General features: G+C 36.0%; 1 protein-coding gene and 2 pseudogenes across 2 annotated transcripts; 2 read left to right on the plus strand and 1 right to left on the minus strand.

Annotated features, from left to right (window-relative positions):
* The first annotated feature begins 21,475 nt into the window (after positions 1–21,475).
* On the plus strand, positions 21,476–23,635 carry LOC143574433 (protein KINESIN LIGHT CHAIN-RELATED 2-like; annotated as a pseudogene).
* Positions 23,636–27,549: 3,914 nt separating this feature from the next.
* LOC143574434 (uncharacterized) lies at positions 27,550–30,567 on the plus strand. The gene is made up of 14 exons (XM_077059053.1): positions 27,550–27,718; positions 27,825–27,969; positions 28,637–28,704; positions 28,793–28,846; positions 28,921–29,004; positions 29,080–29,165; positions 29,242–29,322; positions 29,420–29,550; positions 29,631–29,672; positions 29,747–29,823; positions 29,913–30,000; positions 30,076–30,157; positions 30,239–30,311; positions 30,399–30,567. The coding sequence occupies exons 1-14, from the start codon at positions 27,618–27,620 to the stop codon at positions 30,565–30,567; spliced, it is 1,281 nt and encodes a 426-aa protein (XP_076915168.1). The 5' UTR covers positions 27,550–27,617.
* A 590-nt stretch (positions 30,568–31,157) lies between these two features.
* On the minus strand, positions 31,158–34,823 carry LOC143574417 (phosphoglucan phosphatase LSF1, chloroplastic-like; annotated as a pseudogene). Its single transcript, XR_013142586.1, has 10 exons — positions 34,471–34,823; positions 33,711–33,817; positions 33,113–33,569; positions 32,946–33,017; positions 32,744–32,865; positions 32,443–32,658; positions 32,245–32,350; positions 32,041–32,150; positions 31,802–31,946; positions 31,158–31,722 (listed from the first exon to the last, which is right to left on the minus strand). The product of XR_013142586.1 is annotated as a phosphoglucan phosphatase LSF1, chloroplastic-like (transcript).
* Between the last annotated feature and the right edge of the window lie 21,457 nt (positions 34,824–56,280).

Here is a 56,280-nt window from a genome sequence, read left to right on the forward strand (position 1 = left end):
CAATTAAAAAAAAAGAGAACGTAAGAAACAATACTAACTACAATAGCAATCTATATAAACAATGATTTATAATAAAAAAACCCAAAACATTACAACAAAAGAATCAAAATCAAGAACAAAATAATACTTATAACAACAAAAGAAAAAAATCTAATAATAACAACAAAATATAAATCAGCAAATACTTTTAACGTCTCATAATCGAAAGTTAGCAAATACGAACAAAAAAATAACAGCAAACACCTATAAGAATAAACCTAATAATAACAACAAATTGGTTCTTACTGTTTTCATGTTAAGAATAAAATGTATTTGATCCGGTTTCTAATCTTATAAGTAAAAGAAATGAAACAAATTATTAAAAATGATTTGTCGATTGCGGTTTTTGGGGTTTTAAATTAGATGTGGTTTTCAATGAAATTCTCCCTTATATGTGCGCAAAATTAGCAGTATTACAACCTTAACAACATAGTTGGTAGGTGATGCTCCTATTTTAATTTTCTTAATTTGACAAATGAACACAAACATTTACATGAAACCGATTAACAGTTTTAGAAGGACAAATGAAGCTAGTTGGTTTCAACAAACGAGACTATGTTTGACGCTATAGAACCCGATTTTCTACTACAATGAATTCTATAAGAGAAACAAATAGAACACGGTTTTATGTAGAAAACAAATTATATTTAACAATGTAGAACCCTTATTAATCTTGGTCATGCGAAGATGTATTTGCGTTTTACAATAGTGCTACTATATGTTGGTGATATTAGTGTTATTAATATCACTTAGTATAACTGGATTACAGAGTCCAAGAAATTGAAATTAACATTGATTTGAGTTAAGAAGTTAGTTTTACACATTGTGTCAAAACTATTGTAATTTCTTGCACTCTGGAACCTCAATGATTGTTAAAGGCAAAGCCCTAGCCAACGAAGGAGTTCCAAGGGGCACCACCCCCTTGGCGATGTTTGGGGCGGTGCCTGTATAGAAACTTCATTTGAACTGCTTTGGAATTCATGTCATTTTGTTGATGCACATATTGTTCATGTCTTATTTAACTCCTCACTTTTTGAATTCTTGTCATTTAATTTGTTGATGCACGTATTGGTTATACTTCGTGTTTGATTGGATAAACTAAGTAGTTATGTTATAACCCTAATATAAATCATGTAGTTTATATAAGACTTGGTTTTGCAATTCAAAAGAGCCTAGCGTCGCAACTTGTTTTCCGATTTCCATTTATTTCGATGTAAAAAAGGTTATATCAATTAAAACCATTTATAAAATGAAAAGGAAAAACCTAAGCAGCTTTTTATGTGAGATAAAAACCGGATTTGATAAGATGTTTTTCAAGTCACTCATGTAGTCAAAGATTGCGATGGTTTGACCAGAATGCTTTTCTGATATTAATCGTACATTCTAAACACCAGTAACGTGTCATCCACCTTGTGCACAAATGTATAGATTGATATGTTTTGGCCAAACTTGATATCGGGTACGTTTAATTCGAGTTTAAAACTCGATAAACGATTGAATTCGGATTTGTTCGATTTGAATTGATAAAAATCAAATTAAAAGCGTATTTTATAAAATTATTTATATAAAATAAAAATTGAAACTACATATATAATTCAAAGTCAAATAGAAAATCACAAATTCAGACTCAAATCATAATATGAAATATAAGTTCTAATCGATTGTTGATTCGACTTGAAATTTTGAAAATCGAATTTCAAGTTTTCGATTACATTTTGAATACTTAACACCTCAAGACCGTTTCTATATACGAAAAATAGCTTTCACAAAATTAGTATGCATCAAATGAAAATTTAATTCTAGCCTGTTGGGTTTTTGTATTCTTTCTTTTTTTCTTTCTTTAAGCGGCGGAAATTTTTAAAGCACCGACTAGCAAGTCGCTAGACATGCGAGAACAAAAAAATTACATGAAGAAAAGAGAGATTTGCAACCACTCTCTCCAAGTTACTTTACACTTATTATTTCTACTCAAAAACAATAAATAAGAGAAATACATAACGTCATCAAACAACCATGAATTTTTTGCTCTTCAAAATAACTTTGCCATTATGAAGTTTCCATATAGCTAGCCCACCAAACAACCTCTTGCTTAGCCGAATTTAACAAAGAATTATCAAGCTTGTCAATTAAAAATAAATGAAAAAGGTATAAATGTAATATTAAATATATTTTCCCCCTTCAATTAACATAATTAATCAAACCATAATTAATAACAGTTCTCTTGTCAATTAACATAATTAATCAAACCATAATAAATAAAAAATTTATTAAAAATGTAGTATCTCTCATAATTTCATCCTACACGGCTATTATATCTTTACACATTACACCCGTGTTATTGAATAACCCACATTTGTAATTTATATAATCTATCAATAAATTAGTTTTTTTTTCTTTTGCATATAAAAAACATTTTCCCACGCATATAAATATAACATGAAAAAAACAAATAGCCTACACGTGTGTTTTTGGAATTTCAATACTACCTTAGAGAGATTGCACTTGCAGATACCTTACTCCAAAAACTTTCTTTTTTGCATAATATAGTAATCTACTAATCTGTATTTCATAAAAGTGACAAAGGAATAAGTACTATTAATAATGATAAACACTAGTATAAAATGGTGAATAAGCTACAACGACACAAAAAAAAAATGTGAAGAGGCATGAATAAAATGACACTAATCCTTTTTAAAGAAGCTATACCCTCATGTAAAAAAAAAAGTATTATCACAAAAATAGCTAGCTCTAAGCCAAACATAAATGTAAGAATAACTAAAGTCTTAGAGCAATCTAAAAACATATTCCTACATCCCTAAAGCCATAACTTTAATTCAGTGCCTTCAAAAGGTCATATCCCAAATCATATCACTCGGAGGTATAACGTATAAGTATAATAAATTTCGTCTAATCCGCTTTCCATAGTTCTTACTCGAGTCGTCCTCAAATTAATGAGCTTTCTTAGGTGAACCTAAGAAAAAAACGGTGGTTGCGATGATATATCGGCATCCTTGAAAAAACGTTCAAAGTATGCATGTTGTTTAACTATGTTACTTATTCTCTTTTCTTTGGTATTCAAGTATGACAAATCAGTGTAAAGTTAATTGGTTAGAGTGGTTAATGAACCCTTTTTTATTTATGTATTTTTCATGTTTTTTCCTTATATAACGTCTTAGTAGTGGGTGCCTTATAAAAATCTTTGTTGTTCAACAAATTAATAATAATTTAATGAGCTTTCTTAATATACTATAAGGCGGCCAAATACCTGACTACCGATTGAAAAAAAAAAACCAAAAATGGGTTTTAAAATTATAATATAATTATGTTAATACACTAAAAATGTGGTCGTTATACAAAAACCAATGACGTGCTATACAAATACCACTTACAAGAATGCAACTCATACATTCTGTATGTTTTTATATGGTTCATATAGCCTACCGTTGGTGTTAGTCAACGTATGGTGACACAGTCATACAAGCCGTATAAAACCATGCTACATGTATGACTTTTTCTTTAAATTACAAATATTATACTAAGAGTAAATTATGATTTATGCTCCTATGCAATATGAGCATAATTTCTAATAGTGAAATGTGTCATTATACTTTTCTGGTGTTTTTTTTTTGTGTCTGGTGGTTTTTTCGGTGTCATTTCGTCAATTGACTGTGTGTTGACTTGTCGTGGGAAAGATAAAGTGATGAAGATGGTAATATATATTTTATATTTAGTCAGGTAACCAAAGAGTAGGCTTTGTGATTGAAGAACGTGAGGTAAGGGGTTTGGATCTCAGCCTCCATTATTTCAGAAGATTATTTTTATACAAAATTATGACGTATGCCCCTGTATTATATTTTTGAAGGTCAACATAAGGCTTGGGGTAAAAGTGTAATTTCACCACAATATTAATGGGTCAAGCAACGGTCAACTGACGGAATGACACAATAAAACCCGTCAGAAAAGTATCACTCAAATTAAGAATCAGACCTATATAGTGCCCCCAACCATATAGCACGCCGACACACAAATCATAATTTTCTCTTGTACTAATTTTCAGTCAAAATAAACTTTTTTTATTAATGTTAAAATAAATATATACACAGGTTATTTCTTATACAACAAATCATATAATGTCGTCTTGAACACTTAAATCATATGATACTATGATACGCCATCATGTATATAGCCCAACACATCCTAGATAAATAGTCTATACAACTTTCCCAGAATGCTTATGACAACTAGAGACGAGAAAGAAAATATATACCATTCATATGCAAGTGAGATTATGTATTCTACATATTGAAATTGAACTTGCTAGTAGGAATAATGTCATCTTTAATGTTAGAGACACAGATACATATGGACAGTTTTCGTTCGGTAGTTTAAAATGATATCTACAATCATAATTCATTTCAAAGCGTCTCTCAATATCTCAACAAATAAGTTTTACCAATGAGAACACGCACGAACAATGGCTTATGTCTCTTTGAATCATCGACAAGTAGCAACTACTTGATCATAGAACCCCAAAATTATCCCAACGATTATCTTCTAGTACCATGTCTTGAAATGCTGAGATGTTGAAAAAAATAACTAAAACCATAAGAAATGTATAGTTTATATATTTTGGTAGAATATTGTATCGTATCAAATAATTAACAGGAATTCTTGTGGTATTAAATAATTGGCGCACATTGTAAGAAAAACCGTATATGTGGCAAAGGCGATGAAATGTTTGTTTGATTAGATATTATCATATTATACGACCAATTAATATGTCCCATGCGATGTACAAGGTGAGTAGTTAACAAATGTAAGGGTGGCATAACATTAACAATAGCCAACAGCCCAACACATTAAGAATATATATAATTTTGACATGAGGAAAGAGTTTAGAAAAGATGACGTTGATTGTTCCTAACCTTAAATGACTAAAAATGGGTGTAGCAAGGCGCCCTTGGAACTATTCGGTCTCTCATAAGTCAACGTCCTTAAACAAGTTGCTCCATATTGTTAAATCCTGGTCCAATAAGGATAGATTCCAATACATGTCGTCTTGTAGCCCTCACGAATTATTATTATTTTATTTCACACCACCCTCATTTCTAAGTTTTTTTATACAAGTTATGATGAAAATTGTAAATACATGTAAACAATTTACTAGTATATGTATAAAAGAGTGATCATTCATTGAAAAACATGAGACGTGTGTTAAAGAATTTACTAATCAGTTACAGTTGCAAATGCCAAGTATCATTGACAAATGTTAACACTAACAAACCAACGATGGAACTTAATTAATTACCACCAGTTTACAAGTCAATATCACCGCTGATGAGCGATTACCAAAAGGCATCGATATATCTTATGGGCAGATTACGTACACCGACAATTTTTAGTAGCAATTCGCATGTTCAATATCATCAACGGATGTATGTTTTACCAAGGAATTATCGACGAGGACCGTTCGATAGCTCGTCGAAGTTAATTTCAGTTGATGACATTTCTTTTAACTAAATTTAATGATTAGGTATGTGTTTTGTAAATGAAAAATTCCCAAAATGACCTAATATGAAAAGAGATTATATTTTTGTCCCTCAATTTTAGAATTCCAAAAATGACCCCATCTAACGCATTTTTTACGGTGTGTTAGGAAATCTAACGCATCTTTGACGACGTGTTTGTAAAACACTTCGTCATATATGCGTTAGACCATCTAACACATCGTCAAAGATGCGTTAGACTTCCTAACACTTCGTCAACGACGTGTTAACCTCTTGTTTGTTTTTTTTAATATTATATTAATATAACTAACTCTACTTATATTTTTTTTTTTATAACTTTTACTATATAAGGTTTTTATATTAGTTCGAATATACCAATAAAACATCTTTATTTTAATCTATGAACTGACATAAAGTTACTTAAACCCGAGCTGTGTCAAATTAATATCGAAATGTTCATAAAATTTGACCCCACGCGGTTTTAAATAAAATTTATGCCAACATATAAATACAAATAAACATGTTTTATCGGTATATTCGAAATAATATAAAACTTTATATATTAAAAGCTATAAAAAAACAAATATAAGTAGAATTAGTTATATTAATGTAATATTGAAAAAACAAACAAGAGGCTAACACGTCGTTGACGATATGTTAGAAGTCTAAGCGTCTTTGACGATGTGTTAGGAAGTCTAAATCATTGTTGACGATGTGTTAGAAAGTGTAACGCACGTGTTTTACAAACCATGTTGTGGAGGTGGTAGATGAGGAGGCATGACTGTCAACAAAGTTAGTTGTATGTCTGCCATTGATGGTAGAAAAGTCACGATCAGGTGTCCAATACAAGTTTTTAGTGACCTATTTAGTTTATTAGTTTATAATGAAAAGAAAATATATATTAAATGCAAATAACAATTCAACGGTCGTTTCTGTAGGAGGATTTGTATTTAAAACTTAAGAAAGAAACAGAGAGTGGTTGCTTACGGTTGCGGAGGGTCGTAGATCAGTCATCACATTCAAAATCCATTCTTTATTATTATTATTATTGTCTGTATTTCACCTTCATTTCATTCCTTAAAAAAATTAATAAAAAGTTAAAGACACAGAAGTCCCAATAAACCAATATATATATATATATATATAAGTTTGCTTGCGGAATTACGGGCGAAGGAGGATCGGATGGTTATCCGGTGATATATATATCAGGTTGAAAAAAAAGAAGATTTCTTAGAGATATTTACAGGATCAGCTCAACATCATTTCCCGTTTTAGTTTCCTGAAATTACGATACAGCTCACAAATCAGTGGTCATTACTGTATTGCCATTCATAATGTATTTCCTTCTTTGATAATCTATTATAAATAGATTAGTCATGTATTGTAAAGAAGCATAAAAAAATAAAAGGAAAACCTTTTTCATAATTCTGCCCTCTGTTAGAACCTTCTGTTTTCTAACATGGTATCAGAACAGTGTGATCGATTCTAGGATCACAGGCTCATCATCTACAAGTATCCGAGCTGCCATGTCTGAACCAGACGGTAACTCGGCTATGACCACCAACGATCTGGCCACCCAACTCGCAAATATTCTCCAAAATATGTCGTCCATCCAAACCCGAAACCCAAAACAATCCGACAGTCTCTCCATCAATCTTAAACTCAATAGCCAAAACTACGCCCTATGGGCTCGAATGATTCGAGTCGCCATAGGGGGAAAATCGAAAGATCTGTTGGGTCATTTGACCACAGATCCCCCAATGAAAACCGATGATAAATATGAGCAGTGGGAACAAAACGATTTAATCGTCTTTTCATGGCTCATCCAGAATATCGAACCAGCACTTGCAAGTAATCTTACCGAGTTCCCCACAACAAAGTCATTATGGGATGCGCTCGTAGTAACTTACAGCAGTGGAAAGGACAAGTTACAAACCTTCGATCTTCATGTCAAGGCTAATGAGTTCAAGCAGAATGGAACATCACTGGAAGATTTTTGGATTGTGATGCAGGGGATTTGGGGAGAAATTGATCGGAGGGATCCAAATCCCATGACCTGTGCTAATGATATCACCACTTACAACAAGATTAGGGCTGAACAGAAATTGTTCCAGTTCCTAAACGCACTGGATCGGAAATATGACCACATAAAGAGAGAAATCCTCCGGTGGGATCCTCTTCCGACCGCCGAAGCCGCTTATGCCGCTGTTAGAAAAGAGACTGCTCACCAAAATATCCTTGGGGGAATTCCAGAAGAAACATCAACCCAGCAAGGGGTAGCAGTCGGACTAGCGGCTACAGAATCAAAAGAGGCGGAAGGATTAGGGTTTCTCTCAAAGGGGCATCGCCGGCCAGAATCAGGGAAGAAGACAGGACCTCCAACCCGACAAGACAGATCTCATCTAAAATGCAGCCATTGTGGGATGATGAAGCACACAAAGGAGGAATGCTTTAAAATAGTCGGGTTTCCGGAGTGGTGGAACGAGGGCCGTAACAAAACCAGCAAACAAAGCAGTCTCGAGAGTAAAGCGGCAGCCGTTATCGGCGGCAACCCGTCCGATAACACCCAGGAGGCGGCCACCACCAAAGGATTAGGGTTTGGAGGTATTGCAACAGGGGGAGATGGGCGAGCAGGTAATGGGGGTGAAACGTGTCACTCAACCCCCTTTATTTGTAATTCTAATTCTTCATGTCCACAAGTTTACAAATTGTTAAAAAAGGGCCCCCATACTTTCGAAAAGGGGTATTTGGCAACACAAAAACATTTACAACAAAAGAGCCCTTGGATTTTTGATAGTGGGGCGACAGACACTATGACATGTGAACTGTCTGATTTTACTAGCAAGAAACAACCTCACAGATCCCACAAACAAACTGCTAATGGTGATGTGGTTCATGTGAGAGGAGGAGGAACAGTAGAAATATCTCACACTCTTAAATTGTCTAATTGCTTATTTGTTCCATCATTATCACATAAACTCTTGTCTATCAGTCATGTGACAAAAGAACTCAATTGCACTGTGCTTATGTATCCCACGTTTTGTATCTTACAGGACATCAGGACGAGGACGATAATTGGGCGTGGCACTGAACGACAAGGCTTATACTATGTGGATGAGGTGACTCGATCAAGTAACGCAATGCTTGCTCATGGAACTAAAGACAGAGAAGCATGGTTGTGGCATAGAAGACTCGGGCATCCTTCTGCGGGTTATTTACATCTCCTCTTTCCTGAATTTTTTCCCCCTAATACCGTTTTGAATTGTGGAACTTGTATCTTGGCAAAAAGCCATAGACAATCATTTAAACCCAGTAACACAAAAGTTAGTGAACCTTTTTCATTAGTTCATTCTGATGTTTGGGGTCCTGCCGAAGTCAACGGTGGGCAGTTTTTCCGTTTTTTCTTACTATTTGTGGACGATTGTACTCGTATGACATGGGTGTATTTTCTAAAACACAAATCTGAAGTTCTTGAAAAATTCACCAAATTTTATGCCATGGTCCAAACTCAATTTAAAACCAACATACAGATTCTACGATCTGATAATGGAGGAGAATTTGTCAATAACTCCATGAAACAGTTCATAGAATCCAAAGGAATGATACACCAAACCACATGCCCAAAACATTCAGAACAAAATGGTGTAGTGGAACGGAAAAATCGCATCCTATTAGAAATGACTCGGGCCATTATGCTTGAATCCAAAGTTCCAAAATCTTATTGGCCTGAAGCTCTTGCCACATCTGTTTACCTGCTTAATCGATTACCAACAAAAGCCCTTGACTTGAAAACCCTTTTAGATACCTTATCCACCTTTACAAAGATACCTCCACCTCTCACTCTACAACCTCGGGTATTTGGTTGTTCTGTTTTTCCCTACATTCCCAAATCTGACCGATCCAAATTAGACCCATGTGCTGAGAAATGTGTATTCCTTGGCTACAGGGTTAACCAAAAAGGCTACCGGTGCTACAGTCCTCAAAGGAAACATATGATCACCACGATGAACTGTGATTTTTTAGAAACAGAATTCTTTTATGAATCCCAACACAGTGGTCAGGGGGAGAAGGAACATGACCATGTGGACTCACTGAGTTGGTTGAGATGGGTCCCGCTCACCGAGTCACCTCATACATCTACCACTGAAGAATCACCAATGTGACATCTGCCCGATCCGACCCGACCCAGGTACCCGTTTCTCTTATCCGATCTCTTTCTGTTATGATTTAATATTTATTTATACTTATATTTTACTTTTAATAATAATAATATATTTTCCTTCCCGCCTCTTTCTCTCTCTTTCTTTCCGCCGTCCCGTCCCTCTTCTTCTCTCTTTCCGCCTTCTTTTCCCTCTTGTCGCCGTCCCGCCCTTAAGCCTTGAACCCCTGTCCTTTGTTCCTTCCCGCCTAAGGTTGTCTGCGCGGCTCCACGCGCCAGACTCCTTACAAGGAAGCCTGCGTGAAGACCACCTGTTACTGCGATACGCGAGACGAACTGTCCCCGCAGCGCGCTAAGGATTTTAGTTCTTCCCGCGGCGCGCTATGGATACCGTTCTTCCCGCGACGCGCTAAGGAATATAGTTCTTCTCGCGACGCGCGTAGAATTGAAGTTCTTCCCGCGGCGCGCTTAGAAATGTAGTTCTTCCCGCGACGCGTTAAGGTTGGTTCTGTCTGCCTTCGCGCTCGCGCACTCTTGACCTTCTGTGTCTGCCTTCGCGCTCAAGCTTTCTCGCGCTATGTCTTGAGTCTTTTCTTCTGTTTAATCCAGCCGTTTACTTTTGTGATGTCTTATCTTCTGTGCTGTTGACCTGACCTATCTTATGTCTGAAAAGCCACTTTTGGCGCAGCATGCGCACCAACCCCATTGGTTGACAGAAAAAGTGACTGACATTATCTTTTGAGATCTGCTTTTCCATGTTTGACCAGTACCTTTATCTGACCCGCCCATGCCTGTTTACTGTTACCTGTCAGCTTTTCCTTTGCCCCCTGCAGCTGCCATATCTTTTGATATCTTTTGCTTTTGGAATCTTTTACTTTTTGGAGATCTCTTCCCCTTTTCTAGGGATTGTGTTCCCTAGGGTTTCCCTATAAATAATAATGTTAATTTCCTAACACTACACACACAAAGCACTTAAACTCTCCTGTTCTCTCTTGCTCCTTGCCGTTGTTCTTCCTCTGCCGTCTCCTCTCTCCTTGCCTTCGTCTTCTATCCTGTTCTGCCCTGCTTTTCCGGTAATATATATTATATATAATAATTTACTTATTAATTATGCTAACTTATAATCAAGACTTAAAACAAATCATTAAAACAATAATCTTATTTATAGGTTAACTTGTGCTTGTTTAAAGTTGGTTCTTGCTTTATCTTACACCGCATCGTTTATCGAGTGAGTAATCTCGTACCTAATCCCTTTTTATTTTAATTTTTGGGATGTTCATGTGTTCGTACAAACTTAGAGTCTTAATCTGTTTATGAACTTTAGTCGCGCAGTATCCCATGTGTTGAGGACGTAGACTTGGCTGTTTATTTGTATGTGTGGATCATTAACCGTCTTGTCGGTCTATTCCGCAGTTCTCATGGTACCATTAGATGAACACGGGAGAACTATCGTTTATGATTTTCTCTTTTGTTTACACTTGCACAGTCTTTCTTGTTTGTGAGCTCAATCGTGAGCACTGGCAGTCTATGAGTATGAATCTTAGAGTTGGTCCCGATCGGATTACACCCTTGTTGAAAACCAGACATACACATGTTGCGCGCAGATTTATTGTTATCTATGTATTGTATTAAACTTGATTTCTCACCAACACGCAAGTGTTTGACGTTTATTTTAACACATGTTCAGGTTTGCAGTAGCTGTTTTGGAGTTCGAGGACACGTAGGAAGTTTTCTTTATTTTGGACCTAGACTAAAATGTATCAAGACAAGTTATTGCTGTTCGAATATTATGATTTATAATATATTGATTTATGATGATTTATGTTATCTTATGTCTACTTTGCGCGTGCGCGAATGAATGTATTTATTAAATATTGACACCCAATAGTGTCACGAGTAATGAAACAATATGTGGCGCCCCGATGTATAATCCGCCTTTGGTCGGGGTGTTACAGATTGGTATCAGAGCTCGTTGACTTTAGGATAGGTGGTTAGACGTAACGGCCTAGAATACCTAAGAGTCCCTTCTCGCGCATGAGAGAAATCTCATGTTTGCGCTCTTATTGTTAATTACTCGTTATTTATGAATATGCTCGCGCCTGCGCAGTATATGATTTTATGTTTTATTCCGCGATATTTCGATTTTTGTTGAATTTCGATTTTTATTGATTTTACTTACATATTCGTTTGTTGGATTTGAAAATCCGAAAAGTCATGGTGATACATGAATAGTTGATTTTCAATTTCCATTTACGATTATGTTCTGAGGTTGGAGACTTGAAAAGTCATGGTGATACATGAATTGTCAACCTCCAATACTCATTTTCTTGTATATTTTATATTGAAGATTGAAAAGTCATGGTGATACATGAATCGTCAATCTCCAATACTCGTTTGCTCGTATATTTTAAATTGGGAATTCGGAAAGTCATGGTGATACATGAATTGTCGATTCTTGATTCGAATTTGTTACCTTTATTAAGTCTGTATTTAGGGTCATTTATTTTACTTTAACTTTTGACAGTAACTGACTCCGCGAAACCAAGCTTTTCGAGGTTATACTTTGCGCTAAAACCAAGATATTAACTAAAAATTAAAACTTTTATAGAATGCCTCCGCTATCAGCTCGCCATCTCAAGAAGAAAGAAGCCGCGCGCAGACGTTCGCTGCAACGTTCCCAGGAAATGGCCGCCGCAATAGCCCAAGCCTTAAACCAAAACAATGCTAACACCCCTGGTTACAACATTAAGTCCTTTAACGCGGGTAACCCTCCAAAGTTCACAGGTCTTGAAGGAGTCACCGTGATGCTCCAGTGGCTCGAGAAGATTGAAAACACTTTCCTCCATACCCAATGCCCTCCTGATAGACGAACCCTATATGCTTCCAGAGTCCTGGAATCTAGAGCGCTTACATGGTGGAATGGAGTAGCTCATGCGCGTGGCGCAGAAGCTGCTTCTAGCATGCTCTGGGAGGAATTTAAGGAACTTTTGACGCGAGAGTTCTGCCCTCCCAACGAGGTTAAGCGCCTGGAGGAAGAATTTTGGAACTTGAAGCAATACAGTGGCGAAGCGCGCGAGTACGCGACGCGCTTCCATGAACTAAGTTTGCTTGTCCCTCACCTAGTTACCCCTTCCCGCCGAGCCATCGAGAAATTCCTTGGGGGTCTCCCCATGGAAATTCAAGATTCTGTATGGGCCAGGAACCCGCTAACCCTCTCTGACGCCATCGAATTGGCCGCTGTGCTCAGCGACAACCATGTCAGAGCAGGAACCCTGTTCCTGCGGGGAACTGAGAAGACCAAACTCACCAAAACTGTCCCTGAACCCGCAGAAACCAAACCAGAACCCTCAAACCATAACCAGAAACGTAGGCGCAGACAAGTCTACGCGCTTACCAGCCCGCCCATAGTCCAGCAACCCGCCTACCAACCTCTAGTATACGCCCCTCAACCCCTGTCAGCCTACCCAACTCCCCCTGTAGTCCACAACTATGCCCTAACCAATCCCGCACTCCTTGCCCCGCCAACTAAGAAACCCTACACAGGAAGCCACCCCTTTTGCCCAACCTGTAGACTCCACCACCCACCTCAAGTCCCATGTCGACTTTGTAACCGATGTGGCCGCGCTGGTCACCTTGCAGAAAACTGTAGAGTCCTTCCCGCCAATCCAATTGCGCCAACACCACCAGTCTACCTGCAGAACCCACAACCAACCTACCAAAACCCACGACCCAGATCGTGCTTCAACTGCGGTGATCCCAGTCATTTCCGGAACGCATGCCCGAGGCTACAAGTTCAGATTACGCAAGCGAATCCGGTGAACCAGATTTCGAACCAAGTGACACGCGGACGAGCTTTTAACATAACCGCGCACCAAGCGCAAGCGAATAATGACGTAGTTAATGGTACATTTTTGCTTAACGGATTTTATGCTTATGTACTTTTTGATACTGGCGCCGATCGAAGTTTTATTTCTCCCGCGTTTGAGCAGAAGCTTGCGCGACCGCGCAACGATTTAAAAGAAAATTTTTCAGTTGAATTGGCTAATGGCGAAACTGTTTTAATTAACTCAGTGATTAAAGATTGCACGCTTAACCTTAACGAAAACGATTTTCTGATCGACCTCACCCCCATGCCTCTTGGAAGCTTTGATGTTATCATTGGTATGGACTGGCTTACGCATAATCGCGCCGAAGTTAATTGCGCCAAGAAGATGATTCGCATACCTCGAGAAAATGGTGATCTTCATATCTTCGGCGAGAAACCCTCCCGCGGTCTTAAACTTATGTCTTGCGCCGAAGCCCGAAGGCTCATGCGGAAAAGGTGTATTGCATTCTTAGCCCATGTGGTTAAACCTGCTGAAGAAAAAAAGAAGCTTCGCGATATCCCTGTTGTGCGTGATTTCCCTGAAGTTTTTCCTGATGATCTTCCTGGTATCCCTCCCGCTCGTGAAGTCGAGTTTCGTGTTGATCTTGTCCCTGGTGCTTCCCCCGTAGCTAAATCTCCTTACCGTCTTGCGCCCGCTGAGATGCAAGAATTGGCAGGCCAACTTCAAGAGTTGACTGCTAAAGGATTCATTCGCCCTAGCTCTTCGCCTTGGGGTGCTCCGGTGTTGTTCGTTAAAAAGAAAGATGGATCGTTTCGCATGTGTGTTGATTACCGCGAGTTGAACAAACTCACCATTAAGAACCGGTATCCCTTACCGCGCATTGACGACCTCTTTGATCAACTCCAAGGTGCCTCTTGTTTTTCCAAGATTGATCTCCGCTCTGGCTATCACCAGTTGCGCATCCGCGATAAAGATGTTCCGAAGACTGCTTTTCGAACTCGTTATGGCCATTTTGAATTCTTGGTCATGTCCTTCGGTTTAACCAACGCACCCGCCGTTTTCATGGATCTAATGAATCGGGTGTGTAGGCCTTTCTTGGATAAATTCGTGATTGTGTTTATCGATGACGTTCTGATTTATTCTAAGACCAAGGCCGAGCATGAGCAACCTCTTCGATTGGTATTGCAAAAGCTTCGAACCGAGCAGCTCTTTGCCAAGCTCTCCAAGTGTGAATTCTGGTCTGATGAAGTACAGTTTCTTGGCCATGTTGTGAACAAGATGGGTATTCATGTCGACCCATCCAAAATTGAAGCAATCAAGAACTGGATTACGCCGACCACTCCTACCGAAATCCGTTCCTTTTTGGGCTTAGCTGGTTACTACCGGCGATTTATTTCGAACTTCTCAAAGATCGCATTGCCTTTAACAGCTTTAACGCACAAAGGCAAACCGTATATTTGGGGCTCGAAGCAAGAAGAAGCCTTTCTAACGCTCAAGCGTTTGTTGTGTGAAGCTCCTGTCCTTGCGCTACCTGAGGGTAATGATGATTTTGTCGTGTACTGTGATGCCTCCAACCAAGGTCTCGGTTGTGTTCTTATGCAACGAGGCAAGGTTATCGCTTACGCATCGAGGCAACTCAAGGTTCACGAGAAGAATTATACAACTCACGACCTCGAACTAGGCGCAGTTGTTTTTGCCTTGAAGATCTGGAGACACTACCTTTATGGTACTAAGTGTATCATCTACACTGACCATAAAAGCCTTCAGCATATCTTTGATCAGAAGGAACTTAACATGAGGCAACGCCGATGGAACGAACTCATCAGCGATTACGATTGTGAGATCCGGTATCATCCTGGTAAGGCTAATGTGGTAGCCGATGCGCTCAGCCGAAAACCCTGCCAGCTTAACTGTATCTTGCCGCGCACGCAGCTTCACTTTGCGCCGATTCAGAGCAGTCTGGAATCACGCATTCATGACGCGCAGCGCACATCCATCAGTAATGGTAACCTTCGCGCCGAGTTAGCATGTGGCGCGGAAGCGCATTTTGTCCCTAATCTGAGTGGAATTCTCTGCTATCTTAATCGCATCTGGATTCCCTTTGATGAGAATCTTCGCGCTGATATCCTGAGTGAAGCGCATAAATCTCGGTATTCTATTCATCCTGGCGCTGAAAAGATGTACAAGGATTTGCGCATTACTTATTGGTGACCCGGTATGAAAAAGGATATTGCTGTGTTCGTAGCTAAATGCCTGACTTGTTCTAAGGTAAAAGCTGAACACCAACGCCCATCTGGTTTGCTCGAACAACCAGAAATTCCTACATGGAAATGGGAATGTGTAGCGATGGACTTTATTACCAAGTTACCTTTGACAGCAAGCAAACATGATAGCATTTGGGTAATAGTGGATCGATTGACTAAGTCTGCTCACTTCCTGCCCATTCGTGAAAACTACCGTGTTGAGCAACTCGCGCAGCTTTATGTCAAGGAAATTGTCTGCCGCCATGGTACTCCTTTGAGCATCATATCCGATCGCGATGGCCGTTTTATATCTCGCTTTTGGAAATCTCTCCAATCTGCGCTAGGAACTCGCTTGGACATGAGTACGGCATATCATCCTCAGACTGACGGTCAGTCTGAGCGAACTATTCAAACTCTTGAGGATATGCTCCGGTCTTGTGTTCTTGATTTTGGAGGTAATTGGGATTCACACCTGCCTTTGATTGAGTTCTCTTATAATAACAGCTATCATTCCAGTATCGGTATGGCCCCATTTGAAGCACTTTACGGTCGTAAGTGCCGCTCCCCGATTTGTTGGAGCGAAGTGGGAGAAGCTCAAATCACAGGACCCGAACTAGTTCAAGAGACAACCGATAAAATCGCCAAGATCCGTGATCATCTGCTGACTGCCAGAAGCCGACAGAAGAGTTACGCAGATCGCAGGCGAAAGCCTCTCGAATTTCAAGTTGGTGATCTTGTTCTCCTCAAAGTGTCGCCCTGGAAGGGTGTTGTCCGCTTTGGGAAGAAAGGTAAGCTTGCTCCTCGATATGTTGGACCATTTAAGATTCTCGCGCGTGTAGGAAAAGTTGCCTACAGACTTGACCTGCCGCCCGCGCTCAGTAATGTGCATCCAACGTTCCATGTATCCAATCTCAAGAAGTGTTTAGCCGACGAGAACCTTCACATTCCACTTGATGAAGTTCAAGTTGATGAATCCATGCATTTCGTTGAGAAGCCTGTTGAGATTATAGATCGCGAGGTTAAGCAAACCAAGCGCAGTCGCATCCCTATCGTGAAGGTTCGCTGGGAGTCCAAGCGCGGAGCCGAGTTTACATGGGAAAGGGAAGATCAAATGAAGATCAAGTACCCGCACCTGTTCTCTGCGCAACCTACTTCGAGATAAATTTCGGGACGAAATTTCTTAAAGTAGGGGAGACTGTGACATCTGCCCGATCCGACCCGACCCAGGTACCCGTTTCTCTTATCCGATCTCTTTCTGTTATGATTTAATATTTATTTATACTTATATTTTACTTTTAATAATAATAATATATTTTCCTTCCCGCCTCTTTCTCTCTCTTTCTTTCCGCCGTCCCGTCCCTCTTCTTCTCTCTTTCCGCCTTCTTTTCCCTCTTGTCGCCGTCCCGCCCTTAAGCCTTGAATCCCTGTCCTTTGTTCCTTCCCGCCTAAGGTTGTCTGCGCGGCTCCACGCGCCAGACTCCTTACAAGGAAGCCTGCGTGAAGACCACCTGTTACTGCGATACGCGAGACGAACTGTCCCCGCAGCGCGCTAAGGATTTTAGTTCTTCCCGCGGCGCGCTATGGATACCGTTCTTCCCGCGACGCGCTAAGGAATATAGTTCTTCTCGCGACGCGCTTAGAATTGAAGTTCTTCCCGAGGCGCGCTTAGAAATTAGTTCTTCCCGCGACGCGTTAAGGTTGGTTCTGTCTGCCTTCGCGCTCGCGCACTCTTGACCTTCTGTGTCTGCCTTCGCGCTCAAGCTTTCTCGCGCTATGTCTTGAGTCTTTTCTTCTGTTTAATCCAGCCGTTTACTTTTGTGATGTCTTATCTTCTGTGCTGTTGACCTGACCTATCTTATGTCTGAAAAGCCACTTTTGGCGCAGCATGCGCACCAACCCCATTGGTTGACAGAAAAAGTGACTGACATTATCTTTTGAGATCTGCTTTTCCATGCTTGACCAGTACCTTTATCTGACCCGCCCATGCCTGTTTACTGTTACCTGTCAGCTTTTCCTTTGCCCCCTGCAGCTGCCATATCTTTTGATATCTTTTGCTTTTTGAATCTTTTACTTTTTGGAGATCTCTTCCCCTTTTCTAGGGATTGTGTTCCCTAGGGTTTCCCTATAAATAATAATGTTAATTTCCTAACACTACACACACAAAGCACTTAAACTCTCCTGTTCTCTCTTGCTCCTTGCCGTTGTTCTTCCTCTGCCGTCTCCTCTCTCCTTGCCTTCGTCTTCTATCCTGTTCTGCCCTGCTTTTCCGGTAATATATATTATATATAATAATTTACTTATTAATTATGCTAACTTATAATCAAGACTTAAAACAAATCATTAAAACAATAATCTTATTTATAGGTTAACTTGTGCTTGTTTAAAGTTGGTTCTTGCTTTATCTTACACCGCATCGTTTATCGAGTGAGTAATCTCGTACCTAATCCCTTTTTATTTTAATGTTTTGGGATGTTCATGTGTTCGTACAAACTTAGAGTCTTAATCTGTTTATGAACTTTAGTCGCGCAGTATCCCATGTGTTGAGGACGTAGACTTGGCTGTTTATTTGTATGTGTGGATCATTAACCGTCTTGTCGGTCTATTCCGCAGTTCTCATGGTACCATTAGATGAACACGGGAGAACTATCGTTTATGATTTTCTCTTTTGTTTACACTTGCACAGTCTTTCTTGTTTGTGAGCTCAATCGTGAGCACTGGCAGTCTATGAGTATGAATCTTAGAGTTGGTCTCGATCGGATTACACCCTTGTTGAAAACCAGACATACACATGTTGCGCGCAGATTTATTGTTATCTATGTATTGTATTAAACTTGATTTCTCACCAACACGCAAGTGTTTGACGTTTATTTTAACACATGTTCAGGTTTGCAGTAGCTGTTTTGGAGTTCGAGGACACGTAGGAAGTTTTCTTTATTTTGGACCTAGACTAAAATGTATCAAGACAAGTTATTGCTGTTCGAATATTATGATTTATAATATATTGATTTATGATGATTTATGTTATCTTATGTCTACTTTGCGCGTGCGCGAATGAATGTATTTATTAAATATTGACACCCAATAGTGTCACGAGTAATGAAACAATATGTGGCGCCCCGATGTATAATCCGCCTTTGGTCGGGGTTTTACAACCAACGTCATCGGACAGTGCCACTACCCGAGAATCTCCAGATCCGATGTTCCAGGTAAGTGATTCACAAAACTCTGAAACCATTGAACTTGAACCGATTTCTGCTACTAGTAATGAAAACCAGGAAGGGATAAATGAACAGGGGGAGATACCCAGTGAACCTGTATCTCAAGGACAAGCAGAACAACATGGCAATTCTAAAGCAGCCTCAAAAACATACACACTACCTCCCAGAATCAACAGGGGAGTTCCCCCAAAACGGTACTCTCCTGAAAGAGAACCTAAGAGGTCCAAGTACCCTATGGCCAATATAGCGGTGGGAAATTTGTCAAAGGATGCAAAAGCATTTGTGGCTTCTCTATATGCAGAACGAATACCAGATACTGTAAAAGAAGCCTTGGAGACAAAACCCTGGAGAGAAGCCATGGAAGTAGAAATGAAGGCTCTTGAGAAAAATAATACATGGGAAAAGTGTGATCTTCCGCTGGGAAAAAAAACTGTTGGATGTCGATGGGTGTTCTCGGTTAAATACAAGCCTGATGGTACTATTGAAAGGTACAAAGCTCGGCTAGTAGCCAAAGGTTATACTCAGGCATATGGGATAGACTACTCTGAAACCTTCTCTCCAGTTGCAAAGATTGACACGATTAGAGTCCTCTTTTCTATTGCAGCAAATAAGGGATGGCCCCTCCACCAGTTTGATGTGAAGAATGCGTTTCTTCATGGAGATCTAAAAGAAGAAGTTTTCATGAGTGCTCCTCCAGGGTTTGCGGAAAATTTCAAAGGAAAAGAAGTGTGTTTGCTAAAGAAATCCTTATATGGGCTGAAGCAGTCCCCAAGAGCGTGGTTTGGTAAATTCACTCTTGCGATGAAAGACTATGGATACAAACAAAGTAATGCGGATCATACTCTATTCCTCAAACAAAAAGACGGTCGGGTAACCTGCTTGATCATATATGTAGACGATATGATTATCACTGGAGATGATGAAGAAGAGATGAAGCAGTTAAAGAGGAAGCTATTTTCAAAATTTGAGATGAAAGACCTGGGAAACCTTAAGTATTTTCTGGGAATTGAAGTTCTTAGGTCTAACCAAGGAATCTTTATTTGTCAAAAAAAGTACATATTGGATCTTTTAGCTGAAACAGGGCTTGTTGATTGCAAGCCAGTAGATACTCCGATGATAGTCAATCATAAACTACATATGGAGCCAAATGGAGAGCTAGCAGATAAAGAAAGATACCAACGTCTTGTGGGAAAATTAATTTACCTATCTCATACCCGACCTGATATCGCCTATGCAGTGGGAGTGGTCAGTCAATTTATGCATCAGCCACAAGTGGCTCACATGGAGGCAGTTCAGAGAATCATAAAGTATCTCAAAGGCACGACAGGTCATGGAGTTTTGTTTAAACCACACGGTCACCTAAAAGTAGAAGTATACACTGATGCAGATTGGGCAGGTGATAAGGGAAATCGGAGATCCACGTCAGGGTACTTTTCATTAGTAGGAGGGAATCTTGTTACGTGGAGAAGCAAGAAACAAAAGGTTGTTGCATTATCAAGTGCTGAAGCGGAATTCAGAGGGATAGCTCGAGGTCTAGGAGAAGTCTTATGGTTACGGAAGCTATTAACTGATATTGGTTTCTCTCCAAAGGAAGCCAGTAAGGTTATGTGTGATAATACAGCAGCAATCCAGATTTCAGAAAATCCAGTCCATCATGATCGGACAAAACATGTGGAGGTTGACCGTCACTTTATCAAAGAAAAGTTGGAGGCCGGGATAGTAGAGCTTCCATTTGTTCCATCAAAAGAACAACTTGCAGACATCCTCACTAAAGCTGTGAATGGAAATGATTTCAATAGGTGTCTGAGCAAGTTAAGCATTGGTAATCCCACTACCCAACTTGAGGGGGAGTGTTGAAAAAAAAGAAGATTTCTTAGAGATATTTACAGGATCAGCTCAACATCATTTCCCGTTTTAGTTTCCTGAAATTACGATACAGCTCACAAATCAATGGTCATTACTGTATTGCCATTCATAATGTATTTCCTTCTTTGATAATCTATTATAAATAGATTAGTCATGTATTGTAAAGAAGCATAAAAAAATAAAAGGAAAACCTTTTTCATAATTCTGCCCTCTGTTAGAACCTTCTGTTTTCTAACAGTTTGTTTGTCATGCATTTTGTCAATAGTTTTCTAATATTATTTGAATTTGAATTCGGTTTAACATTACGTTATTTCGTTTCTGATCATGTGTAGTTTTGATTGTTGATATTGATGGATCATTTGTTTCTTAATATGTTTTTGGTTGTTGTAATTCAATTTCTCGATATTCTTCGATGCATGGTTAATGTGATTTAACATTTAACGATATATGTACCAAACGACATTTGACCCAATGGTATCTCGTGACATAATAGGTATTAGGAGTATAATATTAGTTGTTAAAAACAACGCTTTAACGATATCTAAGAAGGTGTAATTTGATTAACGGAAGCCTTTCAATTTGTCATTTGTAGAAACAATAATTTTCTGGAATAAAAATGTCGAAATCTAAGGTACAATCAAGCTCACACGGCAACCTATCCTTGCCTCGTAAAAACCTCTTCATCACACCACCGCCAAGGGGTTAGTTAAGCACACAAGAACTCGACAATGACATAATCGATTTAGATCAAGCCAGACCGCTAGCTGCAGACACGTATGAGCAGTTGTATCGTGATGCCTTTGATTTGGAAAGTGTAGACGGATCAAGCACGTCGATACAGGATATAAAAATAGAGACTGAGTTACGCGCGCTTGCATTAGGAGACCCTGCAAAAGGCGATAATAAAACCACGAAAAGGAATGTTATCAAGATTGACACCATGGAAGCACCGTCTTGTAGTACTCCGAAAACCAGTACTCCAAAAGCCGCTACTCCGAAGAAATTGAACCATACTTTAAGTATCAAAAGTATAAGTTCTCCAAGATCACCCCAAGTCCCGAAACCAAGAACGAAAAGCAAATCATTCCAAGACAATAATATACCTCTTGGGAGCCCGAGAATATCAAGTCCTAGAGTAAGTGAAAAGAGTCCGTTACAAGGATCCAACGGGAAGGAAGATCCGGCTTACTTAGGGCCTTACTTGTTAAAGCAGACTCAGGAACTGATATCATCAGGGGAAACCCCGAAGAAGTGTCTTGAATTGGGGATAAGGGCGATGAAAGCGTTTGAAACGGGTCGGTTTCAGAAGCCGAATTTGGAGTATGTTATGTGTTTGCATATTGTAGCAGCGTTGTATTGTAGTTTAGGCCAGTATGGTGAAGCGATTCCTGTTTTAGAACGTTCTGTTGAGATACCGAGTATGGGTGAAGGGCATAAAAACTTGTTAGCTAAATTTGCAGGGTGTATGCAGTTAGGCGATACGCACGCGATGCTTGGATATATTGAGAATTCGATATTATGTTATACTGCGGGTTTGGGGATTCAAAGACAGGTTTTGGGTGTGACGGATCCTCGATTTGGGGAAACGTGTAGGTATGTAGCGGAAGCTCATATTCAAGCATTGGAGTTTGATGAAGCCAAGAAGTTATGTCAAATGGCTCTTGACATACACAAAGCAAACGGGTCGACCGCTTCTGTTGAAGAAGCAGCCGACCGAAGACTTATGGGGCTTGTGTGTGACGCCAAGGGGGAATACGAGGCTGCACTTGAACATTAAGTGTGAGCCAGCATTACCATGTCTGCAGCGGGTCAAGATTCTGATGTTGCAGCCATTGATGTATGCATAGGTGATGCTTATTTATCTCTGGCCCGTTATGACGAAGCGGTTTTCGCTTATCAAAAGGCGTTAAACGTGTTCAAGGCGACAAAAGGAGACAACCATCCATCGGTTGCTTCGGTTTTCGTTCGTTTGGCTGAGTTATACAACAAAATGGGGAAGTTTCGCGAGTCGAAATCTTATTGTGGTAACGCGCTGCGAATATATGAAAAGCCGATGCAAGGAAGCCCGAATGATGAAATAGGCAACGGGTTCATTGAAGTTGCTGCTATCTATGAATCCATGAATGAAATCAGCTCAGCAATAAACTTATTAAAAAAGGCGTTAAAGGTTTTCGGGAAAGTTCAAGGTCAACTGAGCACGATTGCAGGCGTTGAGGCTCAAATGGGAGTTTTGTATTACATGATGAGGAATTATTCGGACTCGTATGATTATTTTAAGGTTGCTGTTTCAAAACTGAGAGTAGTTGCAGAGAAGAAATCGGCTTTGTTTGGTAATGTTTTGAACCAGAAGGGACTAGCTTGTGTTCAGATAGATTTGTTAGACGAGGCTGCTGATCTTTTCGAAGAAGCAAAGGGTGTACTGGAGGTGGAATACGGGCCTCATCATCCGGATACACTTGGGGTTTACAGTAATCTTGCTGGGACATATGATGCAATGGGCAGGTAATTAATATTATGAATGGTTTAAAAATAGTTAATATGGTTTTGTACTTTTGTTGTTTGTGTTGTCATTATAATAAAGATGAATGTTTGGACTTGCAGGTGGGATGATGCAATAGAGATACTGGAATATGTTGTGGGGATGAGAGAGGAGAAGTTAGGAACTGCGAGTTCTGATGTGGACGATGAGAAGAGAAGACTGGCGCAGTTATTGAAAGACGCAGGCAGGGATCGAAGCAAGAAAGATTTGTCACTTGAGTTCTTGCTTGACGGTTGATTAATAAACTCGTCTCTCTCTCCCTCTCTCCCTATTTAGATAGCAATCCATATTTGCGTACATATGTATATATGTATGTATGTGTGTGTATATTAATCCAAATGTATGCCCGGGTCTGTAAGTACATCCTTCGGGTTGTTTATGCAAATATACAGTAAGAGGAGCCTCACTTTTTTCTTGCATTTTCAGAACTTGTTCACATGTGTGTGTTTATGATGTGTAAGCCTGAAAAAACAGACGGGCCGGATAACGGGTCAAAACAGGTAGCAGAAATTATATATCATGGGATGGAAGGGTGGATTCCTTAACAGATTCATGTTATGTCTGAAAAAGAAATTTGATTAAAATTTTGAAAGTAAGGCAGCAATCCAGCAATAGCAAAAGAATTGGCATATACAAATAGGTAAGTTGGCCATGGAGATTTGTAATGAGGTTATTAGCACTCTTAACTATGTTTTTAGTTCTTTTTTGAAGAGTTATAAGCAGTTTTAAAGTATAGAAATTGGTATGTGGACAAAGAATCTATCGAGTAGATGTGAATATGTGATTGTACACGGTTAAAAGAGGCGGTCCAATCATATTAGGGGCCCAAAGTAAAGGAAAATTTTCGGGCTTTTTTCATATTTCATTTGTATAAACCTACTAATTTGTTTGGGTCTGAGATGGACAATAATAAGCTTTTTATAGCTACCAAGTTCTTGTTATATATCCTGTAAAAAATTATAAAATTTTGAAATTTTAGTAAATATAAAATGAACGTGGCTCGTATATAATATGAATTCAAGGTGTATAAATATAACAACTTAAATGGAAAAATGAGAAGCAAAAGAGAAACAAATAAATTACCTTATGATGGGTAAGAAAGATATGTGAAAAAATAAGAAAGAAAGATAAACAAAAACCATATGAGAGAATCGAACTTACGTTGCAAAACTCCAAAGAGGGTGTAAGTTTGGAACAAACACTATCAACAACTAGGCCAATGCAAGTATTTGCTTTGTGGACTCAAAGCCTTTCTTTATCCAATAATACTGTTGGGTCGACTCTAATAATGAAAACTAATATTATTAATATGCACTTTAATTACAAAAAGAAAAAAGGAATTCCTATTCCCTAAAAAAAATATATCATATTATACAAGTTTTAACTTTTTAAAGTACTTGGATATATTGCTATTGGATTACATAAAGGACTTGGTGGATGCAGGATTACTTTTTAAAAGTTTGATGACAATTTATAAACTTATAAAAGAAATCACATACTATAGTAAAATGCGTGGATTTTGTGAGTCTTCGGCTATTGGCTGTGTAATGGTTATTTGAAAAGGGTTTGACCACACTGTCATGTAGACTTGTAGAGAGTCACTTTCATCACATGCAACTCACTTGGATATGTGTAAACATCACTTGACAAAAGAGTTTGACCACGCTTATTGTGTAATTATTATTTGTAATTTTTTTTATCTTAACTTACTTTAATTATATTTTCGTTTCAATGATAATTAATAAAATTTGTGAGTTAATAAAAAACACTAATTAAGACAAATTTATAAAGTCAAATAAAAAAGTAATTAAACGCATAGAATTTGTACAAGAAGAAACGGTTTTGTTAAGTACGGTTTTGAAATGTATGGCTGTTTGTTTGATAGCCTCTTAACACTCATTAAGAGGCTACCAAACAATCCCTTCTCCGGTATCTTTGAAACCGAGCCTTGTAAACTAGACAACAGCCACGCGGGTTCAACTCTCTGGTCTAGTCTGGTAATAAACAAACTAATCTATACTCCCTAATAAAAGAATACTACCATGTGTCACTTGTCACTCTCTCAACCATACACACATTTTTAAACTCATTTTGTTATTTGGATCCCATGTGGGTTATTAACCAACCCAAAATAGTCTTATTCTTATGTATATATAAAGCAAGTGTGTTAATGTTTATTTATTTCTTTTTTTTCTTTTTTATATTTTAACGTCATGTTTATCCTTAAGTAATAAAATGAAGCAATTTAACTATAGAAAAAGAATATGCAAAATAGGATTGAAGTGGTCGGAACATTGCTTTATTATTATTTTTTTAGTATTTTCAAGTATATAAAATAAAAGTCAATTAAAATATTTTCTTCTTTAAAAATTCTTATTATATACATTGACTACAATATCATAAATTTGTTTATCGACATACTAACCATTTAAATTTATTCTTTTGGTTTGTTTTGGAATGATAGAATCATGTTCTTCTTTTGTTGTAGTCAATGTATATAATGAAAATTTTTAAAGAAGAAAATATTTCAATTGACTTTTATTTTATATACTTGAAAATACTAAAAAAAATAATAATAAAGCAATGTTTCGACCACTTCAATCTCATTTTGCATGTTCTTTTTCTATAGCTAAATTGCTTCATTTTATTACTTAAGGATAAACATGACGTTAAAATATAAAAAGAAAAAAATAAATAAACATTAACACACTTGATTTATATATACATAAGAATAAGGCTATTTTGGATTGGTTAATGACCCACATGGGATCCAAATAACAAAATGGGTTTAAAAATGTGAGGATGGTTGAGAGAGTGACAAGTGACACATAGTAATATTCTTTTATTAGAGAGTATAGATAAGAATAAGGCTATATTGGATTGGTTAATGACCCACATGAGATCCAAATAACAAAATGGGTTTAAAAATGTGAGGATGGTTGAGTGACAAGTGACACATAGTAATATTCTTTTATTAGAGAGTATAGATAAGAATAAGGCTATATTGGATTGGTTAATGACCCACATGAGATCCAAATAACAAAATGGGTTTAAAAATGTGAGGATGGTTGAGAGAGTGACAAGTGAGACATAGTAGCATTATTTTATTAGAGAGTCTAGATTTGTTTATCGACATACTAACCATTTAAATTTATTCTTTTGGTTTGTTTTGGAAGGCTGGAATCATGTTCTTCTTTTCTTAGCTATCATATACATATAACTAGCTTTTATTCCCTGTAATACGGGATTGTTTTATATTATTCATTTATAATATTAATATATTTTACTGAATTTTAATTTTATTTATTGTAAGAAAGTTATTTAAATACTTAGGATTTAATGATGAAAGGGTTTCACAAATAAATGAGATGTTATAACTCGGTTTAAAAAAGCTATATGGATTTGGTGGAACCCATGACCCCTTTTTTTACTATAAAATTGTTTCTTAATTATAAATAGTATATTTAAAAAAACCGGATACTAATTTTTAGTATATCCCTCTTTTATAGAATTTTCATATAAAATATTTGATGAGATTAATTTTTAATATAATGGGATGTTATAACCCGTTTAAAGGCTATCTGAGTTTGTTGAGACCCATACCCGTGAATTCAATTTAAATGCATGATGAACCTTCAATTACAAATAAAGTAATTTGGTGGTTTGAGAGAATTTAAGAAGTTTTCGTTTTTATATATATTTAAGATTAATATTTAATACATAATCTTATTTTATTATAATTTATATATGGTTGGCTTGTACTTGAAAGAACCTGTGTTTTCACACGAACATCTATATCGCTTTGTCAAGATTTAGAGGCATGCATTGACTAATTTTGATTATTGATAAATTAGGTATAATGACCAACACAACCACAAACATATTGTACAAGTAATTTTTTCTTATTAGTATATACTTGCGTAATGTTTCTTTAGCAATTCCTATAATTTTAATATAAATTGTACTTTTATTAACAGTATATGATAATTGTATTATCGATTGTATTTTGATTAATGTTCAAATTTTAAAATATCCATCAATTCCCCGTGTAGTACAAGGTGCTCAAACTAGTTATTAATAAATTTAAGGGCACCACATTTAACAACTAACTTCAGCTTCCCAAATATCATTCATTTATTAATCATTCCTATTCCTACAAACAAACAAACCCTAGTTAATAATACTGTGCAGAAAGAAAAGACATTGAACCAATATCAATATGGGTAACTGCTTATGGTCATGGATGAAGCAAACTCCTCCACCGCCAATGATGTTGGTCCCACCGCTCTTCGACTATCCTCCACTTGCTGCTCGCACCAGGTACTACTTACTATCCACAATACACTCATTATTTCCATATTCACAACCTTTTATTCTATTATTATTATTATTAGGTTGTAAATTGTAACCATGTGATATGCTGCAGGATGTTAGAGTCACCATATAACCTTTTGTTTGGGAAGCTTGCTTTAAGATGTCTCTTTCATGATTATTTTGAAGTTGCTAATCATTTTAGTACTAAGCTTATGCTTAAGCCCACTGATGATCCTCATGTTGATCTTATTGCTACTGTATCCCCCTCAATACCATTCCACTGACTCTATTTATTATGCATTTTGTTAGTACCATCCCTAGCTGCAAACTTTTACTTGTTTATTTACTGCATATTTTACATGTGTTTTTGAATCCATAGGTTATACTTCTATGCATTCAGTTTTTATACACTCTTTAATAAAGACACATTATGGAAAGCTTTTATTTTCATTCTTTTTTTCAAAAATAAAATGTTTTATATTAGTTAATAAGTAGTGTTTACATCGAAACAGAAGGCAAACGGGCACCAAGCTGTGCCGTTACCCCTTTTTGAATTACATCATGTAAAACTTTATTTTGACCAAGAGTTTGCCCCTGATGCATATTCTTATCGCCTCACTTGTATTTTTAAATCGAGTCTGCCTTCAAATGTGTAAAGTTTGCATTTTAAACCTTTAATCTTCATAAAAAAAGTTATATTCCTTATAATTTCCTTATGAAAAGAAATAAAGTGACTAATCTACATGAGACTTCCTTATGACAGAGTTATTTTTTTAGATCTATTGTTACGATTGGAGTCAAATTTGAATTATATGAAAAATGACAATGAAGAGTTTTCTTAGCTTCAATATTCAGGTTTCATTTTGCAGTCAAGTTAAATTCTATAGAAAATGATAGCAAAGAATTTCCTTAGCTCCCATTCAGGTTTCAGGTCCACTTGATCCAAATACCAAAGAGACAATAGTTGGCAATGCATTATTTCGCTTGCAAAGGTATTCGAAGAGTTAGTATTCTCATCCTGTTTCTCTGTTTGCATATCTTGACATTATGTATGAATTATAAATCTTATGATTTTCACAGTGATGTTGATGATCCTCACACGTTTGCGGACCTATTTGTATCCAGTTCTGATCCGTAAGTAGCAATTTTTATCATTTTTCTCTAAAAAGGTTGCTTTTTTTTTCTAACATTTATGATTCGATTTTCAGGGTTTTACTCATGAGAGCATGTGCATACTATCCAAAATATGGGCTCGGAGCATTTGGTATATTACCTGTGCTGCAAAAGAAGAGGTTTGTTCATCTTTGTTACAAAAATTAAACATGTTATCTTATTCAACTTTATTAATCTTGATAATTATTGTGCAGAGTAACTTCAGAAGATTATGGGTTGATTGGTTTGAGATATGGGTCATCAAATTTATCACTTGGAGCTACGCTTATGCCATATTCATGTACATAGGTTCTGTCAGTTTTCATTTGCAGAATTTTTGGGCCATTTTTTTATAATTGTGTTTTTTTTTATTGGAGTGAGAGATGAACTTCCTAAATCTGCATGGTTGGTGAGCAAGTTAGGAAGGTTAACTGTTGGTGTGCAGTTCGACCCCAAATGTAAGTTCGTTCTTTAAAGAACAAAAGTGTGTTACTTTTTGCATACTCGTTTAATGATAAATTTGAAACTTGACACATTCCCGTTGTTGGTTGAAAGATGAAAAGAAGGAAGATGCAAGGTATACAAATTTAAAAAATTGGAATTACGCCATTGGCTATGGGCTTGGAACCGGCAGCCCACTGAGCCCGTCATTCAATTTTGGTCTTGAACTTGCACAGAATTCACAGGTTTGCCACTGGCTAATGTTTCTTACCTTATCATTGTTTCATTTTGTGCTTTTACTAATTTAATAATATTCATTCTGCAGTTCATAGCCTCATTTTATCAACATGTGGTGGTCCAAAGAAGGGTAATCTGTGTGTGTACATGTGGCTTCTGTCTGCAAGTTGAAGCTGATACAAGCTATTTATTGCAATTGTGTAGGTGAAGAATCCTCTTGAAGATAATGAAGTTGTTGGAATCACAAATTATATAGACTTTGGGTTTGAGTTGCAAACAAGGTAAACTTTAGGGCGTACAATGTGAAAAACTATCTACTAATGGTTTATAAGAGATTATGAGGGATCTAAGTCATCAAATATTTTGGCAGGATTAATGATGAAAAGACGTCAAACACTCAAGATTCAACCTTTAATGTTGCTGCATCTTGGCAAGCCAACAAGAATATCATGGTCAAGGTAGTCATTGACCATTTTCCATTGTTTAGCTATCTACACATGCGCCATAGAATTACTAACTGTTGTCTTATTTAGGCAAAAGCAGGGCCTCTGGGTTCGTCATTTTGTTTAGCTTTCAAGTCATGGTGGAAACCTTCTTTCACTTTTAGCATGTCAGGTAACCAAGAAATATGGTAACCAACATCAAAGTTGCTAATAATAATGTGGATATGATATGGATTTATTTTGATTTTGGCAGCTATAAGAGATCGAATGGTTGGAAAAACATCATATGGATTTAGTCTTTGTGTTGACAACGTTAGAGAAGCAAGGTTTGTGTTCATTGCGTATTCACATGCTTACGAATCGGTTGATTGGGCTAGTTTGTTTTAAGTATTAACAATAAGCTATAATTGCAGTTATCAAAGGGCAGATCCAAATTTTGTAATGCTGACACCGAACAAGGAGCATCTAGCGGAGGGGATTCACTGGAAGAGTGGGTCCAGGACATTGCTACAATCCAATGTGGATTTGGGAAACTTTGATGCAGTTCCCAAGGAACTAAGACCCTTGGGTACAATATTATGATCATGTTAGTTTTCTTCTTACTTTTAGGGATGACCCTTGGGTACAATATTATGATCATGTTAGTTTTCTTCTTACTTTTAGGGATGACCCTTGGGTACAATATTATGATCATGTTAGTTTTTTCTTCTTACTTTTAGGGATCTTTTTGGTTTTTATTTACTCCCGCGTTGCACACGTTTTAAAGAAATAGTTGAACTCCTTTTTGGAGAGAAAGAAATGTATGTCAAGTATGTTTAAAATTAATATGTATTTTAGTTTACTTATTAGTTACACATCTAAGATGTGAATTTTTGTGAAGAAAGATGTTCCAAGTCATGTATTTGTTACTAGTGTTATTTGCTGAAATCTAGTTATCAATAAGTTTTGTACTGTATAAAGAAATGAAAGTCTTTATTATTGGGGACTCGCCGTTTAGAATCAGTAGCACCATGTCCATTCATGTTATCGTCCCAAATTATAGGTTAATGTTGACTTTCTAAACTCGCGGAAACTTATGACATTTATTCCAACAAAAGTGTGATGGATGGACAATTTGCTAACCCCAAAAGGAACTTGAATAAATAAGAATGAAAGATAGTCCCAAAAGGACAATTTACACAACTAATAGACTTGAATCAAATTGCAGCCAGCACTATGAACTACAACAAAGGCAGACCCAAGCAAACTTGGTCTAGCAATAATAATACATTTATGTATGTCTGTTTACATGTATGACAAGTATATATGTACGTATTTATGTTATATTTCCGTTAGCAAAATAAACAACAAAGAGAAAATACCAGTTAACCAGTGGGAATGTCTGCAATCAATCTGAATCAGTCGACAGGCCACATTGCCAAAGATGCCATCATCATTAAGATTCTTGAGCTTGAATAAAACACCAACCTCAGTTGATTTGCAGTAGTATTCTTCATCAATGGCACACTGAGTTAATAATGATCCGTATATAGTGAGTCGGTGACTCAACAAGCAAATTCAGTTGACTTTGGCAAATGGTTGTTTTCAAAGAAATTGTATGGTATGGTAGATGTGAAACTATTTAGGAGCCAGTCTTATGGGACAGACAGAGAATGCAACACATCGAGCTGCTTTTGCTAACATGAACCTCTCGTTTTCTGTCAACGGTCTCTCAATCACTTTCACAATATTTGCATCCTAAAACAAATATGATATGCATGAGAACATCTATACACGGTTCCCTCTTTTTTGAATATTCTGAAATACAAATACATACCTTTTTTGGTGGTTGAATAGAAGGCCGAACATTTGCAGTTGCACCAACCTCAAGAATATTGTTAAGGTTTCCCCTGTCATCCCTTTCAGTTGGTGAAGATGTTGAATGCCTCCAATCGCCGTTAACTATGAACTTGTAGTAATACCTGTTATATGAAGTATGAGCAAAATGTTGGTGGATATAAGACTGCTAAAATACCGACATTGAATGTTTAATGACTTGAAATGCAAGTAACTTACTTCCCTTGTGCAAGGCGAACCTCAGCTTCATATCTTGGGCCGCCTTTGTGGGTTGCTTTAATTGGTTCTTTCCAATTACTAAAATCTCCAATTAATTCTACATTCTCTCCCTGTAATGTAGCACGTATTAGCAAAAAGAATATTATCATAACTGTTAAATAATCGTTAAATATGTAGAACAAAAAATGAAAAGTCATTAATAACCTCGTGCCCATTCCATACAAACGTCACAGAATGAGTTGCAGGTCCATCATGTTTTCCGTTTTCCACCATTGCTATGAGATCCCATGTTGCCCAAGCAATTGCTGGTCTGTATTAAACATTCAATAAGTAGGATTATACATAATTCAGCATAGTTTACAACTAATGATCATATCGTTTGCAAGATTATGAATCAAGAACCTGTCAGGACGACATGTGTGCAATCCAGATACATAGTTGTAGGCTGCGTGAAGTGAAGTATCTGTCATCCAATGGAGGTATGCAACCACACAGGAGGGAGACCGGTCAAGACCTGTGGTGCAAGTAACATAAACACAATGGTTCTTTTTCAGCAACCGTAAAAGAAAACCAACACAAAATGGAAGCTTGCTCCTCAAGTCAAATGAGTCTCTTTCCCTGCAAAAGGAAATTATTTGTGGATGCAGTTAGCATACAGATAACGAGTGCAACATAAATGGCATCAAAGAAAACTTTTAACTACCTTATTGGATAGTTGATCATAAGAATATTATTCTGTTGGCATGACTCGTTGATCGCCTTTGAATCAATTTCCCAATTTTCTGCTTCATTTCCACCTTGGAAATTTAGTACAGCAGTGACTCCCTGGTGCAGATATCCACCATATTTGTCATGATAAAAAGAATAAAATAATATAGTAATTTAACAAGTTTGGTAGTGCTTACTGCAACATTAGCCAAAGTTTCTATATCTTCTTCAGTTTGTATGCATGACCCTACGTACATTTGATCTGTAATCTGCAAGATTAAAAATTCATATCAATTAGCGTTACACATCATACCAAACTGTTTAAATTGATATGTACTGCAAATAAATAATCTGGACATCTCACCTTGCTATAACGCATACCAAGAGAATGATCATAATAAAGTTCTCCTTTCGAACGATCGAGTGCTTTAATATACTCCTCAAGCGGGAAGCTTCCATGTGACCAATCATCACCAGATTCTTGATCAGAGAAAATGGTGACAAGTTGAGTAAACGGTTCATCAGGAATGTTCTTTTGTATCCTGCCACGAGGTTGTCCGTTTTGGTTGATCAAAAGATTCCAACCTTTCGGGGTTGAAAATCTCGGGGTGAACACTATAAACCCTGGATTCCCATTGCCCTCAGAAGACGCTTGCAAACTTGATGTCAGTATTGATTTGTTCAAAGTGGCAATAGGAACCCGACCACGGTTAAACTGGACATCAAGATCACTTTTGTGATGCAGATGTTGAATCGGAAAAGGCGAAAAAGGTCTTTAGAGAACAAGACTACAAAGTCCCGATTTCCCTAACATCATCTTCCTGCAAGAACCAAAACTGTAATCAAAATCACATCTGAATAGATCATATTACAAAGATTAGTTTCATATGGTTGCATCGTGGTATGCAAATGTAATGATCTAGCATGTGATCTTAAGTTAAATATAAGGTGTATGCAAGTACTCTGCATCACTGAAGTCTTTAATCTCAATAAGACTACCGCCAGAAGATGCGCTTGCCTTCTTTAGCGTGTCACCCACCATTATTATTCTGGATTTCTCAGCATTTCCCTACAAAAAAAATAGCCACAAAATTATACAAACTCAAAATATGCAGTAATAAATGCCATTGTTGCAGATAGGGGCGTGCATGAAACCAAAAAAACAACCCGAAACTAAAACAAAAACCGACGGTTTGGTTTTATGTTTTCATAAAAACCAAACTTTCTGTTCATTTTCGGTTTTTCGTGTAACTAAAACCGAACAAAGACCGAACCCAACTTATAGTTTTTTAACTTTAAGTAATTTATAACAATTTAATATATAGTTTAACTCGAATAGTTTAGCCAAAATACGTAATAACTAATAATCAATTAACTAACCCAATCTTATATAAAAAGTATTGTTTACATCGAAATAGAAGGTAAACGGGCAACAAGTTGCGCTGACACCACTTTTTGAAATTGCAAAACCAAATTGATAGATCTTGGTGTCATAATATTACTATGCATGACCTTTTGGGCTCGGCAAAGTAGCTCCACAGCTTCAGGTATAGGAAACCAGAAATGTCAAACGCGAAAGATATAAATGCATGTTGGAATTCATTATATAAGCATTTAGGCCCAAATTTTTAAAAGACAAAACAATAACCGAAAGCGAACCGGAATGGAAACACTGAAACCGGACGGTTTTAGCTTAAAACCGAGTAACCGACGGATACGTACCCCTTTCTTCATGGAATGAACCAAGATCTTGCCATCTAAAGACAAAGCAAACCGAATCCCGAACGGTTTCTCTAAGGTAACCATATACTCATTCAAATTCATCTTAAACCTAGGGTTCGTTGAAGCAGACATCGCTAAAACCCTAATTCGTCTAATTCTCCCCAAATTTCCATCAACCGAGCTCTCATTGGTCACACAAAGCTCGTTTCCCCAAAATGAAGACCACATTGGAGTGTTAATAATTGATCTCTGGCTCGATAATAAGCTTCTGGAACATGATGATTTGTAGAAAACAGCGTAATTGGAAGCTTGAAGCAGAGACATTGGAGAGTGTGAAGGCAATTGGCAAGCTAGGGTTTCATAAGAGATTAAATGCGAATGTGTAGATGGATAGATACAGATGATTGGATGATATTATTATTGAGATTGGAGCAGAGTGTAAGCTGGATAATTCGGGAGAGAAAGACAAGCCACATAGTCGGTCAACGTTTGACTTTTCTATGTGTTGCCACACGATAAAGAAAATTTTTCTAGTTTCGTCACTTGTGGATTATTATTATTATTATTATTTAGGTTCACTACATAAGCTGAATTTTGAGCTATGGCACCTAGATGGACGATGGTTATCTATTTTTTATTAGGGCAAATTACTAAAATAAATATCTTTAACCAAAATTTTTCAGAAATAAACACGTATAATTTAACCTACCTATTCTCAATCATTATAATTAGAATCAACTAATAAGCGCCATGTCCGGGAAGCCACCTAAGGCTAGTTTTTTGGACACGGAAAATTGTAAAAAGTATATGGGACCCACTTTCAATCAATCCAAATACGACACGTGTCAAACACGGCTAAACTTAGCATACAACTTTATTTTTTAGCCGACATGCTTGAATCTTAGCCGACAACGGGGATCCGTGTTTTTTCACTTAGCCGGCTCCAACTCGACTTGCAGACTAAAAAAGTTACTTAGCCGTCTTCTTTTCTTTCTTTTAGCCGCCAAATACCTAGCTGGTTTTCATTTTATTCTCCCTTAACCGTCTTCATTTCCTTTTTTTAATTGTATCCCACAAAATTAAAGACTTTTACTTACCCACTTAAATACTTAGCAGACTTTCCATTTTTTTAGCCGGATCCCGTTGTCGGCTAAGATTCAGGCATGTCGGCTAAGAAACTAAAGTTGTAGGCTAAGTTTAGCCGTGTTTGACACGTGTCACATTTGGATTGGTTGAAAGTAGGTCCCGTATACTTTTTACAATTTCTAGTGTCTAGAAAATGTCGGCTAAGGCTTAGCCGCCTTAGCCGGCTTCCCTGATGTGGCGCTTGTTAATTGGTTCAAATAGCAATTATTGAGGAGATGTAGGCTAAACTAGACATGTTTATTTTTAAAAAATTTTAGTAAAAAATGTATATTTTAATAATTTCCCCTTTTTATTAGAACTTGGATTCAGCAATGCCATCAAACACGCAATTTATTGTGACAACCTTGGAGCTACACATTATGTAGTTAATTATGTGTTCCATTCAAGAAAGAACCGTCTAAGCTTTAGATTTCCATTTCGAATGTGAGATGGTACAAGTCGGTTTACTTCGAGGTACTCATATTAATAGTGATGATCAACGTGTGGATGTTCTAACGACGCCATTACTTAACACCGTGTTTCAATAGAATCTTTCCGAGATTGTACTTATTCACTGGCCGGTCCATCTTACGGGGCATATTAAGGATAAATAAGGTATCGTTTAAAATTCAAATTGTTTGATTTAGTCCTTTATTTGTCGTATTTTGTTTCCTATATTGTACCATAAGGTTGTATTTTTTTTTCCGATGTATCATGTGTAATCCCTAATTAGTACTACTGAAGCATGTTTTCATATCTTCTCTTGGTATTTGATTAGACTTTACATTTTTAAATGATGTGTGTTCAAATCTCATGGGTTTCAAAAAGGGTGTAATGTTACAATACCGATATTGCATATCTTAAACTTGTTAAAAATAACAAACATTAGTGTTTAATCCCATAAATGTTATAAAGCTAAAACTGAATATTCTAAACTTTTTATTTCTCAAAGTTAGACTCAAAATGTGTAATAACTCGGTTACCGTCGCACCATAATATTGTTCGTTTTGGTCGGGACATACCATCATCGCCTCATGGATTTGCTTTTGGTTGCCTACGTGGAGACTTCACAGGAGGTCACATATCATGAAACTACTCACACATAAGCACGCTTAACTGTGAAATTCTTCTCTCATTCATCACCATTAAACGCCCAAAACGTGTTATGACGGGGAAGGTAACCATCTTCTTATAAAGAAAGCTTCGTTCCTCTCCCCCCCCCCCCCCACCCCTCTCGCCTTTTAGTCCTTCAAAGCGTTAATGAAGAAATAGGAAGGCCTTTTCCAGCCTTTTAATCCTTGAAGTTGAAAGCAAATTCTTTCGTTCTCGTAAATGTGCCATCGATAGTCATTTTTATATACCCGTTCCTTTCTTTTTTTGGTGGGGAAAACTAACCTCGTAGTCCATGTGAATTATTTGACTTCTCTAATTTCTTGCGCTTTCCTACTTTACCTATTTTAGCAACTCTAATATAATGCTTTCTAGGTAAGGATTGACTTATAATTTTCACTTTATTTACCTTGTGCTTTATGTTAGTGTGTTTCATCTGATTTATTGAATGAGACTAAGAAAAATAAGATCATATGCACCATAGGAGCATGCCCCTCGTGACCCCAACCCAAACCGTGCTTAGGACTTTATACTCCAAACCCAACCCAACCCAACCCAACTTGATGTTGTATATAATTGCGTACCTGGAGGATGAATTCGATCAATAATGCAAACCTGTAATCTTGATTTCAATCTTAGTTTCTTGAACAATTGCCTGGATTAATCTCTGAATCGTGAATCACTTTCAGATAAACCTATTTGCGGGTTACACGCAATGATTTATCGGATAAGACAGAGATTTTCTGCACATGGAATTGAATTTTGATGAATCTGTGATTGTGATAAAGAACAAGAGAAAGTAACCGTCTTCTCTGTTCTTTGAATATTCGATTGAGATTTTTCCCATCAGGAAAAATATCGATCAATTTATTTGATTAATTATCAGATGAGCCAAAATATTAATTGAGCCCACTTCACATACCACTTAAGCCCAAGTGAATTAATAACAAACTCATTGTTATAGTAAAGCCCAAATAACCTTTAGAATAAAATCGAGTCCGCACTCCCGCATCACCTAACTCGTTTAATCTCTAACGTTATTTCCTCGATCGACAAGTTAATCCAATAACACTAAAATAACCAACACTTGCTTTGCCCGTGCGTCCTTCCTTTCTACTCCTCGATGAGCGAGAAGAACAAAGAGATACTATCTATACAAAAAAAAAGGAAAAGGAAAAACGAAAAAAAACTGAATGCTTTTATACCATCAAAGATTTCCACAATTTGATCATAGACTAAGACTAGGCTTGATATAGAAGCAAGAGACTTGGTAGCAACAACCTGAAATATAATTTAATCCTGGAAAATGGCATCATTCATATGCTTCGAAAACGGAACAAAAATGATTTTTTACATTATTTATATTTTACACAAAATTTATATTTTTTGTTAAAAAAGAAATTGGGAACCTGGACTTGTTTTCATAGCGTAAACTGTAATACGTTTTATCTAACACAGTTTTGTAGTTATCTACGTAGGAAATTTATAATAATTAGCATTTAATTTTATTTTTATTGTATGGACTTGTATACATAAAGACAACTTTGATGTCTCTTGGTAATTTTTAAGCTATTGATTCCGCAATATAATGTCGAAAATATGATTGGTTTTATATAATATTTGAACAACATCGTGGATTCGTGCCTTCGTGGGGTTTAAGGTATCAATTTAAGCCGAGAGATTTGGACATACATTGGATGTTGATATGTAACTCATTCACGTTGATTTATGTAAACACATGTACGGAATTGCTGTGCAAAAATAATATTAAAAAAACGACAACTCGGTAGCAAAGTTAGGCTTCTAATGAACACAATACGTTCAACTATTTGATGGGTTTTTTTAATTAATATTAAATTATAGGGATGAACAAAACATATACCAGTATCAATTCGGTACTATAACAGTTGTGGTACCAAGTTTTGAGCTTTGAATTGGTATGGTAACGGTGTTTCCCGAATTTTGCATGAAATACCGGTATCAAATATTTTCAAATTTCAGGATTGGTACTATTATCGTCTCAAGCTCACCCCTACTTTCAGATAAACCTATTTGCGGGTTACACGCAATGATTTATCGGATAAGACAGAGATTTTCTGCACATGTAATTGAATTTTGATGAATCTGTGATTGTGATGAAGAACAAGAGAAAGTAACCGTCTTCTCTGTTCTTTGAATATTCGATTGAGATTTTTCCCATCAGGAAAATATCGATCAATTTATTTGATCAATTATCAGATGAGCCAAAATATTAATTGAGCCCACTTCACATACCACTTAAGCCCAAGTGAATTAATAACAAACTCATTGTTAAAGTAAAGCCCAAATAACCTTTAGGATAAAATCGAGTCCGCACTCCCGCATCACCTAACTCGTTTAATCTCTAACGTTATTTCCTCGATCGACAAGTTAATCCAATAACACTAAAATAACCAACAATCCTCCCCTATTTTAGTGATATCCATGATAACTTAACCACCGTCACAAAAACGCAAACGTATGCGTAAATGAAAATGTCCTACGGATTGAATTTTCGTCTTAATAAATTACACGATCAAAATATTCGAATATCGGGGTGTCCTATGGATTGAACCTTTGCTATCCATTTGAATACTTCAAAGCAAAATACACATACGTTTATAAATCCAAATTCCACTCAACACAATATTTTACTAGCCTGTGTCATAATCCTTCAAATAATATATCAAAGCTCAAGTCCAAAGCTTCTTGAAGCAGCTAAACTTCATATTCTTATAGGTAGTTCATTATTCTCGCACCCGCACTGCAATTTATCAATGAACTATTAAGAGGCTATACTTCAACCTACTTTATCTCGCGGTCCGAACACAAACTTTGGGATGTTTATGATATTGTGTTCCAATATCTATATGACAAGCTTTCTGCATTGAATTCAATATCTAACGTTGTATTAGATGGGAATTGGGTGTCTTGACATATGATATTAATGTATAGACTTTAAACCCATCCCCATGACTGATATGTTCACGAGATCTCTTCCTAACCTTTTAGTTAGATCATCAGCCAAATTATACTCATATATTACAAACCACCTGATATCACACATTGCATTGTATAATATATAACCGTCTAGACTTTCCATTATACATTTGACATAGTCATCACTATCCCACCTGATAGATTTTTATGATATCGATTTGACCACAATAAAATTTCATAAATTCAGTTTCTTAGCCATTCAACAACTTTTATCGGATATTGCAAATGCTAGAAACTCGCATTCCATTGTCAAGTGATACAAATTCATTCCTTAATTACCTAAGAAATGAAACATTCTCCAAAAGAGAATACACATCCATTGTTTACTGCTTGCCAATGTTGAGCACTAGGATAACTAGTTTATCTGCTCAAATTACCCACAACATAAATTATGTAATTCTTTGTGCTAATCATAGCAAACATCTTAACTTTGAATACTCTAATTGTAAAATAGAATCACATTGATTAGACAAAACTTGATATTAGGATTTATAGGAGTTCTAACCGAAGAATAATCAAACCGATTGAATTTCTTCAATACTTTCTCAATGTAATGAAACCATGTCATGGTTCTACCATTGTTACTCCCTTTTATTGGTATACCTAGGATAACATCAACCTCCCCCAGATCCTTTATATCAAAACTAGAATATAATCATTTCTGTCTTATTAATCACTCAAACCTGAGTAAAATAACAAGGAACCAATTATTTCCTTCAAGATTCTATTTTTCTTTTCACTCTAAAATAATTCATATGGCCTAACCTGGCACGTCACAATATATACATATAGTCTACGCTGCATTGAAATGATCATAACATACAAACAAATTCAATAGAAAATGAGACATTAACATTTAATTTAAAACTCCGTTACACAAATATCCAAAACAAGTGTTTTCTAGGAATACATACAAGTCTCACCTTTGCATATCTCATCCTAAGTACAGATCCATCTTCAACTGGTTCAAGTTCTTCAAACCATTCTAGATCCTTGCATACTTGACTCGTATCACCCGAGTCTACGCACCATGCAAGCATGTCATCCTGTACATAAAAGGATTTAAAATAAACGATACATAATTCTTAACATAATTATATTTAGAAACCATTGAACTTCTTAAGTCCAATAACAAACCCGAAACCACGGTTTCGTTTATTTCGAAACCCAACGGGCTTTCCTGACTTGTATACTTTTAGTGGTTGATTATTACCCGGGTCGTGACCCGTCAACCCATGTGTGTACCATCAAGGCAAATATATTAATAATATTTTATTTCATTCAAGATACAAATAAACATTGTTTCTTTAAATCGAATCCAATTTTGTGTTTTGTAAAAATTAACATGTTCCAAATGAATCACTAAATCAACTAAAAAACTCATTGGTTTTGCCACAATTAAAGCAGAGTTTGTAAACGTACCTATTAGTAACCGAAGATTGACTCACTTTCGGATTTCATAATATTCGATTTTTTGCATACAAAGGTATCTTAACTTCTTAACCTGCATCTTCTTTAATTGTTTTCCTCGGTTCGTATTTGAACCAATAACCAATTTAATAATCAGAATCAAATAAACAATAAAACTAGTCACAAAACCTTTGAAATTAGAATTAACATATAAATCTAATTTTAACTATCATCATCCCAATATCATATAACTAATTTAATTCTCACTATATTATTCCCTATTCACAAAACATCTTTGAAAGAACACCCCACCAAAAACATATGTATATGTGTGATTTTGTTGACCCTTTCTGTTGTTATTTCCACACAAGAAAACCTAATGGTTTTCTCATTTTGATAATTATCAAAATGGGTAAATAAACTTATTCAAACTGTTTTGAATTTTAAGATATACATCAAGGGATCGGTGTCAATATAACAATTTTCAATAACAATAAAATACCATTTATTATTGATTCAAAATCACACCAAATAATATATATATTATAATCTATATTTTCAAGTAACTCAGTTGCATAGTCATTTCTATATATCTGCACATAACTGATATCACAAAACCGATATGACACAAAACTGATATGTATTCATAATGGCAGAAACAAGTGATTCCATTTAAAAAGGCATATAATTCTAGACATCTCTTATTTTTCTAATCATTTATCACCATCGTCTTTTGTTTGAACATATGATTTGCTTTTCATATCCCATATTAATTAACAATGCCATATGGAATTCATATATGACACAATTCATTCCCAAGCCAATAAAATTGAGTGACGGTTTATATACTTGCATATCTGTTTCTTTTAATTTCGATTATTACAACCACACACAACAATCTTTTTGGTTGGTATAATTGATCGAATTAGGGATTCCAATAAATTCCAGTAAGTCCAAATTAACGATTCCGGAAATTGAGAATCGGTAACCAAATCAAACCCTAATAGGTTTATCTTTGTTGTATATAATTGCGTACCTGGAGGATGAATTCGATCAATAATGCAAACCTGTAATCTTGATTTCAATCTTAGTTTCTTGAACAATTGCCTGGATTAATCTCTGAATCGTGAATCACTTTCAGATAAACCTATTTGCGGGTTACACGCAATGATTTATCGGATAAGACAGAGATTTTCTGCACATGGAATTGAATTTTGATGAATCTGTGATTGTGATGAAGAGCAAGAGAAAGTAACCGTCTTCTCTGTTCTTTGAATATTCGATTGAGATTTTTCCCATCAGGAAAAATATCAATCAATTTATTTGATTAATTATCAGATGAGCCAAAATATTAATTGAGCCCACTTCACATACCACTTAAGCCCAAGTGAATTAATAACAAACTCATTGTTATAGTAAAGCCCAAATAACCTTTAGGATAAAATCGAGTCTGCACTCCCGTATCACCTAACTCGTTTAATCTCTAACGTTATTTCCTCGATCGACAAGTTAATCCAATAACACTAAAATAACCAACACTTGCTTTGCCCGTGCGTCCTTCCTTTCTACTCCTCGATGAGCGAGAAGAACAAAGAGATACTGTCTATACAAAAAAAAAAGGAAAAGGAAAAACGAAAAAAAACTGAATGCTTTTATACCATCAAAGATTTCCACAATTTGATCATAGACTAAGACTAGGCTTGATATAGAAGCAAGAGACTTGGTAGCAACAACCTGAAATATAATTTAATTCTGGAAAATGGCATCATTCATATGCTTCGAAAACGGAACAAAAATGATTTTTTACATTATTTATATTTTACACAAAATTTATATTTTTTGTTAAAAAAGAAATTGGGAACCTGGACTTGTTTTCATAGCGTAAACTGTAATACGTTTTATCTAACACAGTTTTGTAGTTATCTATGTAGGAAATTTATAATAATTAGCATTTAATTTTATTTTTATTTTATGGACTTGTATACATAAAGACAACTTTGATGTCTCTTTGTAATTTTTAAGCTATTGATTCCGCAATATAATGTCGAAAATATGATTGGTTTTATATAATATTTGAACAACATCGTGGATTCGTGCCTTCGTGGGGTTTAAGGTATCAATTTAAGCCGAGAGATTTGGACATACATTGGATGTTGATATGTAACTCATTCACGTTGATTTATGTAAACACATGTACGGAATTGCTGTGCAAAAATAATATTAAAAAAACGACAACTCGGTAGCAAAGTTAGGCTTCTAATGAACACAATACGTTCAACTATTTGATGGTTTTTTTAATTAATATTAAAGTATAGGGATGAACAAAACATATACCAGTTTCAATTCGGTACTATAACAGTTGTGGTACCAAGTTTTGAGCTTTGAATTGGTATGGTAACGGTGTTTCCCGAATTTTGCATGAAATACCGGTATCAAATATTTTCAAATTTCAGGATTGGTACTATTATCATCTCAAGCTCACCCCTACATATGTGGTTTCGATAGTTTTCCAAAATAGACCTAACGTTTGTGAAGAAAAAAAGTGATAAGTTTTGTGATAGATCGAAAAGTTTTTTCAATGGGTTCATTGTTTAAATGCTCAAACATATAGGCTTAATAACGAAGGTCAAGTATAGAGACCAAGCATTAACACAACAAAAAGTGAGATTGTAGATTGAGTACGATCATTTTGTAAGTGACAAAACTCCAAGGTTTAGTTTGTTTTGGGATGTCTTGTTATAAAGTTATAATTTTAGGGAGCACGACAAGTGCACACGAATTTGACACCATAGTGTATAGAAAACGTATGATGGGTAATGGGAACGCATAATCATTCACGAAAATGCACACGTATCCCATTATGTATGAGCAATCCATACACCTATCAAAATTAATCAACTACTTGCGTGAGTATATATTTAAACTGCTCAAACTGATAACAATCCTATGAATTACGGTACCTCATAGATAGGGAATTTCGTGTATCATAGTCAAAATAGAATGTCATACAAAGTTAGATACATACAGGTATATAATATATAACGTTATCTTCCAAATAAGCTTCATATCAAATATTATTAAGTACTAAGTATCGACTATGCTATTAATTGCATGGAGAAATATCAACAATGAGTTCAAAGTGGGTCATTCTTATCATGTGTGTAGTAAAACTAAAAGTCCAATGCCAAGGTATACAAAGATATATAATAAAACAAAACGAGTAAAAAGTAGATAATGGATGCAAATTAAAATATACAATTTTACACAAAGTCAATAATATTATAACCCTAAAGATAACCCTAAAGTCCCGTTACAAAAACGCATAGGAATTTCTTAAGATGCGTATAAACTTAGCTAGAGTCGTGAAGTCCATACTTGAAATATATCTATCTAATTTTTTTTACGTTGAGTTTCTGAGTTTATTTACGAAAAGAAAAATAAGAAAAATAAACTTGTCTTTTCTTATCTTTTCTTTTGATATATCATCTTTCTTTTTAATTTTCTTTCCTTTCAAATTTTTCTAATTTAAAAAGATATAAATTATCTTATTTTATTCATTATTTTTTCTTCCCTCTCTTCCCTTTCTTTCTTTTAATGAAACTTGGGAATATCTCTTTTATTTTTTTTCTTCATTTTCCTTCTTTAAATGAAACTCGGGAACACAACAAATGCTAATAATTCCCTCTGATATGTAACAACTCGGTTTCGCCCATTTAATATTTTGTATTCATTACCCGACCCGTTTTAGGTTCGGAAAATTTTATCAATTAAAATGTTACGTTTATCGAATAATTATTAAATTATTTTAATTCCTTAATATATTTATTTACTAAACTTAAATTAACTTTGAAGGATATATTTTTTTAGCTCTAAACTATACTTTAATCTATTTTCGAATCCACACTTATAGCTAAGGGACCAAACTACAAATTATTTAAAGATTTTTATATTATAAATCTGGTACCTAAATACCCTTTTTCCCGAACCCATATCCGTGTTAATCGAAACCCGTTTTGATTCCTTGCACCATAATCTTCGTAATATAGTTGGAAAGAATCTTTTCAAATCATTTCTCTAACCGAAACGATCACACCGACTGATGGAATTAGGAAATACTAATATATAATGATACGAATTGATTATATCCTAACCCATCATAACTCGTTTAGCTTTTTTAACCACATAAACCGTCATTATATTTCAATTAACCTCGGCCGCGCAATCCTAATAACCCCTCGATCCAAACCCTATGAGCAATTGAATTATAATAACCTGCAAATCATCGAAGATGTATATTTTTGGCCGCTGCTGTTCATATCATCGTTCACCATCAATTCATTCCCGTATCTGGTAATTTAACTATGTTCTAGGGTCGTTTTTAATCATACATCATTAACCCTAACATCAATTGCATTATAATCAATCGTTTGTACCAGTTTTGATTCGCATTTATGGCCGGCTGTTCTGGTTCGTCAATCTACAGCTAATAATCATCGTTGCAGGTAATTGAAACATGTTTATAGTTCGTCTGAATCTGTTTAATGAAAGCCCTAACATTAATTAAACAAACAAACAACGGATTAATCGATTTCAGAAGCTAGGGTTTATTCTTTTTGGAGGCTTTGGCTCGCATCTGCATATAGTATATTGTTTTCGTCTATAAATCAATTGCTTAGAACAGATGGTTTGGGTGGTTACTACTAGCTTGTGGTCGCGGGTTCAAACCCGACCACCTGGTTTTGGATTTTTATTTTCTATTACTTTTGTAAATTTATCCTAATTAATTTTAATAAATGCTAAATTAATACTAATTACTCAATAAACTTTATTTTACTAGACCGACATCTTGGAGTATATGTTTTTATCAAATCTCGCTAAAAGCTTCCGTTTACATATACACATATTTTATTAATAGTAAAATCATTGTTATTTTATTAATAGTAAATCATCGTTATTTTATTTGAACCCTACACCGTTACTAGTGTTTTTTTTTTGTCATTGAACGTCTTTACAAACTTACTTATATTTATTTTATATATAAATATATATCTTATATATACTAAACTTATTAAATATATTTTTCCTTAAAAGATTTAAACAAAATAATTATTTATATATTACTGTCGATTATAACTATATAATTACGCATTGTTGTTACGATTATCTACTTTAGTATTTTATTTATTCGGATAATCATAACTAGATTTTACGTCAAATATAGTTATCTAAACTATTAGTTTATAAATTAATTATATGTTTTTCATGTAAAGTAAACAAGAGTAATTCTATAAATATTAAAATAATGACTTTAATAAATAAATGTGAAACAATAATATTAATCTTTACAATAATAAATATTATGGAAATCTATCGTTCAATCAATAATATCTCAATCCCAAACATAACTCAAATCACATCGAAACATCTAAATTCATTATACATGTTATCTCATTATTTATTACTCTTAATATTATATTATTTTAACTAGGAATCCTTGACTGTATATCCCGAAGGATTTATCTTTCTCACATGATCCTCATTTGTACTTCGTTTATCCGATCAAGTGAGTAATCACTTCCCTATTTACTTGTTTTCAAATGTTTTGGGGACACTTGCGTACCATTTATCAAATTATTTATCTTATTATTCCTCAAACGCAAACTGTGACCTTTGTGTTGTGTATCAATTGAATGATTGCATGTTACTTGCTATTTGCTAACTTGCTTACTTGAATCGCATTCGGAGAGGTCCAACATAATCTCATTATAGTATGATCATACGACCGTCGTAGTGGCCGGAGCCCGATCGCATTGGCAATGGTTTCACCGACACCTCATTTTGGTAACCAATGCCCATTCGCATGGCAACGGTTTAGCCCTTTCTTTATAGTTGATTGTTTATGTATATGCTATGGTTTAATTGGTTATACTCACAGATAACAGTTTTGCCTATTTTTATTCACTTATATCATTATATATTATTACCATTTTTGTTTGTGTCAAAACTGGTGATCTACTCACTCAACATGTGTTGTTGGCAAATACATATTTTGTACGCATTTGCAGGTTATAGATTTGGATTGCTTATCGAACTGAAGCTCACTTAGAGATGACTTTAGGATAAAACATATACAATAATAGTTGGTTTTGTATTTGTAATTTTCTTTATTTTTGTTGTATATGAATGTTGTTTGATAATAAATAAATTAATTAGATATTGTCGCTTTATAATTTCATGATAGTACCTTGCGAGCTGTGGCAATCAGTTACGCCCCGGCATTTCCGCCGTAGGATGGGGTGTGACATGATAGTACCATCTACTTTGTGGCGTTTTGGCTCCGAAACGCCAAGGGTACACCCCCCCCCCCCCCACCTTTTTGGCTTGGCGTTTTGGGCCAAGCATTTTCCACAAAACGCTAGAGTCACAAATCTTGATAAAATTGCGTGTGGGGAGGGAAAGGAGAGGGGAATATATGTAATTATTATAGGAGAGTTGCGACGTCTCGCCCACTACACCACTTTTTACAAAACTCTCCATTGTTGACGGGAATGTCACATGGCGCAAAATGTCTAAGGGTATAACGTTTTGACTACGCATGATCTTAATTAGTTTATTTGCTACAAATGATAAACATAGCAAGTTGGGGAAATTTGCAAATATCCTTCACAAACAATTTATTCAAGTATTAAATTTATTTATTTTTTCCATAAAAATTGTAACCACATTAATGCCAACGAAACCGGCCGAAGATGCCTTTTGCATCATCACATGTCATGACGCTGGTTGCAAAGGGAAGAGGGTAACAAGTTGTTGCTTCTGTTAATCGATACAAGGTTTTTTTAAATTCTTTTAACAAATTTTATATTTTATTTATTTATTCATTCATTCATATTTAATTATACATTTTATCATTTTCTTGGTTATTATATTAATAAATTCATATTCATATTTATTAAGAATTTAGTCTCCTAAACTTCTAAACATATAGAGAGAAATGGATAATTTGGAGCCATCAAAAATTTAATGCTATGTATAATGAAGCCAACAAAGGCATAAGTATCCCTGGCATGTAGGCATCGCGGGCGTGGAACACTACACTCCGAGAGTGTGACACTCGTGGAGAGTTAGGGGTGATCAACTTTATGGCGTGGCAATTCACCACTTCAAACAATCACTCATTTTAAACAATCTTAACCTTCTACCTCACCATTTTCTTTTCCTTGTAGAATCCTTGTGAGAGAATTACATGGTTGTGATATGCCAACGTTTTTACTAACACATTGATAACATTTTAAGCAAAATAATGCGGACATTTCAAATAAATTTAATAATGTAAAAGTTATTTATATATTCAGTAAATAACTTGATGCAGTTTTGGAAGCAATCAGTGGCTCGAGAGACTCATGATTAATCAAAAGACGATAAAGCAAACCAAAGGTTCAAAGAACAAAGTTCATTTATAATAAACTCAAAACAAAACTAATTAAACAAAAGACCTAACAATCATACTTATAACTAAAAATAAATATTTGGGCTGGGCCGACTTAATGGACCGGATCCCGCATCATACTCCCCTTCTTGAAAAAAACTCGTCCTCGAGTTTTGCCTTCAGACCAAAAGCCACCTGGATCGAAAGGAACATCAACCTGATTCATAGTTGTTATTATCAATGATCCACCCAAACGATTCAACTTCACATGGCGTCTCGCCCAGCTCTGGACGTGTGCCACATGGGTCAAATGGAACATTGGACCATATCTTATTCACAATCGATTTGATCTCCTTGAATATTTTAACTCCAAATATTGGCGAAGAAATTTTAAGCAGACCGAAGTGCCTGCCAACTTTTGAAATAGACTCAAAGGCTATGTGATTTAAGGAATGAGTATTGGATTTAAGGCCATGCATTCCACGGCCACTATTAAAGGATTTTCATCAATAATTTCCTTATTGATATTATCCTCACCTGTATAAAGAATATTTAAATTGTTAACATTGTACCCATAATTTTAGCAACCTCTATCTCCTCAGCAATTTGGAAAATTGCATTCCTAGTATATCCCATTTGTTGCAAGTTAATAGGGTCTTCCATAATATACGACAAACTTATTGAACTTTTCAAAACCGATTCCTCACCACCAGTGGCTATCCCATCACCACCATTACACCACCACTGACCACCGTTTCACTAAGAATCCCGATTAGAGCTTGTTCCACAAATAAACACTCGCCTTCATGGAAATCAACTCCATCTTCATCGAACCTCGGCCCGTCTTCTTCGAACCTCGGTTCGTCTTCCAGTATACCATCATGATAGGCTGGTTCATAGAACCAGGGTGGTTGACGGCCAAACGGATGCTGCTCTCCGTCGCCTCCTTCGTCCTAGACGACGGTGCTCAACTCGGTTTCCGCCTTTCGCATCTCCCGCTGTAACTCGAGATTCGTGGACTCGTTTTTGTAGTCGTTCAATCTTTTCAAGATCTCGGACTCGTTGTCGAAGTCGTTTGATCTCTTCAAGATCGCGGACTCGTTGACGGAGTCGTTTGATCTCTTCAAGATCTCGTGGGTCGGGATAGACTCCATCGCTGCCTCGGGCGACGAATCTGCGAATAGGACATCGATCTTCTTCACGAGCACGTGAATAGAAAACACTTCTGTCGTTGCCTCTGGCGGCGAATCTACGAGCAAACAAGTATTCATCTTCACGTTGAGCCATTTGAGAACCAAAAACTCTGATACCAACTGATGCAGTTTCGGAAGCAATTAATGGCTAGAGAGACTCATGATTAATCAAAAGACGATAAAGCGAACCAAAGGTTCAAAGAACAAAGTTCTTTTATAATAAACTCAAAACAAAACTAATTAAACAAAAGACCTAACAATCATACTTATAACTAAAAATAAATATTTGGGCCGGACCGACTTATGGACCGGATCCCGCATCATAATCATTTGGTATCAGAGCTTTTGGTTCTCAAATGGCTCAACGTGAGGAAGAATACTTGTTTGCTCGTAGATTCGCCGCCCGAGGCAACGACACAAGTATGGATGATTCACGTGCCCACAGTAGAGATTGGTATTCTACTAGCAGAGTCGCCGCGAGAGGTAGTAGTGGAATCCATCCCGACCCGCGGGATTTTGAAAAGATCAAACGACTCCGACAAGTGAGTCCGCGATCTCGAGTTACAACGGGAGATGCACAAGGTGGAAGCCGAGTTGAGCACCGTCGTCTGGGACGAAGGTGGCGATGGAGAGCTGTTTGGCCGTCACCCACCCCGGTTCTACGAACCGATAAATCATTATTACTCGGAAGACGAACCGAGTGTTGATGAAGATGGAGTTGATTTCCATGAAAACAAGTGTTCTGGGGAGGAGTATCATATGGTTGTTGACTTTATCTATGATTTGCCACTCGTGTTTGATAAATACGAAAATGAGGAAGAATATACAGTGGTTTATGGTGGTGATGTGGTGGCTACTGGTTGTGATGGTTTGGCTACTGGTGGCGTTGTAAGAGAGATTGGTTTAGAAACTCCATTACTGCCATCAAAATTTGTGGACGGTTTGACTTTCACACAAGATAAGGAAGATTTGAAATATTTTATGGGATCTCATTCTAAATTTAAGTTGCAAAATAAGGAAGGGAATGAATTCTTCAAAAATATAGATATACCATATGCAAATAATCACAGTTCTTCACGTGGAGAATCATTAATCCAAAAAAACCCAAAGTTGGAGCAGGTCCATTTAACTGTGAAAAAGAAACGGTTCAGTGGTTCGTTTGACCCAGGTGGTACAAGACAAAAGCCGAGCAAAACAACCCGTGAAGTCGAACTTTGTGGCCGGGTAGTGGTGATAATATATAAGGAGCGGGTTGACGTTCCTTTCGATCCAGGTGGCTTTGATCAGGCTACAAAACTCGAGGACGAGTTTTTTCGAAGACGGGGAGTATGATACAGGATATCTCCTTATTTGAATATCAGATTTTTAATATCTTTTATTATTCGTTTAAAATTCAAGTTTCATAATATTTATCTTTTGTGTTTAGTAAGATAGTATTTAGTATAAATTGGATGTTAGGGTTTATTGTTTTAATTAGTTTTTGTTTAAGTTTATATAAAAGAACTTTGTTCTTGGAACCTATGGTTCAGTTTATCGGTCTTTGATTAACGAAAGTGTCATGAGCCATTTGAATGCTTCCGAAACCGCATCATAACTCAATTAAGGAAATGACGGAACATGAAGAGATAAAGCGGATCTAAGAAATAAGAATAGTAACAAACTGTTTGATACTATTCCATGGGTATTTGTTGGAGGTTATGGTTGTGTATGAATGATATAAAGCCTTCAAGAACGAAGGGGCAATGAGCTTTAAGGTCATGCGGAACATCAAAGAACAGTCGCCATTTGGTGAAAAATATATCTAAATTCTATAATTTGAAATCAAAATGATGTAGTATTAATGTTGATGATGTCTTATTGTAATCGTATGTTTATATCCGGCCGGCTCTTAGATCTTTGCTGAGGGTTTAAATATGTTTTGTTTCGAATATATATAACTTGATCTTTTGTGGTTAATACTTAAAATAACGCCGTGGTTAAAAAATAAAAATAACAAAAGTTGTTCTCAACCACTTTTCTGTTTTATTGTATAGTCCCAATCCCAATTACAAAAGAATGCACATTAAATAACAACACATGTTTCCGGCAAAAACTGGGAAAGGTAATTGCATCCACTGTCAATAGCCGCATTTTCTAAAAGCATGCTTAATATCAGTAAATGTGTCTCACAATTTGAATTCTTAGATTAAACCAAATCAACTAAAGAAAAATCTCACATCGGCTCATTATTATAATGTTTTTTAAATAAACCAATTATCGAGTCGTTTATCCTACTAACCTTTCGGACTAGCCCAGTTGATTATGACAATAGAGATAAAATTTAGGCTTTCTTCAAGAGGTCGCACGTTCGAATTCGAGCAGCAACGTTTATCCCGCATGCGTTACGCTAGAGGGAAGAAGGTTTCTCCGAGGACGTGAGGAGAGGACCCAAGAAGAAGGGAGGGATTATGCTCTTAGGAAGAAACTCTTTATAGGGATTTCAAACCGGAGTTGACCGCAAACCCCCTATTTGATTAGGTTAATGGTATCTTAATGTGTTATAAGGTGTTCGCCCCAGAAGGATCAAACAAACGAACATGTGATATTGAGAAAACAACACGTAACTATTTTCATATAATCAAATACAAAGAAAGAGACCTAATAAAATTATTAAACTAAACTATTATTTATAGATCCACTTAACTTTCTCATAGAGACAATTACTAATTAACTTTCTTTCTAAGACAAAAATCTTTCGTAAACCTACTAGTCTACTACAACACGATTAAGTAAAATAAAATATAACAATAACACCCTTAACTTTAATAATAATTCAATATTAACCTTCCTAAAGTGTTTACCTCTTAAATATCAATGGTTCACGGACATAGTTGACGTTAGTGTATAATGTATTATTATTAATATTAGATTGTCTAATAAAAAGTAGCTACTAGAAACATAACAAACTTTTTATTTTTCTTTTTGACCGGCGAAAGAAAAATTAATTGTCTTAAAAAAATTATATATAACATGCAAAATAAAAATAAGTAAATAACAAATCCCACCGGAATATATATAAATATATAATTCACATTAAACAAGTCGAATACATGGATTTCAAATAAATACTAAATGAATTAAAAAAAAATAAGCAAAATGGGGTTTGAACATTGACCGGAGTCTAGAACGGCAATTTTTTACCGGACCCGTTGACATTATTAAAGAACCCTACCAACCCTTGCCTGTACGGTAAATACGACCTCCTTTTACCATTACCACCATCTCTTTGTTTCACATACCACAACTCATGAGCCGCCGTTGCCACGGGTTTCACTTTTCCGGCAACCATCGGCTGATCCTTTCCTTCACTATTACTCCGCCGTAGCAAATCCCTAATCCTCCACCGCTTCGACCCTGAACCCGTCGAACTACTCTTCTTACATTTACTTAATGCCCCGACATCCGTTTTATTATTATTATTATGTCTCCACACACAAAACATATGAGACTCGTTGTCGGATGACGTGTCCGAGGTTTCGCTTGTTTCTTCTTGTTCTTGTTCTTCATCAACCTTATTATTATTATTATTATTATTATTATTATTATTATTATTATTTTCTACTAATGGGTTGTAATTAAAAAGAGGAAAACTCGCTGACGAGTGTTCGTGTTCGGGTTCATGTTCGTCCACTAGCGAGAACTCGAATTCGTCTTCTTCTTCGGCTTCGTTACGTAGCTGAGTACTGATTCTTGCGGCGGAGGTTGAGGTAGAAGAGTAGCAATTGAAGCTAGGGCAGAAGTACCCTAGATCATCAAGTTGTTGTTGATCCTGTTGTTGTTGCATATTGTTTTGCAATCCCTAGAAAGAAATTAATAATTATGTGAGTGAATGAATGAATGAAGGAATAATAATATGGGATTTGGTGGTAGGGTACGTATATATAAGGAATGGAACGTGGGGAGATGCATATGGAAAAAATAATCCTTGGTTTAAAATAGTAGCACTTGTTACATAAAAAACAAAGTTCGTAGGCTTTGACATGACAATTTTATATGGTATTATGATTATTTGTTTCTTTAATAAAGAAATACGCATCATGAACGTTAAGTTTTTAGAAAAATAATAATAATACACGTCGTGAATTTAAGAAAATAATGTATGTTTCTAGAATCAATAATCAAAATGTGTATTTTACCGGTCAAAGTAATAAAATGTCTATTTGATCAGCTTTTTCGTAAAATGTTCACCTTTAATTTTGTTGACCAGCACAATTTTTGATCACTAGTTTGTGAGATTTTCAGTTAAGAAGATTTCATGCAGGCATAACAAAAATCTCGTCTAAAGTCAAAACATATCTCATCATAAGCAAAAAAATCTCACCATAAGGCGAGGAAATTCATGTTTGAAAAAGAACTATGGACCCGACAACTTTTATGGTGCATGACAGTTGGTTGAATATCTCGTCGGATAAGTGTTAAAGCATGTTTGGGATTGAGTTTGAAAACAAATTATTGACTTATTGTTTTCTTTTAAAAGCCAATAAGTTAAAAAAGAGCCTGACAAACACAAAAGTCATTATTATTTTAGCCTTTTGAAACGGTTAAAAAGTTGCTTTTAAAAAAACCACAAATCTAGGCTTTTTAAAATGTTTTTTTTAAACATAAGTCTATAAGTTGTTTTAAAAAGACCACAGTCCACAAATCCAGACTTTTCAAATTATTTTTTTTTAACAATAAGTCTATAAGTTGTTTTTAAATTCAACCCCAAACATGCCATTAAAAATGTACAAGTTGACAAGGTTGAGCGTGAATATTATGAGAAAAATTAAGTTTGTCAAATTAAGATTTACTTTACTTTTGGTCAAATGAACATTTTGATCATTTTCCGATTTATGAAACCTTGGGCAACAAGAAAGCGTAACAAAAACAATTTTATAACATTAATTTGGTTGTAAATACTAAACAAAGAATAATAAGTATAAAACTAATAAAGTTTTAATGTTACAATTAGTTACTACATGTAGTATATGTGCAAAGATGTAAGCTTCAAATTTGTTTTTTTTTTCCGTTTTGTAATGCGGTCGCTATCTTTTTTTATTAAAAGATGTTAGCTTTTATAAAACATAACTTAAGTTTTCACGATTCTTCAGGGCCCAAGTTCACACGTATGTGGTATGTGTAAGTTGGGTCCGTGTCTCCACCACTATCCATACCTACGAATGAATGCAACAACTAAAACAATACGTTTGCAAGTTGTCATTAAACTTGTACTACGTACTATTTTTTGGGCAATTGGGTATTTTAAACAAAACACAGTATTTATATTAATGTTGTTTAATTCGTTATGGAAAACCAAATTCAGCATATGAATGCATTCGAATTGACACTACATAACAGAATGCTTTTACTGTGGACATCCGAAAGAATTCCATTGATAAAGGTGCTTTATGTTGTCGATACTCCCATCGGTAAAACATGGTGTGAGTAATGCATTTATTTACGGACATATTGCCGACGGAGTTTATGAAAGAGTCGCCAACGATGGTTAACCAACAATCAGGGCCGTCTCCAAGGATTTATATACCTCGGCCTAGCCGAAATAAAAAGGCCCATATCTTAACAACGAACTATATAAGCTAATTTTTTTTAAATGACGCTTAATGTTATAGCAATAAAACATAGAATAATCTATTATTAAAACCAAATACCGTAATAAACTAATGATTTTGTGAAACTCTAATAACATTAGATAAAAAAATAGATTTGTCCTTGGTGGCTCGCAGTGGCGTAGTTTGGTTGGGGCCCAGGGCCCCTCTGTTTTTTTCGCTCGGTGGTGTAAAATCTATCTTTTTTTTTCGGTCAAAAATCTTTATACATAGTGTAAATTTACCCGTTTTTCGACCGAAATTTTTGAGCCCGACCCCCTCCGTTTTTTTGCTCGGTAGTGTAAATTTATCCTTTTTTTTCGGCCTAAACTTTTTTATTCATAGTGTAAATTTTACCCATTTCCGACCGAAAATTTGAGCCCCGACCCTCCGTTTTTTTCGCTCGGTTGCATAAATGTATCCTTTTTTGGGCCAAAAATTTGTATACATAGTGTAAATTTTACCCGTTTCCAAACGAAATTTTGAGCGCTCCTCCCCCCCTCTAGTTAATTTTTTTTAATATATATTAAGTTCGGCCCCCCTCGACGTGTATATTCAAGCTTCGACATTGGTGGCTGGCTTGGTCAACCGCAGAAGAGCCTGGTGGTCAACAATGAACCACTAGTGGTGGTCGGCTGGGTTAGTCATTGTTCAGGTTTTATTCAACATTCACAACGAATGAAGCAAGCAAAACAGGAATTTCAATCAACAGCTATTTTTTTTATTGCATTGGGAGTTTTATTTAATTTTTTTTTAGTTTTTAGTTTTTAGTTTGGACCCAACAATTTAAACTTGATTAAATGGATTATGAATAAAAAAAGAATTTTGGACCCAATAATTATAAGATGGTAAAGATCAAATTTTATATTTTTTAAATGTATGTATAAAAAAATATAGATAC

The sequence above is a fragment of the Bidens hawaiensis genome, unplaced genomic scaffold, assembly GCF_021521415.1.
Source record: "Bidens hawaiensis isolate Kalapana, Puna unplaced genomic scaffold, B.hawaiensis_p1.1 tig00026908_1, whole genome shotgun sequence".
NCBI classification, from domain to species: Eukaryota; Viridiplantae; Streptophyta; class Magnoliopsida; order Asterales; family Asteraceae; genus Bidens; species Bidens hawaiensis.

What these genes read in the sequence shown, in the direction of transcription:
- LOC143574434 (XM_077059053.1), top strand. Translation starts at nt 27,618, where the DNA reads ATGGGTAACTGCTTATGGTCATGGATGAAGCAAACTCCTCCACCGCCA. An exon ending in CCTGTGCTGCAAAAGAAGAG is followed by an intron (nt 29,005 to 29,079) that starts GTTTGTTCATCT and finishes ATTATTGTGCAG; the next exon opens with AGTAACTTCAGAAGATTATG. An exon ending in AACTTGCACAGAATTCACAG is followed by an intron (nt 29,551 to 29,630) that starts GTTTGCCACTGG and finishes TTCATTCTGCAG; the next exon opens with TTCATAGCCTCATTTTATCA.